Source organism: Rhyacophila brunnea, unplaced genomic scaffold (genome assembly GCF_057557595.1).
Source record: "Rhyacophila brunnea isolate RB1 unplaced genomic scaffold, BYU_Rbru_1.0 scaffold_13, whole genome shotgun sequence".
In the NCBI taxonomy this organism is placed as follows: Eukaryota; Metazoa; Arthropoda; class Insecta; order Trichoptera; family Rhyacophilidae; genus Rhyacophila; species Rhyacophila brunnea.
In genome coordinates this window covers 25,263,162-25,324,109 of record NW_028232785.1, presented here as the reverse complement: position 1 = coordinate 25,324,109, position 60,948 = coordinate 25,263,162, and the positions used below count along the sequence as shown (strand labels likewise).

The following is a 60,948-nucleotide window of genomic DNA, read 5'->3' as shown; positions in this document are numbered from 1 at the left end:
ATTTTTAAGTCTATGGGCAAGCTAATTCATTTTTCCGTAAGTCTCTTCGCAATTTTACTGTTGAATGATGTGTCTTGATTTAATTATTAAAAGCATAAATTATTATGTGGAGTTTAAGGTCAATAAAGTATTTTCTTTTAATAACCAGAGGTATTATTTATGATTATGACTATCATACATATGTGGGATCCCCCCTAATCAAATCTCTCATAATATGTAGTGATCAAGTCACCCTCATTGGGGGTGACTTGATCACTTTTCCCTTACCTGACAATTTGTTAAATATATTTTTTTTTAAATCAGTTATCCACATTTTGTGAACTATAAACGAATACCGAGATAAATTTTTCAACTAATAGGTTATAAAGAATTACTACAATCACAGTAGGAGAAAAGTTGTAACAACAAATATAAAACGGGGATCAAGTCTCCCCCCCTTCCCCTATGTGTCGAGCGGATGCAATGACATTATTAATGGAAAACGCATTCAATACAGTAGCTAGTCAGTAAATTCACGCACAGTGACATTCGCACATGTATAGGTAGACGTCACGCAATTTACATTATGCGATATCACTCATATTGAGTTTATAGCAATATCACCTTTATTGTAATGGCGTTAGAACAGTGTTTCTAGTGTCAATGTTCATTTGAGCGAACCAAACCGTCCGGCAGATCCAACAAAAAGCATCGGGAATTTATAGCAATATCACCTTTATTGTAATGGCGTTAGAACAGATTATGCCATTCGGCAGACCCGACCAATAAGTGAGTATCATTTTTATTCCCAGATGCTTCGTCCATAGTAATGTCATCGAGCGAATGCAATAGAGGGAAAATCGTAACTTGCAACAGTTATCGACGAACACGGCGGCGATCAAATCTCTTGCATTCACCAATAAATAAAAATAAAACAATATACAGACTGCGTTTGAACAATCAAAATCATTAATAATAAATTGTTGATAAATGCATAATATAAACTCAATTGTCTATGGTTAATACGATGTACTGTCTCACTCAACGAATGAAAAAAGAAAGGAAGGAACATACTGACTCATTGCAGTATAAAAACGGGCAACCAAATTCTCCATTTTGGAGACCTACGATTTTGCGTGAAGAAAGTGAACGAAAGAAGTGGCTTGTACGTGTGCGTATAAACTTCGTATGCGTTTGTAATGTTTGTGTATTCTCCCCGCCATCTTTAGATTAATAAAGCCTGAGCATAACTTCTTGCACAAGAACGAGTGGTCCACTGCCATACTATTTATTGATAACGTACTTGCAAGAAGAGTTTGGTATTCTATAATGACTGAAGAGTATAAAAATAAGTTATTAGTTATTGTAATTTAGAATAGACTGTCACATTGACAAACGCCCTAGTGTAGTATGATATTATTACACACAGAAGAAGTTTACTTACAACTATGATCGTCACTTCCAATTATTAATAATACATAACCAATAAATCAGATGAACTCCAAGGACTCCAAGATACGTTACAATAATTTATAAAAGATATCTGAAACTAAGAATACTCCGACAAGTGAACACGACAGACGCGTCAGTATGAGCACTCTATAGACAATGACAGGTCATTCATAGACAACGAGAGGGGCGAAAAGTAGGACCAGGCCTGCGATTAACTAACTATCACCCGACGACATGACGTAATTGTGACGTAAGCCAATACACGCTCGAGGCAAGCCGCCTAACAAACACGGCTCACCATAGATATTATTATGCTGAAACACCTATTTGTGTATGGTGACAATGGATAACGCCAGTATTTGAGTAGCGTTAATTTCTAGAATGCTATTATCACTCCGGTAGTATGTCACATGATGTCATATGACGTCATGTCGACCGGGCGACTTCAACTCGCAAGTTATAACATAAGGCCCCAGTCGTCGCTATCGGCTTCCTTCTTCAGTGGGCAATGGTATCACGCAATGTCGGCCAAATTTGCCGGCCTTTCTGATTGCCGTGATTTGTACATATATGACCATTCCTTCTTTTTTATTCGTAGGTCTCACTCAACAAATAAGTACTTACTTATTGTGATATCAGTAAGTGCTGTAAATTGATTTCGTAAATTCGATGAAAAAAAACCACTGCATAAACTAAGAAAGGTCAAACTGGTACCTACCACCCACTATTAGGCGTTTCAGCTTCCATGGTGGGCGGTAGGGGTTTTAAAAATATTTTCATTATGTTTTCATAAAATTCCCTGTGACAATTTAAATTTCAGAAAATATACTATTTATATCGCCCTCGCATAAGTTTAAGGATCTCATCAATAATTTAATTAAGTATTTAAATGTAATTTCACCAGACTTCATGCTTCCATGTATGCAAAGTATAAATAAAAAGATATATTTAACTACAGTAAGTTGTTTTATAAAGATTTATTCTGCCAAACTTAGCGAAAGTTTTACATTAAGTATTTGGTAAATAATTATTATTATTTGTTTTAACTTGCTGTAACTCTGCTTTTAAATTTTATAAAGTTACTTTCCTACTTTATAAATCAACACTACTGTGGAACCGGTAGGCGGTTAGAAAATTTGACTACTAACAGAGATACAAAAGTGCACGGTAGGCATAAAAAGGTTGACTACCCCTGGTATAAATCTTTGTTGTTACTTCCTATTTTAAAACATTGTGTAGCAATAGTTGTAAACCTTGAAGAATAGTCGTGCTGACTCCCGTTTAGAAATGGACTGCTCATTTGTCAACAAAATTATGAATACTCTCGCCTAAATAAGAAATAGTGTCGCTACATTTCAAAATCAGCCAAGTCCATCTTTAGGTATTTTTGACTTTTTTGTGAATTGCTGAAGAACTACTGCTTTCTAACATTTCTGCATTATCAAAATAAGGAATTTATTAATTTTAAACATTCTATACTCGAAATAATATAAACTTTCACTCTTGTGACTGTGTATTTGAGAAAACAAAAGGCTGTTTTTCTCCTATTCATCTATTATGGACTTGGCTGATTTTGAAATCAAGCGACACCTGATATAAGGGAACTACTTACGTCTTTTGAGTGGATATTATTGCTGTCGTCCTCGATATTTTCCTGTTTGACAGACACGTCAAATCGACCCTCGCTCTTTAAGTGATTTGCGTCAATCCATTGGTATCCACGGTCGCCGACCACTTTTACCGTTTCGTCAGCCAATATTTCATCGCTTATTTCAGTTTTTATATCCATTTTATACGTTATTTGATATCAAAATCTATAAATACTATAGCTTTACGACCCATGCGGTGTTCTATCGGCTAATATAAAAGAAATATGGCGAATTATGGCGTCTACCATAGACATCTGGAATTCGACCACAAATTCCTACTGTTTATGATTATTAGGGAAAATTAAATATTAATATTGTCATAAATATTAGATAAAAAATAAATAATGACAAAATTATTATAAACATGACAATAATAAAATATATTTACGTAGTATTATTGACTAGTACAGGGTTTCCCAAACTTTTTCTGCAATCTTCGCAAACCCGGAAATTTTAACGGAACACTTAATTTATTATTTAGGTTATTTTTTAGCGTGGCTAACCGTTCTGTCAATTTTGGAAACTGTCGTTAAACTGACAAGACTTATCAGCCGGTCAGGTAAAAACAATATACCCCACTCCATCTTTTTCATGCGCACGGTGTGAGGAAAGATGGTTCTCCGCCTGTACCTAGATCATGGCCTCCATATCCCGAAGTGGGCCCCAGGCTATGATCTTTGGCGGGCCCCCTATTTATCGCCTAGGTTAATGACAATGTGACAATCTACAGTTGTATATTCAAAATGATGTTCGACGTAAAATTAAGGTCATTTTTAGCGATTTATTGTATTTTTGATACACCCATTTTTATGTTGATATGCACCAAAATCACATATTATTAAAAATGTTAGTATGCTTGATGTGAAACAGCGCCGCAGGCGACATTTTTTACTATTAGTGCATGTTTGTGATGTGTATTTATCTCACTTGGCTGGGTGTCTCTCACGCCGGGCACCCCGTAGGCCCAGCTCCCACCCTCTTGTGGGAGCCTTGAACTAGATATTTGAGGTCATAAACATCAGTGGAGATTGATCATCACTCGCCTTTCAATATGAAGAAAATTCTTTAATTATTTTAGTTTTACTTATCCCTTAACCAGGTAATGGTAATATCATTCCCACATACAATTATTTGGCTGTGTTTTATCGGGCAATGGTTTATTGTAACCCACTATCTGTCAAAATTCAACAACGAATATTTATTGCCTATGACTCAAACATAATGCCGTGTGAATAGGAATACATCCGCAAGTTTAACGGTTACTTGTTTTACATGTCTCGACTTGACCGTCCATTTCGAGAGCAAAGCAGTTAAATAATATCATAATGTCGAAAAAACACAATATCAGTCGCAATATTTTTTATATTTGGTAGATTATGAATATTCTCCTATATTTATGTTACAATAATTATGTAAAATAATTTATTATTAAATTAATATAATGCATGGACTTATGTGGGGATTATACCACCTTTCCCCGTTGTCGTTTAATATTTTTATTACCATGAAACTAAAAAATCCCTTTATAAGCCAAATGGAAATTGAAAACATTATATAAGCAAGGAGCATTACCTAACCTAACCTAAAGCAAAAGAAGGAACATTCAGACGATTACAAGACAGGTGAAAAAAAGGTCCAAATAGGAATGCAAAATCTGCAAAGTGCCCTTGTGTGTAACTCCGTGCATGCAAGATATCCATACAGACAATAATTATTAATAATTAATATTTTTTCCATTTTCTCTGTTTTGATTGATTGTAATAGATGTATAAAAAAATGCTTGTTTTATTTTGAAAAATGTCAGGCTGTGGTAATATACATCCCACAGTCTACTTGTTAAACCTTTCTCTTACCAGGCTATGGGAAAATCGTTGCCACATAGTTTTTCAGGAGTTTTCTTAGACCTACTGAAATTTCCATAAGTACATATAATTCACAAATAAATAAAGGTTATATTTCATAGGAATTATAATTATTGCTCTTACAAGTTCCTGGGGCCTGGTTAAGGGTTATTTTTCTTCTACTTAGTAGAAGATCTTTAAATGTGTTGGAGTGTACCTTCCCAAATGCTCGCGGAACACCTATTTAGATTCGGCGGAACACTGGTGTTCCGCGGAACATAGTTTGGGAAACCGTGGACTAGTAAATGCTCAGTTAAGAAGAATGATAATAATAATGACAATTAATTTTTAATTAGGCAGTACGTACAGTAAAAACGAAAGAATGATTCGGTTTGTCGATGGTGAGCGTGCCGTTGTGGTATAGGAAGACCCAAAACGTTATTAAAGATTTAATGTTTTTTGCGTATTAATTATTATTATTCTATTTTCTTTTATATCTTATGCGCCGGCTACACGGCAGCGACTTGCCTGCGCGGTCTTGCCTGTGCAAAAAAGATGGAACACTCTCGCGTGGCCACACGGCACAGGAAAAACTCCGCAAACCTCATTACGTTTACAACAGAAGTCGTCGTCGTGAAAACACTATTTTTCGGAATCGCAGCAATGTCGTGTCAAGTGACAATATTATGTTTTTGTCACAAGCGCTTTTCTATTGTTTATTGGTTAATAAAAGAGAAATCATCCTCCAGATCCAAGTGGACCAAACAATGGCTATTTAGAAGAAACATACACTCGCATATAAATCAGCATGTTTTGCTTAAATATAATATATACTAGTGGCAGTGACGTCCCGTGGGGGGTAGGCCATGGCCCCCACATCCTGAAGCGGGGCCCCCAGGCCAAGATCGTTGGCGGGTCCTCCTACCCATAGCGTTTCCCAAATGTTGTTCCGCGAGGTAAAAATTCGTATTCAGCGTATTGTTGAGTACCTACCTATATCTACTCGAAGTATTTAATATCGACAAACTATAATCAAAAATTTGTAGGTATTCCACAATCATATAAGTATTTTACACTTTTAATAATCTCGAAGTAAACTTGCGCGACTTTTTTTACTATTAGAGCAAATTTTTGATGCGTGTATATAGTATAGTACGCGAACCAAAATTATAGTAGGTACGTGGTCCCAAAAATTATAGTATTTTGTCCAAAAATAAAATAGTAGTTAGCTACCTACTCATTATTTTCGGTTGAAAATGTATAGGTTGTTAATCATATTATAATATATCATATCATTTTAGGTTAAAGTACCACAACGATGGTGTATATATTATGTTGTCAGTGCCAGCGCCTGATCTTTCAGATTCTTTCACCTTTTTCATTTCTTTGCGGTATGAGCTTCGCAAAGAGTTATTTTTTTATCACCATGTCTCTATGAGCATCTGGTTCAACCTGTAACAATATGATAATATTAGTAATATGTAATTGCAGTTACCTACATACACGTACGTCATGGCCACCACAAGAGGGGAAGCTGATAGGGCTTTAGCCTGGGGGCCCGGGCTTAGGGGGGCCCGGTGTTGCGACTAGCTAAATGAGATGGAGAGAAAAAAGAGACTTTATAAAATATTGACCTGTGTTTTGTCATGCAACTAAAATTACTCGTATTTTATTAGGCACAACATAATTATTCCTTTCACCATCCCGACCTATTCGGCTCTTGTGATTTACAATCTTTATCGCCGTCTATAGGCACTCTTGTCTTTTTTTGCCGAAATACAATACAATCATTAATAAGTTGGTAGGTACATCAATTGCGTTGATTTAATTAAATCTCAAATTGCAAAAACAATAAAAAACGCAATAAGCGACAAAAAACGATTACTTTACGGGTGTTGTTTGTGAGTTTATAATCAATTATTAATCACTAATTATGATTATGATGAAAGGCGTCACTTGTCCGCTCTTTTAATGATGACGATGAGTAGGTATATTCTTCGGCTTGCAGGTATTTGTTTTGATAATTAACCGCATTTGAGATAATGCATACCGAAGTAAACAAAAGGTGCATTATATAAATAATTTCTATAGTGAGTGATATCTGATATCCCTGTCGGTCTGGATCTCTCTTGACTTGACATGTCTGGCAGTATACCCAGTATGCAGTAGCCAGCTGTAGTATAATTTTAATTATTATAATGTATTTGTAGATATTATAATTTTGGTGCGCGTACTATTTCCAATATAAAAATAATATAGTACCTACCCCCAAAATACTATTTTCTTTTTCTTTTGGTATAATTGGCGTGTAGGGCACCGGGGTTCTGCCCCCTATCCCTTCAATCTGTGCTGTTGGCGTGTGGTGGAAGTCTGCTCCCTTGCGGAATTTCTGTTATGTCTTCATATTGGCTTGTTTGGTTAAAAAAAAGGGTGCGTGTTTTCTTCGTTCTTCTTTCTTCTCTCTTGTCGGCGCTCGTTCGTTTCAGTACTGGTCTTCGAAGTAGATCTAGGTCCTTTTGCTTGTCAATCTTGTGATGAGATCGTTGGCGGTTTCGATGGCGTTCTTGAGTGCCATCAGCGCTTCATTAATTTGATCGGGTTCAGTTTTTCTTGTCGTGGTATTCATCCATGCTGGTCTGAATGTGTGTTGCGGTACATCGCGTTGTCTGGACTGTTGTTTATCAGCGTCTTTATACGCATTCTGGCGTGCTTGGGGTGCCTTGGGCAGCCTCTGTAATTGGCCGGATGTGGGCCACCACAGTTGGGGCATTTGGCGGGATCGGTCGTATTCGGCTTTTTGCAGTCCGTCGTGAGGTGGTCACCAGCACATCGGACGCACATCAGAGTTGCGTGGCAGCAGGAGGCAGAGTGGCCAAAGCCTTGGTAGCGATGACATTGCCCGTCCGCTGTTCTTGTGCGTAGCGGCTCCACTTGGATGGATAGTCCAAAGATGGAGGTGAGTGTGAAAATATTTTTGAACTCGCTGCTCTTCTCGACGTCGAGTAGGATCAGCGGAATCTATCTCTTTTGGCTCCCGTGGATCATCCTGAAGGCATTCTTGATCGGGTATCCCAGTGCAATGAGTTCACTGCGAGTTTCTTCAGCAGTCGTCTCCTCAAGAATACCTCTGATCACAATCTGCAATGGCTTTTCCTCGTCCATCATCTGGACTGCTAGCCTGTAGGAGGCTATATCTGGTAGAGTGAGGATGATTCCAGCCTTTATATTTTTGGCATCGGATATTATGACTCCCGCGTCTTTCAGCTTGGCCATAGTTCTCCTGAATACCTTTTTATCGTGGAGAACAATCGGTGGGATTTTCGGCGGTCTGTCTACTTTTGTCTGTTTCGAAGGTGCTGTCACTTTGAAGAGTGGCATATCTGGCTTTTTTGGGTTGCGGGTTTTTTGGCAATATTGAAGTCATGGCTGTTGGTTACTAGGCGTTTGGTTGCTCTCGTTATCTTTTTTCGTTCTCTTTCTTCATCCTCTTCGCGGTCGAAGCGGTCATTGACGGCCCTTAATTTTGCATAGTACTCTTCATCACTCTGTGTCTTGGCTGCGGCTGCGTACGTTTTTGGCTGGTCTGTTTTTTGGCTAGGAGATGATGACACCGCTGGAAAAGTGTTCATCATTTTGGAGCTAGTCGTGGTTTGGGCGGTGGATGTTGAAGGGCCGCTCAGGGCCTGGGCTTTGGCGGTGGCCGCAGTGGGAGCCCGAGCGGGTTTTTCACCTTCCTTGGTCTGTGTGCTTGGTTTGCCATCGTGGCAAAGCAAGGTGGCGGAATACACGAATACAGTGGCGGAGAAAAGTGGCGAAATTGTATCGGAATTATTTACTACTATTGGAGCGCGAGTATGACTGTTCGCGACGAGTGCCAGTCGTGGAAAAAAGGGCCAAAATACTATACTTTTGAATATGGGATAAAAGTTTTTTTTTCAAAAAGATTTCATTTCCACAATAAAAAATACAACAAAAATACCAAAATTACGATATTTTCGTATCATAATTTGGTGCGAAGTACTATAATTCCCCGTTTCCTACTTTTTTGTGAAAAACCTATACATTTTCAACCGAAAATAATGAGTAGGTAGCTAACTACTATTTTTTTTTTGGACAAAATACTATAATTTTTGGGACCACGTACCTACTATAAGTTTGCGCAGTTAAAATTTCAAGCAAGTTGAATTTTACGCAGGCCGCACTTCTTGGTTTGCGCGGTGTACATTTTTGCCGTCCACACGCACGGTTTTGCCTGCGCAAACCAGTTTGCGCATGCAACACCCTGGTGAAGCATGAGCGTGTGGCCGGTAAAACTGTACACCGCGCAAACCAAGATGTGCGGCTGCATAAAATTAAACTTGCTTGAAATTTCAGACGAAAAATAATAAAAATGTCAATAAATTAACACGAGACGAAATTTTGATGTAAGTAGGTATAGGAATTTGGCAAAGGCGCCGAAAATATTTTTAAACATTCGATTGTTATATGTTAAATATCGTATAATTAAAATTATAAATAAAAGTAATTGTATATAAACAAAAAAATATTGATTTATTTACAAACGTCGTCTACAGAACCTTAGCTTCGGTGATAAGATCTTGGTAATTTTGTGTTACATAGGTAGGTACCTACTTCATAATTTGGGTATCACAGTGTTTGGTTGATCACTATGTTTTGTTTTGTATTATAATATTATCAATCAAGTAAATATTGTATGAACTATAAGAGCTTGTCAATAAAATAATATAAAAATACATTGTTTTAAAATTAAAAATCATAAAATTTATTTATTTTCCTACAATGGATAGACTTAGTAGAGAAACTATTAAAATAAATAATCGATATATTAATTTTCGAATATAGTAATAGATAATAGTCACAAAATACTAGTCTATCTGTAAAATATCTAAAATTTTGCAATTAAATCATACATAAATATGAATATTTTATAGATATAATATATTTTTTTATCTATTATGATTTTGTTTAGGCAAAGTTTAATGAATTTAAAAAACGTACCAACAATAATATGTGTAATATTAGGTATTCTTAATCCAACGAAAACAAATAAGTACGAATGAAAAAAGACCGTAACCGTCGACGAACTGAGCGCGGCTTGTTAAACTCGGTTTGCGCAGTTAAAATTTCAAGCAAATTGAATTTTACGTAGGCCGCACTTTTTGGTTTGCGCGGTGTACAGTTTTGCCGTCCTCACGCACGGGTTGCCTGCGCAAACTGTAGTGAAGCATGAGCGTGTGGCCGGCCTTAGACTCTATATTTGTATACACGTTATATTTTTGCTGATTGTTATTTAAATTTGTTATAATACGAAAATAAACATGTTAGGTATAATATTAAATTTCATCAACTGTTTGTTAATGCTCTTTGTGTCGACCTAAAAAAATAATGTTTTACCCTGTTATTTCTTGGTGAAGCTATGATAACATTTCAAATTTTAAAAATGTGTAACCTATTTGTAAATAATCAGGACTGGTTTCGCCAATTGAGCATTTTCAACGAAAATGAATGAAATACCTCTCAGTTTTTTATAATAAACACTTACTGTTCTATATAATTATTTGTAATATTTTTATTTAAACATAATAAATTATGTGCATAATATATGTATACGATAATAAAAACTATGTCGTAAAAATAATTATATTGTTAAATTTAGTACTTCCACTATTTTTTGAATAAATATATTTTTTTAACTTGTATATACTTACAAAATACATTTTTTTTCTAAGATTTCCTCATGCGTCATTGCTCTAATGCTAGTTTCATCATCATCATCATCAGCCTGAATCTATCCACTGCTGGATGAAGGCCTCTTCAAACTGCTTCCAATACTCTCGGTCATGTGCATTGCCACGTGCCACGTACTTCCGCAGAACTTTATCATTTCATCAATCCAGCGACCTCTAGGTCTACCTTGCGGACATTTTGTACTTCTTGGATACCACTGGATGACTAGATTTGTCCAACGATTGTCTCTTCTTTGAACTATGTGTCCAGCCCATCTTCATTTAAGGCTTTAAATAAACTCTATTACGTCGCAAACCCTTGACTGCTTCCTTATCCACTCATTCCTCTTTTTGTCCTTTCACGTTATGCCTAGCATGCACCTCTCCATACCGCATTGTGCTACTCTAAGTTACAGGATATCGCTTTTACTTAGGGTCCATGTTTCACACGCATATGTGATCACAGGAAGCACACACTGGTTGAGCACTTTGCGCTTTAGGCACAGAGGAAGGTCACTTTTGAAGACATTATTCAGGCGGCCAAAAGATTTCCAGCCTAGATTTACTCTGCGAACAATTTCATCAAATATACATCCATCTATAGACACATGTTGTCCCAGACATATCGACTACCTCATGGAATAACACACTAACTCTTAATTATCAACTTTTCAGGAGAGCAAAAAAACCATTCAAAAAAATGTGTGGCATAAGCCGTTTATTGTGTACAAATATTATTTAAATTATAATGTATTTCTTTAAATAGCGAATAATTTAAGCAGACAATCGACTTTTGCATAATTTAGGAAATAACACCCTAAAAGTGTTTTTCCATGGTGAGTTTGACGACTAAAATATTACATCCAGATTTGGTGTGATTTTTTCCGTTTATATTTTTTAAAGGGTGTTTATATCTATACTTGGTGTATTAATCCACGTTATTATTATTTTTTTCATAAAAAAGTACCACGTAACTTGAGATGGTTTTTTTTCTATGCTAATTCTGAACGATAATCTTAAATATCTCGACTCAGAGTGATTTTTGTTTTGAATTTACGAGGAATGTATGTGCTCTTAGTGTTTTTTTCTCGATGATAATATTTGATTAAGCCAAAAATATTTCTAGATATTCTGATGGAATATGAGGAGATTTTTTAATTTAACAATATTTTATCGCAATACACTGTATTTTAACCTTTCAGTCAGTTTCAGGTAATTGTTTTACAGAACATACTATTATAGTAAGATAATTGCAAAAGGTACCTACTAAATGAATATTTCACTCAACATAATAATGATTGATAGTAGGTACATATTAAAAATAATGATAGGATAATAAGTTACCTATATATTTTACTTAAATTACGTTTGCATTGCAGCATTATCAAGTAAATAGGTACCTACATGGAACGTTATGTAAATAAATCTTCTTTTATATTAAGTGTGGGAAAACTATCAACTAACATACAACTATATTCTTAAAATTAGATTTTAAATATGTAAAAATATTACTTAGACTTATACTTCTATGCAGCTACTTATTTCTATCACACCTCGCTTAGCTGTTTGTATATGCTAAAAATAACAATAGTTATCCTTACTAACAATATCATAAACAGTGTGAATGTAGATGGCATATTTTCTCTTATATTGAAAGACTCATACTTCACTTTACGGAAAGATATTATTAATATGTTCAATTACACTATTTTTTGTTGCTTCATTAAGTGCATGAGGACGGTTGTTGTGCCTGCCTCGACTATCTATCAGCAATTTTGACCTTCATTTTTTTTAAAGTACTCACCACCCACATTTGAAATTGAAAGCGTTTTTAAAAACATAGTTTTACACACTTTTTTTATTTAGTCATTGCATGGCAAATTATAAATAAGTGCCTTTGGACGTCTTGAAGCTGGCAGTTTTTGGGTTTTCTTTTGCACTGACTTGACATATCGTAAGATGTCTCATGTCTCTCCACTGTCTCTCATGATTGCCAATCATCCAAAATGAATCAAAACAAACTTGACGTTCAGATGCACTCATTTTTGAGGCACATTTGAATAGACAAGAATTTTTACAAGGTGCTTCCATGGTATTCAAATATTTTAATATTCATTCAAATATTCTTCACCCGAATTGAATACTTTTTTGGCTTTCTTCCTTTTCCACAAGTCTTAAAAATTAGAGCTCTCTTCTTTTTATCGATTCAAGTGTGTCAATAGTGGAAATACTCTGTACATAATGCACTAGGTAAAGACAACGTCATGTCTGGTGATGTGATGTCTACAAGTGTATTTGTGTCTAAAGGTGGCAAAGTACTCAGGCAGAAGTTTAATGTTATTATGCTCTGAAGTAGAGCCATTTATATTTCATTCTGTGTAAGATCTGCTGGAGATTTTGTAATTTATTCGATCAAATGATCAATCATTCCAAAAATCCCCTCCAAATGTTTGTGTCATATTTGGCACACTGGAAGAAGAGCTAAAACCCGATAATTTAGGATCACTAAAAGTATTATTAGAATTTGATATGTATTCGGAGTCTTCAGATGGGGTAAAATCAACCTGGTTATCATCGTGGACTATGCAATTTTTATCCAGACATGCAATGATTCTTTTCGACTTTTTTGACTACCTATCGTATTTATCATAAAAGTATAGTAAAAAGTATTGTCAATACATATGCAAAAATAGGCAAATATTACCTTACCTACTTAACTTTTCACAAATCGTCATGGAATCAATACAAGAAGAAGAATTAATGTAGGTTGTAAATTAGAAACTAATGGTGCAAATGTGCATTTATACGAAGCTTACCAATGATAGGAAGACGTTATGGTTTATATTACGAAACACAGAATATTATAAACATTGAAAATTCTGTAGGAGCCAATAGTACCGACAGAATATTTACGGTTGAATCAATTATAACCTAAAATTCTGTGTTCTGAAGTAGGATATTATTAAAGCTACATATTATTTACCTTTATTGTTCCATCCTTTATTTTATTAGTCTCTCGAGCTAATTGTAATATTCGCCGAGATCTAGTTGGAGACATATTAACTAAGTGGAATAAAACATAACTTAAACCCATTAGAATTTAAATTCAAATTCCATCACGTACCTACCATCGGTCGATAGTATTAATAATATTAAAATTAGTCACTTGTTCACAATAACAAAAATAATACAACTTTACTGTCATAAAAGCAATTAGCGATAATGAAAATAGGTGCGATTAATTACAAAGGATAATGATTTTTCAATACAGTGTTGTTCTATGTTGATAAAGGCGAGATTTGAAAGTGAAAGTTGAATTAGTGTCATATTCCACGGTGAATCATAGTTAAATGATACACTAAAATGATTTGTGTAGGGAGCGTGTATATTTTTTCCGAGTAATATCACACCAACTCGGCACAGTGTCATATCCAGTGTCACATAAAAATTAATAATAACTTGTGATACCAACTACAGGTGGAATATTATTCCATGTTATTTAAGATTTTACAAAAAAAAATATATAATCATAACTCTTCTTACGAGTATTATTTTAAACAGTATTTTGGGTGTTTTTCGAGAAAAAAAATTGGCTCATGTGGTAGTTATATAATATCTCAAAAAACATAAAACACACTATTTTGAATTGGTGTGTTATTCCATGAGATATGTAGCTTTTCACCTGTTCGAGCTGAGTGCCATTGATATGTATCTCTTTTTGGCCCGCAAAGCAGTTAAACATGACTTTCGTCTTTGTTACATTTATTTTCAAACCTACTTTGTTGCTTACTTAAGCGAGTTCCTGCATTCGGCTTTGGAGGTCTTCCGAGTCTTGCGACAAAATTACTATGTCATCGGCAAAGCGCAGAAGACGCGATATATTTTAAGAGATATATTTTCAGATGGACTAAGTAGTTTATCGTCAGGGCAGTGTCATCTCCCGTCAAGTCAGAGGGGGAGAAGATGCTTCCTCTTCTCGCTCAGGATGGTGGTGTTTGACATCGTCTGTCATTTCAACTTGGAAGTGAACAATAATACACCGAAATGGTCGAAAACGGTAATTTTTATTTGGGGAATACTTGGGGCTAAATTTTATATAATATCAATAACTTTTGCGGAAATCGAAATATATGCGTTTATTATTTGACTGTGAAAATGCTTCTCATCTTCCACGCATTCGCGCCAAGATCTTTTGATTGAACTATGAACCATTTTATGTATTTTTTCCCTACTAGGAATCGCAATTAAATGGTTTCTCACCATTATGACAGATAAGATTAGAATAAGATAGCGGCCTTATTACATTATTAACACGAATTACAGTATTAACACGAATCGCATTAAAGAACCTTATCGCCACTATGAACCATTTTATGTTTCTTTAGGCTAGAAACATGATGACATCTGTAATCACATGAATCGCATTTGAAAGGTTTTTCGCCACTATGAACCATTTTATGCATCTTTAAATAGGCGTACCTATTACATTTGTAATCACAGGAATCGCATTTGAAAGGCTTTTCGCCACTATGAATTATTTTATGTTGCTTTAAATCAGTGGACTGTTTACACCTGTAATCACATGAATCGCATTTGTAAGGCTTTTCGTCACTATGACCCATTTTATGTATCTTTAGACTAGAAACATGGTTACATCTGTAATCACATGAATCGCATTTAAAAGGCTTTTCGCCACTATGAAGCATTTTATGTCTCTTCAAAGAAGCGGACCTATTACATTTAAAATCACAGGAATCACATTTGAAAGGCTTTTCGCCACTATGAACCATTTCATGAATCTTCAAGGAAGCGGATCTTTTACATTTATAATCACATAAATCGCATTTGAAAGGCTTTTCGCCACTGTGAACCATTTTATGAATCTTCAAGGAAGCGGATCTTTTACATTTATATTCACATAAATCGCATTTGAAAGGCTTTTCGCCACTATGAACTTTTTTATGTTTCTTTAAATAATTGGACTGATTACACCTGTAATCACATGTATCGCATTTGTAAGGCTTTTCGCCACTATGAACGATTTTATGTATCTCTAAAAGACCTGGACGACTAAATTTTGTTATTTTTTGGTTGCTATTATTGAAAACGGATCTCTTGTTTTCAATTATATCGTGATCGTTATCATATGTAGAAAGGGTATGCACAATCTTGTGATTGATAAGAATTTTTTCAGATGAGAAAAAAGCAAAGCACATTCCACACACAAAATTCTTGTTATAAAATGAAAGTCGATTTAACACCAGACATACTTCTTGAGTTTCAAGGGCATTTTCTTTTTTGATGGCATGTTCGTGGATTTCAATTTCATCATACGGCAGAGCGGACTGAATGTCAACCATGTCAGGTAGGGTGTGCTGAAATTGATGCAATTTAATTTTGTCGGAGATTTCTTTGGATCTTACTACAGATAATCCATTATGTTGAATTCCATATGAATCGGTTTCCCTTTCTTGTTTCAAGACTAATGGCATCACCTGAAAATCAAAATAAACATGAGTGAAAACATTAAAGTCAAAAAAAATCTCAACAATTCGACAATATCACAGGTGGAAAGTATATTCTTATATTTATATTATATATAGATTTAAGTAAAACATTATATAACATCTTCATAAAAGCAGACTGTAAATTTCAGTGAATCTCTTCGTTGACATGTGATCTAAATATGGGGTGAACATATTACCATAACGCACGCGCGGTTACTGTACGTATACCTATTCTCTATGGTGTCCTGGCTAAATTCTGTTCAAAATATTAGCTATGCCTAAGTCATTTTTACTTATACACACGTCGAAACTGTCAAAATTAATTGAAATTAACATTAATCAGGATGATAATTCAAAAAATTTCATTGCAAAAAAAACATTATTGATGTTACCATAACGAATTTATTTTTTCGTTAAAGTTTTCTCTCAATAAAATAAAAGATCAAAAAAGTCATTTATGGTTTGGGTATCTGACCATTTATTTATCTACCAAACAAAAACAGTCGGTTGTTTTTGTAATAATAAATAGTTGCCCATATAGAAATGTTTATTAAAAAAGAGCGAGCAAAAATTGAAATTGCAGTACGTAATTTGAATCAATAATTGCTTGACCCATGCTCTATTTCACTTCATTATTTTATTCATCGATAACTTTGAAGGGAAACAGTTTCAGTCTTCTATTCGCAATTGAAAAGAACTACTCGAGTTGACAATTTCCATTGTTGGATTTATTTTGATAATTCAAAATATATTGCGGAATGACGAAACCATAGACTAAGTCACGTGTAGTCATTGAAGAGAATGACTACACGTGACGTGATGGTACGTTTCACCTATTAGAAAAATGTCATCGGTAACACAATGCATTTATCGTTTTCATAAACCTGGATGTTTTTTTTTAATAGAATGAAAATACATTAAAATTATCATGAAATGACAACACCCTGTGTGATTTCTAAGAAAACTTATAAAACAACATAATATTGAATATGCACAATTTAAAACACCTCAGATATAGAATACGCTTGACAGGATTTGAACCTGTAACCACCGGATTCGCGCAAATGTGCTTTACCAATATAGCTAAGGACGTCCCATATTGTTATGACGAAATTAGTATTTTTTTAGTAGTTTTTACATGAAATGCTTACTTGTCAAATTACGGTAAATCAGATCAATGACGTGCCGCAATTAGTTCCCTACCGACACGCTAACATACATGCAACATTTTTTTTTATGATATTGAACAAACATAATAAGAAAACACTCCCCCGAGTGCGCAGAGTGGTATTAATATCGACAGAACTGTTAACCTTTTTACAAGTAAATTGTACATATTACATTTCACCATAGCATAGCTCGCCGTGAGCTTTCTCATCAGAAATATAAACCGTATAATATACGGTCATCTCTGTTTTCATAGCCGATTTTGGCAATATTCATGAATTATAGAATGGAAACCTAACCTAACCTAACAAATAATTCAGTATATCGGCTATTTGAAAAAAATTGATTGCCACTAGCTTACTGTAAACCGACGAGAACCGTGTTTTTGTTCGGCATGAATTTTAACTCAGTACTATACGACCCAAAGAGATAGGACTGTCTTTAATATAAAACCATATATTTCCGAAACAACATTTCACGGTAAAGTGTGACACGTTGAACTGCATACGTACAAATTTCCGGACACGTTAAGTGATGTTAGAATTTCGCTGCCTTACTTTCAAATAGGGTTTAAAAAGACGCACGTACAACTTGCTTTAACATACTTGATAGAAACGAGTTCCTTATATTCATCAAATTAATATATTTTGGAAATAGGTACCTGATCGATTGTCCTTTCATGTGCTTGAGAGTTTTCTGCAATTGCGTCGACATTAGTGACCGGAAGTATACTGGTTTGAGTAAACTCCTCTTTGACGTCATTCGTTTCCACAAAATCAGTGTTATGTTTTATGGTGAACGGATTTTCTGAAGGGGTCTGCAATGAAAAAAAAAGGCTAACTTATCATTTAAATATAATTAAATTGTTTTATAAGGAAAGGAGAGTGACGTTGTCAACTGTCGCGTGAAAATTCAGAAGCTTCCGTTTTTTTTATTCATGCATGCAATTTTGCAACTCGCATGTTCCTACATGTTTACACGTGCATTTTCTTGTTATAGTCATGATAATACGTACTGTCAGCAGTAAATCCAAGCACATGTAAACGGGTGTAATGATATGACTAGGAATGTTCACAATTTTTATTTTAACGTCCCATCACGCCCTATCGGTGCCAATTTCGCGCCGGTGTTACAGGATGCAGGGCATGATGAAAATCAAACAATTTTAATTATATTTTGATTTTTTTAAAATGAATTTACTTAATATTAGATGTAGCTATCATTTTATGATGTAAGTTATATTCAGTCCGATATATTTTTTAAGAAATATTTGATTTATAAAATCTATTTTTATTTAAATTTGTCAAAATAATGATCAGTTCGCTAGGTATGAGGTGTTTGAAACAGTAGTAAACATAAAATGGCCCTCCATCTTCTAAATATCTTGAAGAGTATTATATTTAGCTCCAGTTTTACTATATCTTCCTTTTATTGTTTACTTCAATCATTGACTTTTTATCTATGTCATTTTGTACAAAAAAACCCAAAAAACTATATTTTACATGTTTTTTTCATTCCACCTATACACAAAGTTTACTTAAAATGTGAATACTTAATAGAAAAATTCAAAACCTATAAATATTTAAAAAAAATATTTGAAATGAATGAATAATACATGAGTTTGCCTTTTTAAGTGATCCAGAAAAATAAAATCTGTCTGCACTAGGTTTAAGATACCATCGTCAATGTTTAAAATCGTGGTCTAACAGCTCGGTGTCAAAGCATTTTGCGAATTCACAGCTAAACCTTGTGAGTGAAAATATGTAAAATGTATTTTTTTTAAATGCTTTTTGTTGGTTTTCTTCATTCTAATTTAGATTCGCTTTAGAAATACGACATATATTATTATTATTATTCCGTTATGTTCCACATTATCATGAATAAACGAAACTTACGCAATGAAAGACGGTTTAACTTTTTAAAAACTAACCTCAAATGAATAGCTGCCATCATCAACATTCTCTTGCTTGACAGAAATGCCAACATCAGGGTTATTTGAATGGTCTGCGGGTGCATCAAATCAATGCTGCCCTTCGCCATCGGATCCTTTCACACCCGGTTCACGTTTTATAGTATCCATTTCGATTATTTATAACGAAATGTCACACGGGTAAAATAATATAATTGTCGTTATGGACGGAACCAGCCGTGACGATAGCCTTTTTCAGACTAAGCAGCGCCATCTTAAGATTCATGTAACAACTACTAGTTAAAATCGTAGTAATTAACTAAAAAGTCTGTGGCTTAATTGGAAAAGCATACTGGTGCGAATCCAGCAGATGCAGGTTCAAGTCTCGTCGTGTGTCAAATTTTTTTTTCTACAAACTGATTTTTCCTAGTGTGTAGATATATGCACGAGATGTTTTCATATTATGCGGATATCTACTTGACTTACCTCGTTGCGTCCCGAACACGAACAACCAGGTTGAGGATCATCATAATTGAAGAGACTAGCTTCTTCTTTAACAAGCTCGTCCTTCATGTTAGGTTCTAGGCTAAAATCAGTCACAGATTTTACATTGTCCACATACGGTACAGGGTTCTGAAAAAATAAAAAACTATTCTACAAAACAAAGCACATTTTTAAGCGAGCGCCATCTTTAGATTAATTAAGCCTGAGCATATCTTTTTGCACAAGCAACGAGTGGTCCACTGTTCAGCTGTCAAAATCAGATCCCAGATTGCTTGACATATTGATTCGCCCTTTCTCGTTTCAAATTGAATTATAAAAAAATCCCATATCAAATATATGAACTACCTATCAGTATAAATAATATACATTCCTGCTATTCATCAGCTGTCAAAAACAGACTAGTCTTCACACAAAAACCGGTGGTAATATCGATTTCCAAAAAATATGTAGCATTGATCTATGCATTACATTATTTGAGAAGATGTGTTAATGAACACGGCAGACGCGTCAGTATGTGCACTCGATTGAACAATGTCTGGTAATGACTGATCATCCATAGAAAACAACGGGATGGGCGGAAAGGTAGGACAAGTCGTTGTGATTGTATCGGCTTTCTACTTGAGTCGGCAATGGACAATGGAAAGACAAGGCAATAAAATTCTCTTGCCTACAAACAAAATTAAGTTCATATTTTTAATAATTTTAACGTATTAGGTTAGACATTAATATTTATTATTGTTATACAAGCTTAGAACAATCGTTGTGATATTCAATGTCTTTATATTAATTGATTAATAACTATTAACAGTAAAAACACCAATAATTCGTTTCGAGTTTGTTGCGATTAGGTTGTTGATTATAGTTGCCATGGTTTTCTGCTCAAATTTTCACATGTCGCCGGTGTTGCCATCTCTACTGCTACACGAGAAAAATAAGATTAATGTTAGAAAATAACAAACCCCAGTTGATAATATTTTAAGCAAACCAGCAGCACAGGGTTGAAGGAGGGCTGTTAATATCTGACATAAATAGTGCACACCAAACTTTGTCAGTCAAAGTGTTATGCATGTGGTATTTTTAAATTATGTAAATTCAAAAATGTATGTATATAGTTTCACTGGCAATAAACTTATTTATTTATTTAAAAAGACACGTTGTGTACATTACAAAATATTAATTCAGGACGTTCACAACATGACATTTAGAATAAAAATTAATAATCAATTAGAAAAAAAAACAAAGCAAAAAAAAACTTTGGTACAAGTGAAATAAAATAAATTAAATCACACACTCAAGAAAAAAGACCGCTTATTAGAACGCCGTTGGTTTATTTCTACACACTTTAACTTATATTATTATGTACTAAATTATATATTTATTTATCGTTGTTTTTTTTATTTTTAAAGTACCTAACAACTGCCACGCCACTATGACGTTTAATAGTTTGTTTAGGTAACGAATTGCAAATGGCCGACAATAATAAATTCGCTACCTAGGCAACGGAAAATTTTTAAACTATTATATTATACTGTATAATCGTAACGATCGCAGTATCATACTGTGGCGTAAAGGTAGTACGTTCGGCTGATAACCGAACAATCGGTGGTTTGAATCCAATCGAGTGCGTTTTTTTTCGTGTGAAAGAATAAATTATGTGTTACATGTCACACGCCGAAAATACACTCTGATCTGATTTCCCAACACGCAAAAAGAAGTATAGCTTCAAAAATGTAAGGAAAGCTAAATCAATAATCATTCTCAGTCCAATGGAAAAATCTGACAATATTACAGGTGTCGCAAGTCGATTTCATTAGGTACTAATAATCGGACCGAAAATACCAAGGTACGTTTTAGCGATCACAGTATTCCACTAGGAGGTAAAAACGATACACATACTTATAATATTCGCACGAAAAAAAGAATAAAGGAATATCGTTTTGAGGTTAGGTAATTGTTCTGACAACTTTATATAGGTAGGTTTTACGTGCCGAGAGGAAATCTTTTTGTTACTATTTATTTTGAAACCCGTACGATCCAGTTCCTACATACCTGACACCTTATAAACATGTTTAAAAGTTGCATAAAGACTTGTTTACAAACGTTTATACAGAAAACAAAAACATTTCAGATATATTTTTGGTATCAATCTCGGATGGAAAACGTGTGCTTTTAAACTGACAAACGCACATCTGAGACATGTTTGCAAGGGAAATAATGCCGACATTATACTTACATGACAAACCATTTTGTAATTTAAATTGGCCACAATATAAAATATTAACTAATTGCAATGGCTACCAAATCTACCGAACTTACTAAAAATATTCCAGAAATACAATCAAAAATGTCTCGTGTTATAATAAAACTCTATGCATACTATTATTAGAGTGATGCGTCACAAAATGAAATAATTCAGAAAATACGTTTTTAAAAACTAACCTCAAAACTGCAGCTGGCATCGTCGACATTCTCTCGCTTTATGTAAGTGTCAGAAATGTTTAGACGTTTTGTTGACGCATATAACAAAGGCACTATTTCAGCGTGTGAATCACTTCCATCTAGTTCGCGCTTGATATCCATTTTATGTACCTTTTTGATTCGTAAATGTAAAAAAGATTGTCTACGTTTAAAGTTATCAACACGTGGAGTAGCAGACATAGACTATGTAGCAGTGCAGACGTCAAGCTTGACCATAGACTAATCTAGATAGGGTGACAATAGCCGTTTTACCAAAACAAAGTTATTGCCATATTATGATAAATATATTATCTCTAAAATATTCGTAAACAATGAAAAGAATGATAAAAATCTATATTTCCATTGTTCAAATAATATTATGAGAAAGGAAGCATGCATATGGTGAAAGGAGATACACGAAACATTGTACACACGTGTAAATATTCGTTTTTCTCAAAGAGATTGGATTCCTCCCACAAAACGAGCACACAAATGTCAGTGCGTACTCGTTTTGTGAACGTAAGTTTTATCGCAATGAAATTAGGTACACTTTTCTTGCAAATGGGCCATACTCGGACATAAAAACACCCCACTGAGTATATTTTTTATCAAACTTCAGCTTACAACCAATTTATAATAAACGTATTTTCATTATACAAAGTTCCCGCAATAAAAACTTTATTAGAGTTCAGAGTAAGAAAGAATAATGCAAAAAGGAACTAAGTATTTTACTTTTATTAACAAAAAAACGCTATATTTTGAAAAATTAAACACAAATCAGTTAATAGCAAATAGGAAATCTTGGAATAAAAAATATGGTCTTGTTTTTACGTATTGTTCTATATAAAATAACATAGTAAGAATAATTGTTTAGATAAAAATGTTAAATATGTTTACACAAATGTTCATTATATATATATTTTATAATTTTATAAATATTTTATGAAATAAAAGTGTCGTTTTTGACATATTGTATATTAAATTACTTGTTTATATAAACTTGTTAGACACAAAATACAGGTAGGTATGATGAAAATTTGATTATATAGTTAATTACAATATTTTATCTATTTAACATAAGGTGAGTCGGAGTAAGTGTAACTTTGGGGTAAGTGTAGCTACTAAGATAGCTCAGTATCTACTACAAATTGGATGATGCCATCTATGGAAAGGTGATAGCAAAATCACCGATTTATAAAAATAATCAGAAATGGTGTCGATACCATGTTTTTTGAGGTGACTACATGGATTATTCTCCAGACGACATTATGCAGGATGCAAACCACATCATCTGGGCATGTCCGAGAATATGCTCCGAAAGGGAAGGGACGCTCAAGTCAATCCAACCAGCTGTTTGGCCCATCCGGCCGTCCAACCTGGTCGCCATAAAGGCCAACAATTTGCGGTATCTTATTACGGACGTGAAGACCTTTCCACATAGTTTAGTATATCCGTATTGTTTCAGTTTTTTACATATTACCAGCGCTCGAAATGGAAAAGTTTACGAAACGGTGCGCACGACAGTTTGCTGAAGATATTTACACATTTATCAAATTTTATGTGTATTTCATAAAAATAAGTGTGTTAGTTATTCTATTATTATAGCTTATCTAGCTCAGACGGTCAAATTATTGTTTTCACGAGACGGAGCGATAATTTTACCGATTTCACGGACAGGAACGGCGCTCTGGTCCATTTCGAGCCCTGCATATTACTTAAGTACCTGTGTGTAAATCAATTCAACTCGTATAGGTATTTTTGTCAATTCTCCGAGCTCTTCTCTCTAATCGGCACTTGTATTAAATTAAGTCTCAGTCAAAGCAGACTTGAGTGCGTGACGACCACAATCTTGGGCATCTGGTCCTGAGACATTCCAGACATAAACAACTGCTGATGCTTCACAGTCAAACGTAGGGTCTCGTGATACGCTTGATTAAGACTGAGTGTGTTGCGATGCGGTTTGATGGAATTATTATGTACAACCTTTCTTTCAAACAAATTGTAACGTAATAATATCAGTCAATTTTACCATAAACTTAGCTAATAATTAATAATGTGCTTTTTTTAATTAAATACATGCGTGAAGCTATGTTATGTTCTCAATCCTTTCCTATGTCATGGATATATGGACGCTAAGCCAGGAGAAGTTACGGAGAGATGAGGCTTCCTCAAAATTCCTTGGACTGGTGACAAATTAATATTGTCAAGATTCTCAATAAAATGGGGAAGGGCCTAGAAATTCCGCGTAGTTTTTCAATACTTTTTGACCAGAATACTACAGAACCTCGGCCACAAAGCGTGAGGACAAAAGTACAGCGTTTCCCCAAATTGTCATCCAAGGAAAAATCAATGGTAGGTAATCGTAGCAGAGGACAACGCCGCATTTGACGGTCACCTATGTATTCCGGGTAGCAAAAAATGAGAAAAGCGAGGTACAACCTGCATACCTACGTTAGTGCATGACAATAAGTAAGTATGAAGCTGTTAATGCCATGATTGGAAACAATCTATAGGAGAATAAACTAACCTCAAAACTAGCATGTTCATTTTGTCGTTTGTCCGGACTGTTTGACAGCTTTATAGAGCCATTGAAACATTCTCCATTATCGTTTCCATGTATTTGTTCAAACTCGTAAACACCTGGTTCTTGTTTTGTTTCCATTTTATATCCTATTCTTGTTTTATATCCATTAAGAATTATTTATGACAGCCACTATTTTTGACGAAGAGATGGATATAAAAGATGTAAGAGAGTCAGCATGAAAGCACTTTTGCGGTAACTGTACTCGCCAAATTATCACGCGAGCGATAAAACTCAGTAAAAAAAAAACGAAATCACGAGCAGACGTAGAGTCGAGTTCTTAAACTCTCGCGTCAAAAATAAAACTTATGTCGGTTATTAATTATTAGAATATAAAGTGGTATTAAGATATAGTAAATTAAGGGACTAAGCTTAAGGAACTATAGAAACGATAATAATAAATACATGTCACTGTTTAACATAAGTTCCTCTCTTGTAAAAAAAAATAATAACTCTTAAAATACAAAAATACAAAGCCACGTGCTTACAAAAAAAAAATACTTTTATTTAATCTAATTTTGTGAATCATGAGTAAAGTTCAACCAATACCCTGAGCTAGCCCAGAGCTCGGGATATCTCTCAAGGTACTATTTTTTTGTTGCCGGGAATTGACCTGGCTCCCAAAAAAATGATTCATTCGGGCCTTGTCTCTTCTTGGCTCAGAGTAACCGACGCGCCACCGCGCGAATTTGTTTATTTTTTAAATATTTTTGTTACATGTACATAATCTACGCTGTAACTTGCTGTATCTAATCAATGAATAATTCTCGTCTAATAAAATACGCCGTTATTCTTGAAATCCGCGTTGTCAATCAAGCATGTCCACGAAAGAAGAGCAGCAAGACAAAATCTACCTACCTCATCTGCCACACTATTAAAGGTCCGGGAGGGGTACCAGAACTTACGTCAGACCCTCCCGCATCTTCCGGAGATGACAATGTTAATGTAGCGCTTCCTCTCTCAGAAACAATGCTGCAAGCACGTACCTATATCAAATGTCTTACAAAAAAGCAGCAGCAGATGGGCACAAATCAAAAATTAATTGTAATTTACCTATGTTACGTAGTCTGAAATTTTAGTACAGATACTATACTTATTATAGTACGGTTGTCTGCAAACGACATCTTCTAGAGAAGTCCTAACATTTGCATCGGAAGACTACCTATTATAATAATATGTCTATTAGGTTCTCCAATATATTATTTCCTAATAAAAATATGCTTGGCAGCTGAATATAAACTCCCCATAATGATTTTATTACAATATATCGTTTATTCTCCCATGGCCACGAATAGCTTAAATTCAAGAAAAATTATTTAACCTCACTTTAGTTTGCGATGACCGCAAGATTTATTTAATATTAGGTATCTCAGCAACTGGACCTACTATATTTCTCATTACTCGTTCATTGTCACATATTGCTGATTTGATTATCTCATCGATCCAACGCCTTTTGGCTAACCTCTATGTGTGTAATTGTCTCTTGAGCCCTAACACTGGATGAGTAATGTCCACTTATATTCTTTGAATAATATACAGCCCGCGAAACGGAAAATTTTACAAACCAGATATTTTACATACATACCTATCCGAAAATATTAAATTTTAAAGATTAAATTTTAAGAAAATATTAAGTTTTTTTTCTCTTATTTACAGTGAAAACAATATAAACATTATATTTTAAGATGGACTAAGTAGTTTATTGTCAGGGCTGTGTCATCTCCCGTAAAGTCAGAGATGGAGAAGATGCTTCCTCTTCTCGCTCAGGAAGGTGTTTTACGTCTTCTGGCGGCATTGCATTGCAAAGCATTGGCTGTTTTATTATTATTTATGTTCGCAAATAACCCTTACTGTGTGTCGGCTTGATAATGGATCGGCCCTCTCTAGATCCACAGAGACATCCCCAAACGGGGTCCATTTGGGTGTGTAACAGCAGCCTGCCTAGTAAGGGCCAGGATATCAAAAGAATTTTTTTAATTCACTCATTTATTAGAAATAGACAAACACTTAAAATTCTTATTAATAGTTTAATACACTAATATGATATTTAATATATTTTTAATTATACAGGAATTTATTATTATATCAGTTAGAATGCTATAACTACATAGTTAAAAATACAGAACGACAGTTACTTAACTAGTTAAGTTTTCACAGATGGGTGATAATAGTAATATTAACATAGTTAGGCTAACCTAACATTAGGATTTAGAGGGGAATTTAGGTCATAGAGTTAAAAAAAATAGAACAAATCTAAAAAAACTAGGACAAATACAAAATACACTTAAAAAATAACACGTAAAACAAAAACCTACAAAGAATCAATAAAATAATAACATTCGTAAGCAAAATACTTTCGTTCTGCGCGACATTTTTCAGTACAAAATAAATTATGTTGCCAAACGTCATGTACAAAAATTTTACCAAATCCATTTTTATATCTGCAAAAATGATTGCTTTTTGTTGTGTTCAGATCATTTTTTGGTCTGACTAGGTAGGTACTTTAGGAAAGTTTAATGACCAAGCTGAGAATACAGAAAATTTTAATCCAAAGAATATTAATTATTAGACATGTGGTAAGGGATGGTGTGATGAGGGGTAGGTAATGAATAGAATCAGAAGGTTTTGATGCGTATAAAAGTAATTCCCCAAATTTATTATCCCTTAACACAAATTACAAATTCTGCTAAATTAACTGCTATCTACACATTGCACTGTCTGAGGACTACTTCCACCCTCAGACATATTGGACTTCTTCTGTACGAATGGCAGTCAGCTACATTCAGTCTCTTAATAACCTTCAATACGGATATTTCAAATTTACACTATAAACGATTTTATGTCTTTTCAATCTACTATAAAGGCTGCATTGTCATTCTCGTATGGGGCACTTTTAGGGATACACGATATGGTTCATTCTAGGTTTAGGACACAAAAAAAAAAAACATTTAAAAGGTGAAACATTTTATAAGATTGAAAACAGCAAACCAACTGCATTTCAAATGATTTTAAACTTAATAAACGTTTTGATGAGTCTTTGAAGTTTTCAATACTATACATTTCTAATTCTATCGCTAAAAACTATTTTACATATTATTAGTTTACTAGATGTCAAAGTTATATAATCAAAGAATCGCAATAATTTTTTTTTAACCATTATGAATCATTTTATGTTTGTTTAGGTTACCATAATTGGTACATTTGTACTCACGTCAACTCATTTAAAAGGCTTTTCACAACTTTGAACCATTTTATGTATCTTTAAGTTAGCGGATTGAATGCATCTGTAATCACATGAATAGCATTTAAAAGGTTTTTTGCCACTATGAACCATTTTATGTATTTTTAACCTACTAGGAATCGCAATTAAATGGTTTCTCACCATTACGAAACATTCTGTGTATTAAGATAGCGGCCTTATTATATTTGTGTTAACAAGATTGGCATTTGAAAGCCTTTCGCCACTATGAACCATTTTATGTTTCTTTAAACTAGAAACATGATTACACCTGTAATCACATGAATCGCATTTGTAAGGCTTTTCGCCACTATGAACCATTTTATGTATCTTCAAATAAGCGTGTTTATTACATTTATAATCACAGGAATCGCATTTGAAAGGCTTTTCTCCACTATGAACCATTTTATGTATCTTCAAATGAGAGGAGCTATTACATTTATATTCACAAGAATCGCATTTGAAAAGCCTCTCGCCACTATGAACCATTTTATGTATTTTTAAGTGACCTGACTGATTACATTTATATTCACACGAATCGCATTTGTAAGGCTTTTCGTCACTATGACCCATTTTATGTATCTTAAGGCTAGAAACACGATTACATCTGTAATCACATGAATCGCATTTGAAAGGTTTTTCGCCACTATGAACCATTTCATGCATCTTTAAAGAAGCGGACCTATTTTATGTATCTTCAAATAAGCGTATTTATTACATTTATAATCACAGGAATGGCATTTGAAAGGCTTTTCGCCACTATGAACCATTTTATGTATCTTCAAATAAGCGGAGCTCTTACATTTATATTCACAAGAATCGCATTTGAAAAGCCTCTCGCCACTATGAACCATTTTATGTCTCCTTAAGTGACCTGACTGATTACATTTATAATCACATGAATCGCATTTATAAGGCTTTTCGTCACTATGAACCATTTTATGTATCTTTAGGCTAGAGACAAGTCTACATCTGTAATCACATGCATCGCATTTGAAAGGCTTCTTGACACTATGAACCATATTATGCGTCTTCAAGCGACTTGACTTATTACATTTATAATCGCATGAATCGCATTTAAATGGCTTTTCGGCACTAAGAACCATATTATGTATCTCTAAGTGACCTGTACGACTAAATTTTGTTATTTTTTGGTTGCTATTATTGAAAACGGATGTCTTGTTTTCAATTTTATCTTGATCGTTATCATATGTAGAAAGGTTATGCACAATCTTGTGATTTATAAGATTTTTTTCAGATGAGAAAAAAGCAAAGCACATTCCACACACAAAATTCTTGTTATGAAATGAAAGTCGATTTAACACCAGACAGACTTCTTGAGTTGCAAGGGCAATTTCTTTTTTGATATTATGGTCGTGGATCTCGATTTCATCATACGGCAGAGCGGACTGAATGTCAACCATGTCAGGTAGGGTGTGCTGATATTGATGCAATTTAATTTTGTCGGAGATTTCTTTGGATCTTATTACAGATAATCCATTATGTTGAATTCCATATGAATCGGTTTCCCTTTCTTGTTTCAAGACTAATGGCAACACCTGAAAATCAAAATAAACATGAGTGAAAACATTAAAGTCAAAAAAAATCTCAACAATTCGACAATATTACAGGTGGAAACTATTTTCTTATATTTATATTATATATAGATTTAAGTAAAACATTATATAACATCTTCGTAAGAGCAGACTGTAAAAATTCAGTGAATCTCTTCGTTGACATGTGATCTAAATATGGGGTGAACATATTACCATCGCGCACGCGCGGTTACTGTACGTATACCTATTCTCTATGGTGTCCTGGCTAAATTCTGTTCAAAATATTAGCTATGCTTAAGTCATTTTTACTTATACACACGTCGAAACTGTTAAAATTAATTGAAATTAACATTAATCAGGAATGATAATTCAAAAAATTGCATTATTGCAAAAAAAACATTATTGATGTTACCATAACGAATTTATTTTTTCGTTAAAGTTTTCTCTCAAGAAAATAAAAGATCAAAAAAGTCATTTATGGTTTGGGTATCTGACCATTTATTTATCTACCAAACAAAAACAGTCGGTTGTTTTTGTAATAATAAATAGTTGCCCATATAGAAATGTTTATTTAAAAAGAGCGAGTAAATTGAAATTGCAGTACGTAATTTGAATCAATAATTGCTTGACCCATGCTCTATTTCACTTCATTATTTTATTCATCGATAACTTTGAAGGGAAACAGTTTCAGTCTTCTATTCGCAATTGAAAAGAACTACTCGAGTTGACAATTTCCATTGTTGGATTTATTTTGATAATTCAAAATATATTGCGGAATGACGAAACCATAGACTAAGTCACGTGTAGTCATTGAAGAGAATGACTACACGTGACGTGATGGTACGTTTCACCTATTAGAAAAATGTCATCGGTAACACAATGCATTTATCGTTTTCATAAACCTGGATGTTTTTTTTTAATAGAATGAAAATACATTAAAATTATCATGAAATGACAACACCCTGTGTGATTTCTAAGAAAACTTATAAAACAACATAATATTGAATATGCACAATTTAAAACACCTCAGATATAGAATACGCTTGACAGGATTTGAACCTGTAACCACCGGATTCGCGTCAATGTGCTTTACCAATAAAGCTTAGGACGTCCCATATTGTTATGACGAAATTAGTATTTTTTTAGTAGTTTTTACATGAAATGCTTACTTGTCAAATTATGGTAATTTTGGGTATCAGATCAATTACGTGCTGTAATTACTTACCTACCGACACGCTAACATACATGCAACATTTTTTTTATGATATTGAACAAACATAATAAGAAAACACTCCCCCGAGTGCGCAGAGTGTTATTAATATCGACAGAACTGTTAACCTTTTTACAAGTAAATTGTACATATTACATTTCACCATAGCATAGCTCGCCGTGAGCTTTCTCATCAGAAATATAAACCGTATATTATACGGTCATCTCTGTTTTCATAGCCGATTTTGGCAATATTCATGAATTATAGAATAAAAACCTAACCTAACCTAACAAATAATTCAGTATATCGGCTATTTGCAAAAATTGATTGCCACTAGCCTACTATAAACCGACGAAAACCGTGTTTTTGTTCGGCATGAATTTTAACTCAGTACTATACGACCCAAAGAGATAGGACTGTCTTTAATATAAAACCATATATTTCCGAAACAACATTTCACGGTAAAGTGTGACACGTTGAACTGCATACGTACAAATTTCCGGACACGTTAAGTGATGTTAGAATTTCGCTGCCTTACTTTCAAATAGGGTTTAAAAAGACGCACGTACAACTTGCTTTGACATACTTGGTAGAAACGAGTTCCTTATATTCATCAAATTAATATATTTTGGAAATAGGTACCTGATCGATTGTCCTTTCTTGTGCTTGAGAGCTTCCTGCAATTGCGTCGACATTAGTGACCGGAAGTATACTGGTTTGAGTAAACTCCTCTTTGACGTCATTCGTTTCCACAAAATCAGTGTTATGTTTTATGGTGAACGGGTTTTCTGAAGGGGTCTGCAATGAAAAAAATAAAAGGCTTACTTATCATATAGATATAATTAAATTGTTCTATAAGGAAAGGAGAGTGACGTTGCCAACTGTCGCGTGTAAAATCAGAAAATTCCGTTTTTTTTATTCATGCATGCAATCTTGCAACTCGCATGTTCCTACATGTTTACACGTGCATTTTCTTGTTATAGTCACGATAATACGTCCTGTCAGCAGTAAATAGAAAGCACGTGTAAACGGGGTATAATTATATGACTAGGAATATTCACAATTTTGATTTTAACGTCCCATTGCGCCCTGTCGGCGCCAATTTGGCGCCGGTGTTACAGGATGCAGGACATGATGAAAATCAAACAATTTTAATCATATTTTGATTTTTTTAAAGTTTAATTTATTTAATAATAGATGTAGCTATCATTTTATGATGTTAGTAATATTCAGTCCGATAATTTTTTTAAGAAATAATTGATTTATAAAATCTATTTTTATTTAGATTTGTCAAAATAATGATCAGTTCGCTAGGTATGAGTTGTTTGAGACAGTAGTGAACATAAAATGGCCCTCCATCTTCTAAATATCTTGAAGAGTTTTATATTTAGCTCCAGTTTTAGTATATCTTCCTTTTATTGTTTACTTCTATCATTGACTTTTTTTTTTTCATTTTGTACAAAAAAACGCGAAAAAACTATATTTGACATATATAATTAACTATTTCTTTTATTCAATGAATAATTCACAAGATTTAAGAATATACCATTCTGATTATTGAACATATATAATTTAGAAAAAAACTTTCTGAGAGCATACATTATAACCAATAGAAAAAATCTTTTTTGAAAAAAGTAAGCCAACCCGACGGGGATTCGAACTCCGTATCTCCCAGGTATACGCCCTGATCCGCTGCATTAATGTAGTAGTGTAGCTGCAGTAATGCAGCGGATCAGGGCGTATACCTGGGAGATACGGAGTTCGAATCCCCGTCGGGTTGGCTTACTTTTTTCAAAAAAGATTTTTTCTATTGGTTATAATGTATGCTCTCAGAAAGTGTTTTTCTAAATTATATATGTTATATTTGACATGTTTTTTCATTCCACCTATACACAAAGTTACTTAAAATGTGAATACTTAATAGAAAAATTCGAAACCTATAAATATTTAAAAGGTTTATTTGAAATGAATGAATAATACATGAGTTATATCAATTTTAGTAGTCAGTGTGCCTTTTTAAGTGATCCAGAAAAATAAAATCTGTCTGCAATGGGTTTAAGTGACCATTGTCAATGTTTAAAATCGTAGTCCAACAGCTCGGTGTCAAAGCATTTTGCGAATTCACATCTAAACCTTGTGAGTGAAAATATGTAAAATGTATTTTTTTTAAATGCTTTTTGTTGGTTTTCTTCATTCTTATTTAGATTCGCTTTAGAAATACGACATATACTATTATCATTATTCCGTTATGTTCCATATTATCATGAATAAATGAAACTTACGCAATGAAAGACGGTTAAACTTTTTAAAAACTAACCTCAAATGAATAGCTGACATTCTCTTGCTTGATAGAAATGCCAACATCAGGATTATTCTAATGGTCTATGGGTTAATCAAGCCGCAGCAGCAATCCCTTCGCCATCAGATCTTTTTACACCCGGTTCACGTTTTATAGTATCCATTTCGATTAATTATAACGAAATGTCACAAGGGTAAATATAACTGTCGTTATGGACGGAACCAGCCGTGACGATAGCCTTTTTCAGACTAAGCAGCGCCTTCTTTAGATTCATGTAACAACTACTAATTAAAATCGTAGTAATTAACTAAAAAGCCCGTGGCCTAATTGGAAAAGCATACTGGTGCGAATCCAGCAGATACAGGTTCAAGTCTCGTCGAGTGTCGTATTTTTTTTCTACAAACTGTTTTTTTTTAGTGTGTAGATATATGCACGAGATGTTTTCATATTATGCGAATATCTACTTGACTTACCTCGTTGCATCCCGAATACGAGCAACCAGGTTGAGGATCATCATAGTTGAAGAGACTTGCTTCTTCTTTAAGGTGACGCATCAGTGAAACGCCAAATAATTTTCAACTGTACGAGCGACGAAATTTTGGACTCGCTGCCATTCAGTGAGAGAATGTTGACCCAGGAACACGTCACTTTGCTGCGTGATGGCGACGGGTCAATTAATTCTAAAATCGTGTAAAGATGACTAAAAACGTTACCCATTTACTTTAAAAAGAAAACATGTCAATGAATATATCATTATTGTTACTAATAGAACAATAAACAGAACATAAAATGGACGTATGTTGGATTTATATGACAAATAATATTTCGTTTGACAGGCGTCATTTTCACCCGCCACCCGCAATCCGCGCATCGCCTAGCAACGATCTTTTTAGACCGTGCCTCAACTAATGCATGGCCTTAACAAACTCGTCCTTCATGTTAGGTTTTAGGCTAAAATCGGCCTCAGATTTTATATTGTCTAAATACGGTACAGGGTTCTGAAAAAATAAAAAAACTATTCTACAAAATAAGCCACATTTTCAAGCCAGCACAAGCGACGAGTGGTCCACTATTCAGCTGTCAAAATCAGATCCCAGATTGCTTGACATATTGATTCACCCTTTCTCGTTTCAATTTGATTTATAAAAAAATCTCAAATCAAATATATGAACTATCAGTGTTAAGTATTTATAATTAATATACATTCCTGTTATTCATCAGCTGTCAAAAACAGACTAGTCTTGACAAAAACCAGTGATAATATCGATTTCCAAAAAAGATGTAGCATTGATCTATGCATTACATTATTGGAGAAGATGTGTTAATGAACACGACAGACGCGTCAGTATGTGCAGTCTATTGAACAATGACTAGTAATGACTGATCATCCATTGAAAACATCGGGAGGGGCGGAAAGGTAGGACCAGTCGTTGTGACTGTATCGTTCTAGTTGAGTCGGCAACGGACCATGGCAAGACAAGGCATTAAAATTTTCTTGCCTCCAAACAAAATTAACTTCATATTTTTAATAATTTTGACGTATTAGGTTAGACATTAATATTTATTATTGTTATACAAGCTTAGAACAATCGTTGTGTTGTTTAATGTCTTTATATTGATTGATTATTAACAATTAAAAGTAAAAACACCAATAATTTATTTCGCGTTTGTTGCGATAAGGTTGTTGATTTTAGTTACCATGATTTTCTGCTCAAATTTTTACGTGTCACCGGTGTTGCCATCTCTACTGCTACACAAGCAAGATTAGATTTATGTTTACAAAAGAACAAATCCCTTAGTTGATAATATTTTAAACAAACTAGCAGCACAGGGCGGAGGTAGGCTGTTAAGATCTGACATAAATAGTGCACACTATACTTTGTCAGTCAAAGTGTTATGCATGTGACATTTAAAAAAAATGTATGTATATAGTTTCACTGGCAATAATTTATTTTATTTATTTATAAAAGACACGTTGAGTACATAACTAATTATTAATTCAGGACGTTCACAACATGACATTTAGAATAAAAATTACAAGTAAGTAATAAGAAATAAAATAAAAAAACAACAATATTTTTTTTTAATCGTTGTGTACTTATGTACGCGTTTTAGAAGTTATACTTCTTTGGCGTAACTAAACAAAAACAAAACTTGTGATAAACCAGATTCTTCGACTAGCTCTTAATTATCATGTTAAATTACATACTCAAGAAAAAGGACCGCTTATCGGAACGCCGATGGTTTATTCCTATACACTTTAACTTATATTACTAAATTATATAATTATGTATCGTTGTTTTTATTTTTAAAGTAACAACTGCTACTATGACGTTTAATAGTTTTTTTAAAGTAAGGAATTGCATATGGTCGAACAATAATAAATTCGCTGCCTAAGCAACGGAACTATTCTAAACAATAACATTATACTGTATAATCGTCACGATTGCAGTATCATACATACTGTGGCGTAAAGGTAGTGCGTTCGGCTGATAACCGAACAATCGGTGGTTCGAATCCAATCGAGTGCGTTTTTTTTCAAAATACACTGTGATCTGATTTCCCAAACGCGCAAAAAGAAGTATACATTCAAAAATGTAAGGAAAGCTAAATCAATAATCATTCCCAGTTCAATGGAAAAATCTGACTATATCACAGGTGTCGCAAGTCGATTTCATTAGGTACTAATAATCGGACCGAAAATCCTAAATTAACACACGTAATACTAATTTCAGTAGGTACCAAGGTAAGTTTTAGCGATCACAGTATTCCACAAGGAGGTAAAAACGATACACATATTTATAATATTCGCACGAACAAAAGAATAAATGAATATCGTTTTGAGGTTAAGTAATTGTTCTGCCAATTTATTTTATTAAGTAGGTTTTACGTGCCGAGAGGAAATGGTTTTGTTACTATTTGAAACCCGTACGATCCAGTTGCTACATACATGACACCTCATAAACATGTTTAACAGTTGTATAAAGACATGTTTATAAACGTTTGTACAGAAAACAAAAACATTTCAGATATATTTTTGGTATTCAAACTTGGATGGAAAACGTGTGCATTTAAACTGACAAACGCACATCTGAGACATGTTTGCAAGGGAAATAATGCCGACATTATACTTACATGACAAACCATTTTGTAATTTAAATTGGCCACAATATAAAATATTAACCAATTGCAATGGCTACCAAATCTTCCATACTTTCCTACTTACTAAAAACGTTCCAGAAATACAATCAAGGATGTCTCGTGTTATAATAAAACTCTATGCATAATATTAGAGTGATGCGTCACAAAATGAAATTCATAAAATACGTTTTTAAAAACTAACCACAAAACTGCAGCTGGCATCGTCGACATTCTCTCGCTTTATGTAAATGTCCGGGATGTTTGGACGATTAGTTGGCGCATTTAACACATGCACTATTTCAGGGTGTGTATCATTCTCATCTGGATCGCGTTGTATATCCATTTTATATAGGTACCTACCTATTTGATTCGTAAATGTAAAAAGATTGTCGTCGACGTTTAAAGCTATCAACACGTGGAGTAGCAAGCATAGACTAAGAAGCAAAGCAGCCGTCAGGCTTAACCATAGACTATCTCTATAGTGTGACAATAGACATTTGAAAAACAAAGTTATTGCCATATGATTAATTGCCAACAATAATAAATATAATATTATCTCTAAAATATTCGTAAACAATGAAAGGAATAATAAAAATCAAATATATTGAAGACTGGAGAGGGAACGTGCCATCATTTACGTACGAAAAAATACGAATCGGAGTAATACATTCGGTATTACTGGAACTGCTAGCTTCAAGTTCGTGTCGTAAAAAAACATGGCGGATATAATATTGTTATTCTCTCCATCTTGAAAGAAGTGAGACATTTTCGGCGAGGTGTTAAGTAAAAAAAAACCATGGTCTCTTGCAGTGCCATAGCATGCAAAGCCAGGAGAATAATGCCATCGTATCATTATTCGTTTCACATGTATTTATAATAATAATATTACATTTTTCTTCACGTTTAGTGACAAATGAGTGTTGTATTATTCTACGTTATTATTCGGCTAAAAAAATGTTTATTAATGGAAGAATACAAATAATGAGTAACAGCATTTCAGAAAAATATGCATACTATTAATAAATTAAGTACATTGATAGTTTTTTCTAACAGATCTTTTATAAGTAATAACAATTCACAACTTTTTCATCAATCGTTAAATAATGGTTGTATATTGTAATAAATCCAGGGCCATATTATTCATAATATTATTTTGAACCCAAAAAATTCGATGTGTTTTTCAAAGTAAAAACTGTTAGTGCTAGTTAATGAAATTCATTATTTACTTAGATTTTATATTTTTTTTCAGAGTTAAATATTATATTTTTAAGAATACCAAAGAAAAAATTGTATTTATATGAAGTTAATTATAATGGAGTAGGTATATGTAACAATTTTGTAATGTTATATAAATTAAATTATTTCAGATTTCCGAAATTATTCGGAAATTGTCGATTGATGCAGTCGGACGGGGAGCTGGATGCCATCTCAATATTCTTTACTGTGTGGGAAGCATTTCTTGGAAAATTATTTCATCAGAGGTGGACACGTTATCCGGCTGAAAGGGTCCTCAATACTCGTACCATCAATATTCGATTTTTTTGTATGAATATATTCATTATATAATTATATGCACTGCTCCTCTGATAATATTATGTAAAATAAACAAAATATTGTAATTAACTATATTATAATCAAATTTTCAACACACCTACCTGTATTTAGTGTCTAATAGGTTTACATCAACATGTAACTTTATAAACAATATGACAAAAACGAACCAATTATATATTTTTATTTCAAAAAATATTTTCAAAATACACATGTTTAAATAGGTAGGTAGGTAATATAATAAACTTTTTTTGGTTTGTAATTAACTGTGTAATTATTTGTATTTTTTATTTAACAGTTTTATCTAAACAATAATAGGTACTATGTTATTCCATATAGAACAATATTTAAAAACAAGACCATTCTTTTTATTCCCAGATTTACCCATTTGCTGATAACTGATTTGTGTTTAATTTTTCAAAATATTGTGTTTTTTGTGTTTTTATTAAAAATAAAATACTTATTTGCATTATTGTTTCTTTCCGAATCCTAATAAAGCATTTATTGCAGGAACTTTTTATAATGAAACTACGTTTATCATAAATAGCTATTAATAAGTATTGATAAAAAAAATACTCTGTGGAGCATTTTTATGTCCGAGTACAGCCCAGTTGCAGCAAAGTGTATCTAATTTCACTAAGATATAACTTTGGTTCACACAACGAGTACGCACTAAACATATTATAAATATTAAATATTTTTTTTAGTTGACTGTATAAGTTGGCGACCCCACAGAAAACCTGTCGCAACCTCCTTCGGGGTTGCCACCCATAGGTTGGGAACCCGTGGGTTAACATGCAAACGGCCTTCTGTCCATATTATGCAATCACAGCATACCTATGACTATTGATATTTAACTATTATAATCGTTGACAATTTGAATCAAATCTTGAACACCCAGAAGAAAACAGACACCAGAAAGTGTAAAAGATTATTGACATACTAAGCAAATGTGCATGTAAAACAGTAGGTAGGTATATTATAAAAGCATGTAGACAATTTGTACCCAAGGGAATGTATTTTTCAAATATTAGTAGGTATAATATTATTTCTTCTAACTTTCACTTTCCGGGAAAGTTGCTTAGGTATTTAAGGTAAGAGGCTTAATATTATGTATGCTTCAGAGGTTTTTCAAAATTATGGATTTCTAATACCTAAGTAATAAAGATCCAAACATTCTTAAAACCTTGTATATTATATTCAATAATAAACAGTATTCATAAAAATAAGAACATCGATAACAGTATATTATGTTGGCACATGAGCAAATGCCGCATACATAGAAGTTTTTTCAGTAAGTATATTTTTATCAAAGAGATTGAAAGACTGGGGAGAGGGAATACACCATCATTTATGTACTAAAAAATACGAATCGGAGACAGACAGTAGTTGGTAATGTTGGCATTCTGGAGCTAGTACTTCGTGTGGTTCGTAAGTTCGTGTGGTAAAACAACATGGCGGATATAATATTGTATTTCTCTCGATGTTGAAAGAAGTAAGATATTTTCGTCGACATTTTAAGTAAAAAAAACCATGGCCTCTTGCAGTGCAATAGGATGCAAAGCCAAGAGGAATGCCGGCGTATCTTTTCACAGGTATTTATAATAATAATATTACATTTTTCTCTACGTTTATTGACAAATAAGTGTTGTATTACTATACGTTATTATTCGGTAAAAAAATGTTTATTAATGGAAGAATACAAATGAGTAACAGCATTTCGGAACAATATGCATACTATTAATTATTTATACATTGATAGTTTTTCCTAAAAGATCTTTTACAATAACAATTCACACTTTTACATCAAACGTCAAATGGTTGTTTATTGCGAAAAATCCAGGGCCGTATGCATAATATTATTTTGAACCCAAAATATACGATGTATTTTTCAAAGTAAAAACTGTTAGTGCTAGTTAATGACATTCATTATTTACATAGATTTTATATTTCATTTCAGAGTTAAATATATTTTTAAGAATACCAAACAAAAAATTGTATTTATATGAAGTATGTAATGGAGTATAATATATGTAGCAATTTTATAATGTTATATAAATTAAATTATTTCAGATTTCCGAAAAATGAAGTTCTTCGGAAATTGTGGAGTGATGCAGTCGGGCGGGAGAACTGGGTGCCATCCAAATATTCATTACTGTGTGGGAAGCATTTCTCGGAAAGTGATTTCATCAGAGGCGGTCACATTAATCAATAGTTTTTCAAAATATTATTTTCTTAACGCTGACTTTCATATATTATATTTCAAATAAAACCATTTTCGTTTTAAATAATCGATTTTTTTGTATGAATTCATATTATATATGCAGGGCTTCTCTGATAATAATATTATGTTAAATAGATAAAATATTGTAATTAACTATATAATCAAATTTTCAACATACCTACCTGTATTTTGTGTCTAATAGGTTTATATAACCAAGTAATTTTATACACAATATTATGTCAAAAACGAACTCATGTTATATTTTTATTTCATAAAATATTTTCGAAATACACAATTTTTTTGTTTGTAACTGTTGTTAACTGTAATTATTTGTCTTTTTTATTTAACCGTTTTATCTAAACAAAAAAGTTATGTTATTTTATATAGAACAATATGTAAAAACAAGATCATATTTCTTATTCCAATATTTAACCATTTGCTATTAACTGATTTGTGTATAATTTTTCATAATATTATTGCATTTTTTGTGTTATTAAAAATAAAATACTTACATCCATTTGCATTATTTTTTCTTACCCTGAATCCTAATAAAGTTTTTATTGCGGGAACTTTTTATAATGAAAATACGTTTATCATAAATTGGTTGTAAGCTTGTGTTGATAAAAAAAATACTCAGTGGGGCGTTTTTATGTCCGAGTATGGCCCATTTGCAGCAAAGTGTACCTAACTTCAGAGAGGTAGAACTTTCTATCACAAAACGAGTACACACTGACATTTGTGTGCTACCTCTGGGGGAGGAGTCCAATCTCTTTGATTTTTATGCATTTTTGAATTGCCGAACTACGAGAATGTAGATGAATTACACTTAATATTTAAATGGTTTTTCAACAGTATGAGTCCTTGTATGCATTTTTAGTTGCTTCAACCACAGAAACTTTTTTGAGCAGTCATCGCATTGATAGGGTTTTTCACTGTGTATTCTTTTATGATGTTTTAAATAGCTGAGCCGAGGGAATTTAGATGAACACACTTCACATTTGAATGATTTTTCACCGGTATGTGTCATCATATGTGTTTTTAAAACGCTGGAACGCGAGAATTTTTTTAAGCAAACTTCGCATTGAAATGGTTTATCACCAGTATGGGTCATTTTATGGGATTTTAGAAAACTGAGGCGTGAGAATTTAGATGAGCACACTTCGCATTGATATGGTTTTTCATTAGTATGTGTCATTTTATGCGATTTTAGATCGCCGGGCCGCGAGAATTTCAATGGGCAGACTTCGCGTTGATACGGTTTTTCATTAGTATGTGTCATTTTATGCATTTTTACTTGGTTCAACCACAAATGCGTTTTTACGTTTCAAATACGTAGGTAAATAAAGATTTCTTCTAAATTGCAGACTGTTCCATCAACATAAAATCGCCAGCTCCCTCAACATAAAGGTCAGTGCCTGGTAACATATTAAACTCCCCCCAGATTCAGAATCCAATCCAGCATCACCTTCAAATAATTACAGTCCACTGCTGAAAGCGCCATCATTTTGTAAAATATACTTTATAAAAGATAGTTGTCAAAAATCTCTGATAGTGTTATACTGACCTTGAAGATGTTATTGTCAATTTTTGTCCGTGCACGATACAGTATTTGATATTATCTACCTACTGATAAACGGCTGTTCATGTGAGATAAAACGGATTCTGCAGAATAGTCACTATCTCTTGTCAGTTAAAAACATTTTATCGCTTTACGAAATAACTCTCAAATCTAAACGGGTATGTTGTCAGGATTAACACCAAATAAAGCAGAAATAAACAATCTCTTGCATTCTCAAATAAATTAAATAGGTACTTACACACATCATTTAAAATTATTGTACCTATGCCATTGCCCACTGAAGAATACCTAAATCTAAAGATGGCGGTGACCTATGCCCTTTTATTTTTCCGTTGATTAATATGTCACACTGTCGGTCCAAAGATAGATTGTTTTATTTGATAGGTACCTAGGTATTAGTAGGTAATAGCGACACCAGACACCAGCACAAATGTTGTCATTAACAGTGAACCAATCGAACGTGTGACCCATTATAAATATTTAGGTACGTGGGTCAATGAGAAATGGGACCAGTCTCAGGAAATAAAAAGCGCCTTTCTCAAAAGGAGACGTCTTCTTAGCAATCGAGATCTTAACCTAGGTCTGAGTTCTCTTCTCTCAATTCTTTTCTATGGTATGGAAGTATGGACGCTTAACCATGAGATGTCACGGAGACTTAAAGCTTTCGAGATGTGGCCGTATAGAAGCATCCTAAAAATTCTTTGGACTGACCGGGTGACAAAAAAATGTTGAAGTTCTCAACCGAATGGGGAAGGACCGAGAAGTTCTACGTAGTATCAAAACCAGGAAACTACAGTACCTCGGCCACATTATGAGAGGATAAAAATACAGCATTCCCCAACTTGTCATTTGCCGACGACGAAGACGGCGCCGCATTTCGTGGCTTAAGAGCCTCCGTGATTGGTACGAGTGCAGCTCCACTGAACTGTTCCGGGTAGCAGACGACAAAGATAAGATCGCCTTGATGGTGGCCGACCTCCGCTAGAGGATGGCAAAATAAGAAGACCTAGGTATTGAGCAAATTTAACTTTACTTGCGAAGCATGTACCTAACAATCTAAAACTTACGATAAATAGGTTCTGAAAAACTAACCTCAAAAGTTCAACTGTCATCGTCAACAATTTCTTGTTTTAATAAGTAAGGCTTTGCATCCGTGTTGCTTGGTGTCTTCATCATTAGATCAGAACATCGCTGATCACCATATTCGCTGCAATCAGGTTCGCGTTTTAAATCCATTTGAGTTGAAAAGCTTGCAAACGTCCCAATATTATTCACGCTGTAGAATTTCACAACAGTGCTGCCATCTTTTTGTCTTCGAATTATGGTATGCCGTTGGTATGCGTTAATCATAGTGGGTACCTACCTAATGTTGTCAAAAAATATATTACGCGTTGTCATCTGTTAAAATGTGTACTTACGTTTTTGTTTCTCACAAAGTAAATAATATACACATCCCGTTGGTACTCTTGTCTGATTCCTTATCCAGAGGTTTATTTTGTGATCTTTGCGCGTTGTGACCAACATGCACCTTTCCATGCCACGTTTCGCTAATCACGCCAAAATACTATAATATTAATTGAGTCGCCTAGAGTCATAACTCGTGTTTTGCCATTTTGTCATTTTTAAAGTTAATATATACCGGTTGATTAATTTGTTAATTAGTTAATTAATTAAGTTGGTTAATCTATAGGTATAGGAACCTACTAATAATAAAAAAATAAAAAAATTAACACTACACTAGGCGTAGAGGTCTAATGACAATACTGGAGTGAAACAGTAATGTAAGGCCCGTTTCAGACAAGACACCGGTGTCGCGCTCGATATAATATAGGAGGCCTTTGTATTCGAATGAAGGGTCCTTTGTATTATGTTTATAAACGCCCCAGAGCTGAGTCAATGCATATATATCCACGTTGTAAATAATTAGAAAATAAAACTGGCTGTCGTAACAAAAACTAGTGTATCGGCGGCTCGAGAATGTAGCGGCCAACGGAAAAGTGTACCGGACACGCGTTGACTCATTAGATCTGGGGCTTTCATAAACATAATACAAAGGCCCCTTTATTCGAATACAAAGGCCTCCTATATTATATCGAGCGTGACACCCGGTCAGGTGTCCCGTCTGAAACGGGCCTAAGTTTAGTAGTAATTTAAGTGAAACAATCACAAACACCCAGGCTTTGAGAATATCACATAATATAAATATTATTGTGTCCTCAGGCAAAGCATCGCGAGAGCCGTTAAATAAATAATGCCTCCCAAAATAAGCCGAGAGATTTCACTATAATTTATATGAGAGAGGGTTTTTGGGGAAATAGAAAGTGTTATGAATATGGTTAGGGATAGGTAGGTATATTATAAATAAAACACATGAATGGGTATTTTATATCCCGGAGTAGGAGTATGTTTATTAATTTTATTAAATAGTCAACATCAATAAAATTATCAGTACCTACAGACCTACAAACTTTTCTGTAGAATGGCCAAAAATGGAACTACGAACTACCATAGAACGCCATTTTGAAAATGTCATTCGAATGTCAGATTTTGTCCAGTTACGAGTCTTGATTGGGTTGTTTTCGACAGTGGCTCCCCCATCCTATTCTTCAGATAAGTTTGTAGGTATGTACGTTATAATTTCGGGTGTTACGTCATGAGTAGGTAATATTAAACAAAACCAAGTCGATAAATTGGACCGGCGGGATGTTTTTTGGACCGCACTATTAATATTTTGCTTAATTCTATAACAATTATTCTAAATAAATTGATTGATATCTTATGTAGGTACTGACATATCTAGAGGGGTGTCGGGTAGCTCAGATGGCGGTGTTTAGCACCCCTCGATAGTACAAAACTAAAATCATTATTCTTTTCACTTTTTTTGGTAACTTGTTATTTCTAGTCGTTCTCGTTGATTATGTATATCCGGGTGCCAAGATGATTATGTATATCCAAGAGCCACACTTTAGGCCTACAAAATCTCATTTCCGACTTCTCATTGAAGACGGGAAGTCCATGGGCATGTCAGTACCTACCTACTAATTCTTAATTACATTTATTAATACTTTAGAATATTGGGGTGTAAACATTTTGGCCAGAGAAAGAGTGTAGTCTACACATAATTAATAAAGGTAAGTATATTTACATAAGAAGAGACCCCAGGAAAATACGTACCTACCTATCGAGGGTCCCAATCGGCGGCTCTCGTGGTGCAGTGGGTAAGGCGGTCGCCTTCCACCCGAGAGTTCCTGGGTTCGATTCCCGGTCATGACAAAAACATGTATGTGTTTTTCTCAAAGCCTGGGTATTTATGATTGTTGAAAATTACTAACAACCACCTTGTACGAAAAAGCAAGGACATGGTTATTAATAATTCTAAAAAAAAAAAAAAATATAACATAGTATTATTTTATTATTTTTAACTACGAAATATGAGCTAACATTCAATGAATAATTATTTTCTGTTTAAAATTGCACCACTTTAGAAGTAAAATTAATGATTTTTGCATGTCATAATTTTTGAACACCACCGTCAATATTTATGCAATTCTAGGTAAAACAAACATTACCTACTAATTGAGGCCTATAAAATCAAATGCAGCAAACTCCTTATTGGTAAGTTTTTCAGAAATCATAAAAAAAACTGTTTAACAGTCAGAATGAATAAAGAATGATGAAAATAAATTTTAAGTACTAATTGTATGAAAATCGTATGTACTCTTAGGAAACCATAAGCCACACTTTGAAGAACATTAGATCAATAATAAATAAATCGATTTAATTAATTATTGATACATTTTTGACGATTCCTGAAAATTTCATCATTTCACTTCAATATTATTTCACGTAGGTATTTTTTTCTATATTGAATTTTAAGTAAGTATGCCACTGCGTTTAGAATGACTTCCTGCTTATTTTCTGCAACATTTGGCTTACAAGTATCTGGATTTCTTTACTTTTTCCTAGCATTCTTTTTATTCACGACAGAAGGATGACAATCCATGTTGAAGCTAATTGTCAAATATTTTGTTTAAACACGCACGTTAAATTATTTAAAAGTTGTAAAAACCACAAGAGCGTCCACCTTGACAATAATTGTTATTTTAGTACTGGCGGCCATGCTATCGGAATGGTTTCTGATTGGTCAAGTGGGAGGTTGCTACATCTGTTTCTTACTAGTGTGGAGTTTGCTGCATATTGTGTTATTGACATGATTTTAAAATACGTTATTTCTACCGTTTACGGATATTTTAAATACCAAATCATTTGATTCATGGGACCGAAATATACCAACGACAATATCTACATTGTTGGTTAAATTAAGAAACATACTGGAGTTTGCTGCATTCGATTTTATAGGCTTCAATTATCTGTTAATGTGTATAATATGGAAATAATTATTACTAAGGACGCTGTACTTAGTGCCTAATTGTTTATTTGGTGTATTCGTGTGAGTACCTTGGTATCAAGGTGGGACATAAGCCATTTACAAAATTTTACAGAAGACTCACAAACATGTGTGAAAAGTGTCCGTTTTCATATAACATACCAAGTTTAAACTCAAAAATCTCTTTGAAATCTACCGTTTTTGATACTTTTGGTGGATTTTTTAAAAAGAGCTTCACTTGCACTACTAAAATCAATTTTATTAAAACATGAATTTAGTGGGAGATGGCGTTTGTCCCACTTTGATACCAAAGTACTCGTGTATGTATAGTGTAAAGTTATTTTGTCCATGAATGAGATTACAATATAATAGACATTCACACTTATTATTTATTGTGTAACAGTTAGTAGTTACCTATACAATATTAGGTACCAAACAACAATAATTATTAATGAACCTTGTTTTTAGTTGCAAATCCGTCAATCGAATTGAAATAAGAATGCGTATATATTCTAATATCTTATAGGTACGTAGTTCGATTGATATAATGTCTAATACTATAATAGTATTGCGTCTAATGCCAAAAGCAATAAGTCCACATTTGGTCAAAATCGAGAAAAAATTACGCACGTATTCTTTGTATAATTTTACACAATATGTATTGATCTATAAATTCCTATACTCGAGATAACCCTACGAAAAAAAATACTTTAAGTCTCGATTTATTACAAAAAACGCCGTGTTTCGTATTATTTAAAGCCTTGTTGATTACGTTCAATATTGAAAAAGGCATCTTCCATGCTGTAGCATCCTGTAAACTCATAACAATGCCACGGAAATATGTGCCTTATGCGGAATAAATTTAAAAGTGAGGTACAAGTAGCGCTACGTCCAATTTTATTTTACCTATATTTATTACATTTAAGAGTTTATCGGCTGAAACGAATTGCCATTTGATTTTTATTTTACACATAGAATACAACGGAAAAAATATTCTCACGCTAAAACAAATAATAATTGAAGCTTGAAACATACAAAAGTTGTTTCCCGAAAATATTGAATTGTGGACTTGTCGCTTTTTGTAATAAGACGCTAGTTTGGTTAAAGCAAAATATACATAGAATAAAATTGCATGCAATATACATTTCAAATAATTTAGTAGGTACAGATTCCGTACAGTTATATTATTAATACCATGGTTTCCGTTGTGCGATAATTTTATTAGTATACGAGTTAATATATGAGAGGAATACTTTAAATATCGCTCCGTACCGCAAACGAGAATTCTCGTGATATCAATAATTACGTTGAGTTCCGCGCACGAGAATTCTCGTTTTGGCACGCGTTTTTAAGATCTCGAGGAATCCCTAATTGAGTTGCCTAAAGTCATAACTCATATATTGCAAAAATCGAGTGATGGGATAATCGCAAAAAACCGCTAAAACACTGTTTTTTTGTAATTAGAAGAAAGGCACCTATTGAACTCCCTTGAAAATTAATGTGAATCATGAAACCATCAGTTAACTTTGTCAAAGATTTTCACATGGTTTAAAGTCACTTTAGATAGCCAACTATTTCTTTATAAAATTTCTCAATGCATATTTATATTATGCTTTTAGTTAGATTCACTTGGTAAGTATATTTAACTAAAAACTGACAAGATTGCAAAAAAAATGTGAGTTATGACTATTGGCGACTCAAATATTAACATTTGTTTGTTTACACTATGATATACAAATAAGTGGCTTAGATTTTTATATTATACACCTATTTAGTTACAACGGTAAAATGGAATAACAGTATTAATTAAACTTGTGCTTTGTGTAGTCAGCGCTGCAGGCGAAAAACGGGGTTTACGACACGTCATGAATATTATGTTTTTTACCATGAGTTCGACAAGCCTGTCGTCGTTAAGTGTAAATGTGTATATAAAAAGTAAGTGAATTTAATCAGAGCGTTGGAGCAGACCCTTTTTTTAGTAGGCCCGCTCCGTGATCTAATACTTGCTCCGGCTTCACTCCAGGTAACATTTTTAATACGTATTATATTGTATTTAATGTTAAAAAATACATAAGTAGTTTTAAAATAATCGTCATTTTCATTATTAATTATATTAAACAAAATTTATTCATTATTTGCCTCTTCTGTTAAAAAAAGTGTGGCTATTTATCACTCGGCAGTGTTGCCGTATAAGTAATTCCAGTGTTGCAACGTTTCAAAATATACTATTTTCATTGGATTTTAGGGTGAAAATTTAATAATAAAAAAACATTGCGCGCAGTGGAGTACTACAAATTTTCGGTGCTCTGACTCCGCTCATACTCCGGGTAAAATTCCATTGCTTCCTTTTTAATGATTATTAACAAGCCGGGACGCCAGATTTATTTTTTTACGTGAAGGGAAGGTGCCATTCGCCAATCCATAGTTTGATTACACACAATATGTGTAAAAAAACAAAGCCACAGACGAAGATATATATTATTTGCATATTGTCTTCTTTTTCGAATGATTCGCATCGGAGAGGAGGAACCTAGAAAAAAAAATATAAATTAACTGTTTCATAATACTTATAATGAATAATAATATAACTAACAACTAGTAAATAAGACAGTGGTTTACAGATGCGCAAAATATTTACCCAAATCTTAATTCGCAAAAAAAAACGTCATGTTTAAGGCGATTGCTCCTCTTACCAGAGTCTTCTAGCGAATTAAAACGAAGCTTGCAATTTCATTTTTTTCTGAAATTTTAAAGTTTTTTAATTGTTAAAACAATATTTTTCATATAAGTACTTAATATATATTAAAATATCTTTTTAGCACCGTCTTAACATATGGAACCCTAGTCGTGTGAAATACGTCTCTGTTTTGCATACCTATCACAATTTCCAAATCGAAATTTTGTGTACAATCGTCAAATAAACAATCGAACACAATTTATTTTTAAAATCGTGAAATTCGTGTTATTTTGCATTAAGTATAGTTAGAATATCCATGTACGCCTGACAGGAATGGTGTATTTCGAAAATTTTACAAGTCACTATTATTGTGTTTTAGTGAAAATAGTGAAAGTTTTTATGTAAAATATAATAAGTATTTCATACTAAGTGTTGTCTTCAAAAAACCACAAATAAACTTACCTTACATTATTGTGTATTTAGGTACCTACCTACCTAATTTATGAAAAATTTTGCAACTAATGTGACTCTTTCGAAACACAGCATTTTATTCCGGTATAATATTCGACTATGTTTCGGAAAAAGGGCGTAACCCTCACAGAACAAATTTTACAGGAGAGGCGAAAAACGTTTTTTGAATGATTTTGGTTCAATATTAATTTAAAAAATAGGCACAGACATTGGGTGTAAAATGATTGATAATTTGGTGTAATATCTTTTTGATCTAATAATAAGAAATTATTACAGAAAAAATATTAAAATTACGGGTAAAGCTTTTTTCCTTAAATGGAAACTTAATTAAAGCTCAATTAAAACCTTAATTTAGATAGTAATTCGGCATTTGTGGCTTAATTTCTTTTTTACAGAACGTTTATTTAGTTGTATACATTTTTAATATCAAATAAAAGCTCTTTTCGAAAAATCGAGGGTTACGCCCTTTTTCCTAAACACAGTCGAATATTATAACTCTCTGAATACGATGCAGCATTTTTATCACTTCATTTTATTGCTTTTGGAGTTAAGTGAAATGTCGGAATAGTCCTGCAGGTAAGAACATAATATTATGTAGGTAGGTAGTTGTATATAATAAATAATTATTTTCTTTTATTGTGTTGACTATCAATAAAATATTAATCATGACTGCATTGTATTATTGATTCATTTAAAATATTATGTGTTGATGATATTGTAATAAAATCAGTGGCGTCCCGTGGGTGTAGGCAGATTGAGCGTCGCTTGGGGGCGGCAGATACCCGAAGGGCGGCAAATCGAGGAGAATCATTAGTATAGGTATAGCTAAACTATAAATATAAGCTAAACTTAGTAATAAAGGAAATTTCTTTTCATTAAAAAATCAGCTCACTGGTTGGAAACAAAGTGTATCAATTACTATTAAAGGTAAAAACAGTCCGGGTTTGCGATGTCTAGTTTACTTCCGTTGTCCTTGGACGTCGCGTCCTTGGTGATCAACAATGACATGCGGAGATTTGCGAATTACATTTGAATTATAGGCAGGTACATACGTACCTAATTTAAAATTTATCAAAATATTTTTACCAGTCCCTCGCGAGTTTTGGAAGTTGTTACATGTATTTTAAAATGTATCTATCTGAAACCGTGGCCTCGCAATATTTGTCTATTGCAGCAGAGATGGCATTTGAATTAGGTTTAGTGTTATATAATAGGTCTTGTTAGTAATGTATCCATACAACACAGTTCTTAGATATTGGTGTCATGAAAGGATGATAAAAATACGGTATAAAAAATGGGGCGATATTTTGGTGCTGCCTAGGGGTGGCATTTTGTCTTAGGATATTACTGAATGAAATAGTAATGTTATCCAATGTCATTAATTTTAATTTTATTGTTAGGTATTGACAAAGTATTATTGGACGATCACATTGTTAAAATATTTGTGTCGCCTTTTGAATTTGTTTGGTAAAATTTAATACCTGTATTATAAATATTTTTCAGTTGAAAAGGTCCCTTTGAGGCGGACGAAACCGGTCGAAATTTATTTATCAAAAGTGGAATAACTAGGTAGGTACTAAAAAAAATTGCGTTTTGTTAAATTACCTTGACCGCCAACTCGCTGACATCTTTAGAATCTTCCATAATGTTAAAGCTTTCAATTTCATCATTGGCGGCGATCTACAATCAGGCATTATACATTGTTAACAGCAGCACTCGAAATGGAGAATTTTACGAACCGGAGCGCTCGGTAATTTTACGAAAATATTAACATAGTTATCTAATTTTATGTGTTTTATCAAAAATGGGTGTTTGATTTTTTGTTATATTATGGACATTCTGGCTCAAATGGTAAAATTATTTTTTCCGTGAGACGGAACGACGATGTTGCCGATTTTACGACCCGGAACGGCGCTCCAGTGCGTTGCGGTATATTTCAAGCCCTGGTTAACAGATATAAAAAGGCTAGAAATATTTTTTTATGATAACTATTATAAATAACCTCGATAGTGCTTCAATACAATATTATTTTCTTGTTTGGTGAATGTTTGTAAAACAGAGTGGTTGGCATTAATATAATTGATATTCTCTCAGGAGCAATTATCAAAGACGTCACCATGCACCAGTGACAAAGGGTGGAGGTAGGCTGTTAAGACCCATAAATAGATACAGGCCAATACATCAGGTCATGGCCCCCACATCCGGAAGCGGGCCCCAGGACCAGGATGTTTGGTGGGCCCCCTACCTATCGCTAAGGTGAAAGGCAGTGTGATTTTTTACATAAGTGTTCCCTAAATGGTATTCCACGGGACTCCAATGTTCTTTGAGGTCAAATTAAGGGTGTTTCGTGTATTTTTAGCGATTTTCGTAATTTTAAATAAATAACTTGTAGGCACCCAGAATCATAAATTATAATGCACCAATTGCTACACCCTTTATGACGGTTAAGTAACCCTTCGACATATTGGATAAATAGCCATTTTTATAGTCAGGAAACACTAAAAATAGTTATAAAATAAAATTCTGCACATGAATTATCATTTAACCATATCAATCTTCATAATATCATTTCAAATTTATTTTCATATTATATAAATATTCTTTTTTATACCTTATAGCGCCGCACGCGACTTTTTTTACTATTAAAGCAAATTTTATATGTACGTATATCTCACTTAACTGGCCACGCCGGGCCCCCTCTAAGCCCTCCCTTTATGGGGGCCATGGTGTTGATACTCGACAACCCCATAATTCAAGTAAGTAGATAGGTATATTAAAACTACAAAAATAGCTAAAAATAAACTGAAAGCCCTAACTTATACCTCTAACACAATTTTGAAAACGCTTCTGTTGTGCGTCACACATGCCATCATACTTAGAGATAGGTAGGGGTGCCCGCCAAAGATCCTGGCTGGGGGGCCCGCTTTAGGATGTGGGGGCCATGATCAACACAATAGATACAATAAAAAATTGCATCAGCTTACAAACTCATACTTTAAATGATAAGAACCCCCCGTGAAGTAGCGCCGCAGACGACTTTTTTTACTATTAGAGAAAATTCGTTATGGGTGTTTAACTCACACATCTGAAAAGAACTGGTTGTACCAACCAGCCTGAGCAGCTCTTCCATTTCCGTACACATTTTAGGATATTTCCAGAGTATATATCGCGAACAACCATTTGTAAAACCCATTTTAAACCAAACCCATTACCATTTGTAAAAAGGCGCTAAAGATGTTGGGCTTTGTCTTGCGTACTTCCCGGGTCTTTTCGGATGTTACGGTACTAAAAATTCTCTATAACTCCTTAGTTAGAAGCAGACTTGAGAGTGGGTCTATCGTTTGGGCCCCGCATCAGTTGAAGTACGGCCTTATGGTGGAGAGAGTCCAAAAGAAATTTTTACGACTCCTTTACTTTCGGTTGTATGGATATTATCCGTGGCTCTATCCGACTGATTTTCTCTTAGGAATGCTTACATACTGTAGCTTAAAATTTAGAAGGGATCTTTATTTAGCTACTTATTTTTTCAGACTTATACGCGGCGTAAATGTGAACTCTGCCATTCTTGATGCTGTTGGCTTGTGTGTCTCTGATAATTACCTTAGGAATCGAGGGCATCCGTTGATGATATACAGTGCGAAATCTTTACGGTGATAGGCGGCGGCTTGGCGAACTACGTCGCCTCCTATCGTTTTTCAGTAGGCACTTACAATAGGTACTTTGCAATCGAAAACCATTGACAATATACGATACGAGCGCCGCTAGGTCTCGCGTTAAATGTATAGCAGTCTATTTACCCATGTATGTACAAAACCCAATAAAAAACACACAAAAATACTCCAAACAGTTAGCGGCAGTAGGTAGCTGAAATGTGCATACACATGAAGTATTAAATGTATTCTTTCTTTGCAACTGTCTTCAAATGTGTTACTAAATGTGATATAACTTTTTAATTTGTATGCAGATACCTAACTTGTAACATAAAATATATTCGTTTAAATAATGTGAAGAATGGTTTTTGAAACTCATTGTCGAATAGAGTGGCTTTTACATCTCACCTTTAAGAACAGAGTGGTTTTTGTTACTCACTTTGCTAAAATAACACAGTGCTAAAAATCTAGTGGCGCGCCATGTGATTTTAAAGAATATAAATTCATTATGACTACTTCTATGCATTTTATGAAATTAAACACCAATAATATTTGAAATTTATTTTAATTATACGTTTCGTATAAGTTTCAAATTTTTAAAACATATTGTATAGAATTATTTATTTAAAAAGAACTAAATCGATAATTTTTTGGCAAAAAACGTTTGGGAGTTTTCACATAATATATTATGCTAGGCTAAATCAGACGGGAGTAAAAGGGTTTCATTTTGTAGATCAGAAAATAACACGATAAATTAAAGTAAGTATATAAACTGAAAAAAAGTCAGGGATTGTATTATGTGATGGTGTCACCATTTTAATATTGCTGCGTATTGTTTATTATTTAGAATTACTAATTTAATATTACAAACGACTGTACTGAATTCAAATTATATTCGATCATTGCGTTGTACAATTTACGTTTTATTAACTAAACATTGTATATAAATTTTACATAGTCTTAATATTAATTATAGTACTATTCAACATTCCATTTGTCCGGTACAACTCACACACTGCATCTTTCATACTGTTTACATATTATTGTTAATACAATTCAATTTACAACTTTAAACATTTAATACAACAATTAGGGTAATACAACATTAAAATCTTACTAAACAATTATTTCTATTAACTTAAATATTTTGACACGTTATCAAGCAACTTGGTTGCCTGTTTTGTTAAGCCGCTGATGTTCGAGATTAGATAACTTGTTTCAGCCTTTTTGTTTTAAGTTACAGTGTAGGCAAGAGCATTTGGCTAATGTGGTAGTGTCAGGGAGTATAATATATTATAGTTTATTAAACAGTCAACATCAATACAATTATGTACTTATTATATATTACAACATACATTATATTAATTTTTAGGCAAATTAAAAACAATTACAAAAAAAATTTCGATTAATAAAATTATAGACGTCACGCAAATTTTGGCACCTCTGGAGTAACCGTTGGTAGTTTCTGTGGGAATCTACAAGAAATGTAATCATTTAAATACGTGTATTAAATAAGGCTCTAAGTACCAAAAAGTAGTATTGCCTGTAATTACAAAATACCGAGTCATTGCAGTAAAATTTCATGAAGCAGATCTTTTGAAAAATGTGGTTTTACGGTGTGAAGCAATCACGGCAGCTTCTATGATTTTAGGTATTAAGAACTCGCAAGTATCAACACACCATCGTTAGCCATTTTATATTGAATGCCGTTGACCACTGCAGTGCTACTTACACCATTATAAATAAAACACGCCAACGGACTTACAACGTCGATAGGTTTAAATATTTTGCTGTATTTTTTTGACTTGCTTGAGGCACTTAGGCCATAGTTGAAATTATTGGCGTTGGTATGTAAAACATTTTTCTATAAAAAATGTCAGTTTTTATTTTTTTGGTACTTAGCGCCTTAATAATTAATACACGTCTTCATTTTAAATAATGAATATAACTACATACGAGTACGTACTATCAATTGATTACCAAAGAGAGTGTTTTAAAGATGTGATAAATAATTAGGTTAGGTAAAGGTTTGTTTTTTTTTTTGTTAATTATTAATTATTGTACCTACAGCGATCTTTCGTTCGAGTAAGAAATTCTTTTAGCCCTTCATAGGCAGTAACTACTGTCAGTAGCTCTTAGCTTACGATCATTAAATTTATGCTATCATCAAAACGTACCACTAATGTCAATATCCCTTCTGACTATCTACGTAGGTACCTAGTGTATCTGACCTATAGGAAGAAAATGACTTTTTGTTATAGTACTAAAACAACAAAAATACTGCCCATCGACTGCGAAATTCCCATATCTGTACCAAGTTATTTTAAGAAAAATGATACAGCCATTTAAGTTATTTTTACCGTATCTGAACGTTGCAGAAATAAACCTGTAATTGCCCGTATTTTGCCTCTTAAATGACAACTCCCGTGTATAATTTAGGAAACACTATATTAGAGCACGACACTGCCTATAACTATAGCGATAGGATGGTGGGCCCGCTTCAGGATGTGGGGAGCATGATAGAATCCATTTGTCAATGAACGATGATAAATTTGGACTGTTGAAATCAATTGATTGTGCTAATAAACAAGCACATTTATTTTTATATTATTAGTACATTGTTGACTATTTAAAAAGGTGTGTGTATTATTTAACGAAATAAAGGGGGTAGGCTCCAAGATTAGATTTTTTTAAAGAGAGGCGTAGTAAAATATAGTTTGAAAACCACTGCATTAATGTATTTTTAAAGCGTGATATTTGTGTTATTTTGCATTAAGAAAAATAACAGATTGGTGATACTTACCTACTGTGTTAGCCATGGCCCCCACATCCTGAAGCGGGCCCCCGGGCTAGGCTGGTTGGTTCCCCCCTACATATCGCTAAGGCTAAAGGCAGTGTGACGCGCTGCAGTAGTGTTTTGCAAAATGGTGTGCGCGGTACAATTAATGTGTATCTATTTTTAGCGATTTTTTTGTATTTTTAAAATGTACTTACATCCATTTGAATTAAATAAAAATTGAATCGTACAATACTATTGAAGTAAAATAGCGCCTTTTTTATTATTAGAGCAAATTTGTGATTTGTATTTGTCTCATTTATCGGGTCAACTCGCCACACCGGGCCCTTCCTGAACCCGGTCCTCCAGGCTAGAGCCCTGTCAGCCCCCCCCCCTTTTGGGGGCCATGGTTTTAACCAATCAAAATAGTCCTGCAGGTACATATCTAAGAATATTATGAATTTGTAAATCAATAATATTAACAAGCCTCACCAAATTGGGTACATCTTTAGAATCTTCCAGCATAGTAATATTCAGGCTGTCAATTTTATCCACGAGTTTTACATCGTCTTCAGTATGTTTTATTTTGACGATAGGTTTCACGATGACCTGCAAACAGAAAGTAAGTATACGTTTTTATTATAACCAATGACATTAATATGGACGAAGCATCTGGAAAAAAATGAAACTCACTTTTATGTCGGGTCTGCCGAATGGCATATTAATCTGTTCTAACGCCATTACAATAAAGGTATTATTTCTATAAATTCCCAATGTTTTTTATTGGGTCTGCCGAATGGTTCGAACGGGTTCGATCAATTGAACATTGACACTAGAAACACTGTTCTAACGCCATTATAATAAAAGTGATATTGCTATAAATTCCCGATCCGTGATATCGCATAATGGAAATTGCATTACGTCTACCAATACATGTGTGAATGTCGCTATGCGCAAATTTACTTGCCAGCTTATTATATTTTATAATCTTTATAAGCATAATAAACCATGTGGGCCGTTAATAATGGCATTCATTAAAACAGCTGATTAAAGGTAAAAACATATTATATGAGAAAAAACTCGTAATAAAAATCCCCTTGAGAGAATTAAGTATTTTTTTGTTAAGTGGATGATGATGAAACAGAATATTTGGAACCGAATTGTTATCAAATTTAATATTGGTAAACAATAAGGAGATACCTACCCAAGACTGAGTCGCCACCACAAAATAGATTAATAAATAGAATTCCAATAGGTTATATCCCAAAACACTATATTTTGACGCAGGAATTTGAATGTGTGATTGATATACGAAAAAGAACTACTTACGCATTATTTATAGACGTGTAATAGTCTGTGTCACAACCAATATTGAAAAAGCGTCAGTGCATAAGACGAGAGCAGTTGTGAGAACGAAAAACAAGCGTATTCTTCCACACATGAGATCGGTTGCCTGTTTCTCCACACCCGTTATGTATTTTAGGTCTCATTATTCCCTGGTCGCTACGCACTCAAGTGTGTTTTGACCGAGTTTACAGATACTTTTAAATGAAAAATGTCGATCTACTAGTAGGAATGTAGATACATAGCTAAATACAATATTACTGTTAAGGCGATACATCTGTGAAACGGCAAATAATTTTCAACGATAGGCGCTGCCTTTCGGAGAGAGAACGTCGAGCTGGGAACACGTCAATTTGTTTCGTGATGGCGACGGGGGTAATAATTCTTAAATCGTGTAAAGATGACGTTACCCATTTACTTGAAAAAGGAAACATGTCAATGAATATATTATTATTGTTACTAATAGAACAATAAACGGAACATTAAATGGACGCATGTTGGATTTATATGACAAATTATATTTCGTTCGGCATGCGTCATTTGCACCCGCGACCTGCAATCCGTGCATCGCCTAGCCACGATCTTTTTAGACCGTGCCTAAACTGGGGTATAGCCTTAATACACAAATAATTATGGTAAAAGCATAATAACATTATGAGCAATAAGTTGTAATGAAACTAACCTCCATAAAATCTTCGATTGGTTGGTCCTTATTTCTTTCATTGACAAAATATGATTTCGACGTTTGACCCTCCGGACATTGAGATGGTGTCCCTGCACTGGTTTGATTTTCTGCTGTTTCATTTATGATATTCTTTGTAAAGATAGCCCCCATTTTTTTGATATTATATTGTGAGAAATGAGTAAACAATACAAAGGAGTGATTGTTCGGGGTTGACTGAAAATGGGACCTCTTGCATCAAAGGGTGAAGGGGTCTTTATGGTGACGTATTGATTTATTGCGTTGCAGTTAAGAAGGGGTATTATAAAATATGACTTCACATATCCCGTCTTTAATCTATCCGCTTCCCGGCCATTAGAATCTAAATTAATATTGATTTAAAAAATCCATCCTCTACAATTAAGTTTACAAAGTACTAAAATCTGTTTTCAATATTTCTCTTTCTATTTTAAACAATGGTAAGTAATGGCGTCAAAAACCTTTTTGGTCATCTAATATTATGGGTCCGATCCATTCATGGTTCAAAAATAAGTGTTAAATGGTTGGGCGATTTTACTGACAAGTATAATATACCAGAGTCCTGAATTTTTCAGTCTGAAATTATCGGCGGCGGGTCGACTAGCTAAGTGAGATAAACACACATTAAAAATAATTGGTTAACTTCTTTAAGTTAACTTCTAAAAGTAAAAAAGTCTAGGGGCTATTTTACTTAATATATGAGGTTGTGCAGTGCAATTTAATCTGGTATATATTAATCAATATAGCAATCTGCACTCAAATCGAGCCGGTTAACAACTACGTCTATCTTGGACAATATATATCAATAAACGGCGGTATTTATGACTAGTTGCTATTAAAAACCCACTAGCATGTGGTACATTTGGGCGCCTGGATAATATTATCTTCCACAGTGACCTCCCATTGTGTCTTAAGCTATGTTCAATCAATGTGTAACACCAATGCTCACGTATATGTGTGAAACATTGACTCTGAATGTAAGAAAATTGAAATATTACAAGTAGCGCAACGCGGCATGGAATAATGTATGTTGTGCATAACGAGTTCCTAAAGATTACAAAAGAACCCTATGTAGTAGTGGCAAACAAGAGTAACATTATAAGGTTAAATATTATTATATTATTATGTAAGTACGTATATGTATAAATACCTACCGCATTTGTACGGTTTGTCACCTCTATGCACCATTTTATGTCTTTTAAGAGTATTAAGAAGCAAACATTATTTTATACGAGCAAACATCGTATTCGAATGGCTTTTCACCTAACGGTTTCATAACTGAGTCTTCGTCGTCATACCATTAAAAGTGACCAACTGCATTTTTCGTGAAAATGCACTAAATGACTACCTACCTATCTGATATCTTACGAACGTTGCGGTTGTCTGGAGAAAAATCCCAGCTGATTTCTTCTTCTTCTTCTTTCACCCTGTCACGTCCCAACGTTGGGGTATAGGGCAAGCACAAGTTGGCGCCACTTCCCTCGGTCCATCGCCAACTCCTGTGCCTCCCGCCATGTCAGACCTGCAGCACGTAGGTCGCTTTTGTAGCATCGCTGCAGGGTGAGGGAGGGCCGGCCACGGCGACGGAACCCTTGAGGCTGTGTCACAAGGGTACGAAGTGCCGCACTCTTTGGCGGCATCCGGAATACATGTCCCAGCCACGTGAATCGTCTCTTCGTGATAACTTCAATCACCGAAGCTGTTGTGTCTGCTCACGAACTCGGATGTTTTTAACGCGGTCGTACCAATGTACCCCTAAGATTCTGCGGAGACATCGATTCTCAAAGCTCAAAAGCCGAGACTCTTGAAGCTTAGTAAGATGCCATGTCTCACAGCCATACAGGAGCACAGGTAGCACGCACGCGTTAAACAAACGACATTTGGTCCTCACACAATACAGCCTTGACCTCCATGCGACTCCAAGTTGGTTGAACGCAGAGCCCGCCACACCCATGCGGATTCCAAGCTCACTAGAAATACCACCATCATCGGCAACCGTGGCACCCAAGTACTTGAATCTGGACACCAGCTCGACGGGCAGACCAGAAACCCGCAGAGGAGTGTCGGCGTCGATGCAAGCAGCACTGCACATGGATTTGGTCTTAGCGGCATTCAGATGAAGACCCACACGCATCGAGTTCGCGGCTAGCCTGTTCACGGTCACCTCCAACCTTTCGATCGTCGAGTCAAACACGACTGCCTCGTCTGCATACTCCAAGTCGCACAGTCTTTCTTCGCATAGATCGCTTGTGTCATCATGATGTAGGGGAGAGTGGGTCACAGTGGATCACTTTTTTTCTCAAGTCTTGCAATTCCAAATTTTATGGCCAAATAATTAATCTCTGAAATTAAATCATAATATGAGTATCTAATCTTCAAAGAAAAGGGCTTTTATTGGCGAGTATTACCTAAACTTACAAGTTATAACCACTTTAAAAAAAAATTGGGAATGATCCACTGTGACCCGGGAATGGGTCACTTCGGATCAATACATGGGTGATAGTGAATCGACTGGGACATACTGGATCTATAAAAAAAATACAGTAAAAGACAAGAATTTCCATATTATTACTCATTTATTTGTACTCTTAGATACATAGTCTTTTATTACATATTCAAAACAGTTTTATAATTTAAAAAAATAATTTTAAGGTTTAATTTGCGATCAAAAATGAAATTAACGTAAATTTGTGCTGGAAAAATTAATGTCAAATTGATAGTTTGATACATAGATTGTTTTCTCTTTGTGTTGCCAGAAAACTTAGGTTTTGGTAAAATTATCTTAATGTCGTGCAGTGCAACCGTGGCAATATCGGGCACATTTGGCTTGGTTTCTCATCTGTTATTCAGTGTGAAGTCCGATACTACTGTCCAACAGGATCTTCTTGGCTACGTGTTAAAACTGTGAACTAACAAGCTCCTCCCATTTTTAACCGCACTCCGATTGAAGCGCCTTCCAGTTAGCCACGAGTTGTCCACGTGTTAAAACTGTGAACTAACAAGCTCCTCCCACTTTTAAACGCACTAGCGACTTCCGGTCATTGCCTAGATCTTCTTGTCGGACAGTAGTTTTCCTTACTCGATTGCGAGGCATTTTTAACTACGAAAAAGAACAGATTAGCTTCATGGGTTACACTGGATCAGCAATCCACTGTGACCCAAAACGAAATGATTCACTGTGACCCATTGGCCGTTATGGTAAAAAAAATATAACAAAAAAAAAAACTATTTAACTCAAAGACAAAACAACATAGTTTACAACGGATTAAAGAAATAACAATCGTAAAACAAAATATAAACATTTACATTTCTTATTCACTTAGAGACGAAACAAATTTTAAAACCACGTGAA

The 60,948-nt window shown here is 34.0% G+C and overlaps 2 protein-coding genes across 2 annotated transcripts; both read right to left on the bottom strand.

Annotated features, from left to right (window-relative positions):
• Positions 1 to 14,714: 14,714 nt before the first annotated feature.
• LOC147077042 (uncharacterized) lies at positions 14,715 to 24,931 on the bottom strand. Its single transcript, XM_085941420.1, has 4 exons — positions 24,740 to 24,931; positions 19,738 to 19,884; positions 18,004 to 18,159; positions 14,715 to 16,163 (listed from the first exon to the last, which is right to left on the bottom strand). Exons 1-4 carry the CDS (start codon positions 24,872 to 24,874, stop codon positions 15,009 to 15,011), a joined length of 1,593 nt encoding a protein of 530 aa, XP_085797546.1. The 5' UTR covers positions 24,875 to 24,931; the 3' UTR covers positions 14,715 to 15,008.
• Positions 24,932 to 27,495: 2,564 nt separating this feature from the next.
• Positions 27,496 to 36,490, bottom strand: LOC147077041 (uncharacterized). The gene is made up of 5 exons (XM_085940975.1): positions 36,440 to 36,490; positions 33,570 to 33,776; positions 31,440 to 31,595; positions 29,204 to 29,590; positions 27,496 to 27,591 (listed from the first exon to the last, which is right to left on the bottom strand). The coding sequence occupies exons 2-5, from the start codon at positions 33,648 to 33,650 to the stop codon at positions 27,496 to 27,498; spliced, it is 720 nt and encodes a 239-aa protein (XP_085797101.1). The 5' UTR covers positions 33,651 to 33,776; positions 36,440 to 36,490.
• Between the last annotated feature and the right edge of the window lie 24,458 nt (positions 36,491 to 60,948).

Excerpts from the sequence above, each read along its gene's own strand:
- LOC147077041 (XM_085940975.1), bottom strand. The coding sequence starts at position 33,650 with ATGCGTCACCTTAAAGAAGAAGCAAGTCTCTTCAACTATGATGATCCT. Across the intron at positions 31,596-33,569 it reads CGTATTCGGGATGCAACGAG|ACCCCTTCAGAAAACCCGTT; the intron begins GTAAGTCAAGTA and ends TTTTCATTGCAG. Across the intron at positions 27,592-29,203 it reads AAATTGAAAACAAGACATCC|GTTATTAAGAGACTGAATGT; the intron begins GTTTTCAATAAT and ends TCCGTATTGAAG.
- LOC147077042 (XM_085941420.1), bottom strand. The coding sequence starts at position 24,874 with ATGGAAACAAAACAAGAACCAGGTGTTTACGAGTTTGAACAAATACAT. Across the intron at positions 19,885-24,739 it reads ATGAACATGCTAGTTTTGAG|AACCCTGTACCGTATGTGGA; the intron begins GTTAGTTTATTC and ends TTATTTTTTCAG. Across the intron at positions 16,164-18,003 it reads ATGAAAGGACAATCGATCAG|GTGATGCCATTAGTCTTGAA; the intron begins GTACCTATTTCC and ends TTTGATTTTCAG.